Genomic DNA, 72,089 nt, shown 5'->3' with positions numbered 1-72,089 from the left:
TCTCCAATGCCAGCGTACCTCTATGTGCTCTTTGCAATCCTTTTGACAGGGTAGATATCAAGGCTGCTGCTTGATGCCAGCAGTTTCCCTTTCCCCTCTTAAATGACCATATTTACTTCCATTCTGGCCTGCAGGAGTGAGGGGGTGCCTTAAGCCTTATGTGATGTGGCACCTCAATCACATTCAAATTTCAAAGCATAAATCTAAAACACACATATAACCCACAGTCTATAGAGCATGGTGGAGAATCAGTGGTCTACTATCATATGTTGCTGTATTAAAGGTAAAGGGACCCCTGACCATTTGGTCCAGTCGTAACCGACTCTGGGGTTGCAGCGCTCATCTCGCGTTATTGGCCGAGGGAGCCGGCGTACAGCTTCCAGGTCATGTGGCCAGCATGACAAAGCCGCTTCTGGCGAACCAGAGCAGCACACGGAAATGCTGTTTACCTTCCTGCTGGAGCGGTCCCTATTTATCTACTTGCACTTTGACGTGCTTTCGAATTGCTAGGTTGGCAGGAGCTGGGACTGAGCAACGGGAGCTCACTCCATCGCAGGGATTCGAACCGCCAACCTTCTGATCGGCAAGCCCTAGGCTCTGTGGTTTAACCCACAGCACCACCTGCGTCCCCTACAGTGCCACCCGCATAAGTAAGACAGTTACTACATTGTTAAAAATAGATTTCAATGTTGACATTTATCACAAACAGTTACTAGTTAATAGGGACCACCCCTAATAAATGGAGACAGTTGGAGCTCATGGGTTAGCACCCCTTAAACCCTGACCAATGGTCAGGCTGGGAGTTTGAGTCTGACAACATCTGGAGGACGACTGGTTCTCCTTCCCTTGATGCACCAGGGCCAAGCCAAGTCACTTATATCCTTCCAGCCAAGTTGGTCTCTATAATAGTGCTGTGGAAGTTGGAACAAGCAATGCAATTTGAACACTTGCAGTATGAGGGAGACTAGGGAATCAGACACTAGCTAGGCTGCGGACATGACTGACAGAAAGGACGGTAAAGCTGTCAAGAATAAAAGAGCAAGTGTGCAATGATGAGGGGTTTGAAAGGAAGATAAAGGGAGTTGGATTTAATGTTTTAAAATTGATAGTAAAATGAGTAGGTGTCAGGAACAGAGAGAGAAAAACAGTGCTGAATGAAGAAAAGGAGAGACAGGTCAGGACTGATGAGATGCCTTTGTAAAATCTTGTTAAGGTTATGTGATATGAATGATGTACAGGAAGGAAGGAAGGTGCCTTGAGCAAAGCCAATTGCTCATCTAGGAAGAAAGAAGAAAAAGAAATAAATGTCTGCAATAGAGTAGGGAGCATTCATTCCAGAGCACGGTCAAGGGAAATCAGACTAACAGCACAATTCTAGCCTTGTCTACTCAGAAGTGAGTCCTATTCAATTCAGTGGGGCTTACTCCTAAGTGGGGTTTGGATTGCACACAAATGCCTTCCATCTGTTATTCATTCTCCCCAGCTCCCCCCCCCAATCCTCTTCACTGGCCCCTCCTAATTTTATTATTATTTTCTTATAATAGTTGCTTGCTAATAATATAACATGTAACATTATGTCTTTATACAGGGTGAGTCTTTTAAAAGAGGCCCTGTGGAACACGTGTACCTTTGTATCCACAGGGCCTCTTTTAAAGGACTCACCCTGTACTTCTCTACTTGGCTACTAGCATAGCTGTCAAGTTCTCCCCCTTTTTAAGGGAAATTCCCTTATGCTAAATAGGCTTCCTCACGAGAAAAGGGAAAAATTGACAGCTATGGTTACTAGTCTTATTAACCCATTAGAAGAATCAAGAGTCAAAAGTGTCTCATTCAAAAAAATCTGATTTGCATTTTGCAGGGTGCAACTGAACAAAACATTTCTATAGGCAAAGCTGATCAAAGCTATCAGAGGCCAGGGAAGGACCAGGAAGCAGCCATAGCTCAGTGGCAGGACACAGAATTTGCATGCACAAAGTCTTAGATTAAATTCCCAGCATCTCTAGGTAGGACTGAGAGCATTCCCTATCTGAAACCCTGGAGATTCACTGCCAATCAACACAGAAGGACCAATCCGGCATGTGACAACTTTCCTTTTCTTTTTTTACCTTCATGACAACTTTCAATGTTTCATATGGCAGCAGGTTACTGATGAGATCCAGCTGTAGGATCACTTCCCATCATGACTGAGAATTTTAGGATGACCTTTATTACACATTGACAGAGGTACAAGAATCAGGAAGTTGAAGGAGCACCAAGACTCAGTGCTCCTTCAACTTCTTCAGGAGATGTTTGTGGGCTGCCTCAGGCACAAACAACTCTTTAGGGTGGAGTTGATTGTGTTGTGAACTGGTGCAAAGCCAATGTAGCAGCACAGAGTTAACGAGTTACATTTGGTTTGCTACACTTTCTAAACAAATGAGAATTTACTCTGTCAGAGATTTATCAGGGTGAAAGATATCCTACGGAATGCACATTGGCCTTCAGACATTACGTTTTTCTTGATTGATGTTAATACATCTTATAAAGTGATGAATGAAATTTGATCCCAGTCTAGAAGGTTGCTTTTGTTTAGTAGAGGATTTGTTTGTTATCCTCCTTTATTGGAAGCTGATATGGCTTTCAAAGCTCCCATGCTGATAAACAAAGATGTGGAACAATTCATAGAAGGGATTTCTGATTTTAATTGGACTGATACCAATGGGCGTGGGGAGGAATAATACCTCCAGACTCGAGCATAACTGTTTATTTACACAGACATCAACCACAGACAAACTCACCTCACCTTATCAGATCCCTGTGCCATGACTCAGACACCTACAAATAGTGGTGAGGCAAGAACTCAGGCTGCCGTAATAAGACAGGGCCCTGTTTCGGAGACTCAGCAAGTATTATAGTCACACATCCGAAAGAGGGCCCTGTCTTATTATGGCGGCCTGAGTTCTTGCCTTACCACTATTTGTATGTGACCTTCAGTCAAGAAATCCAACTTCTTTACTTATTCATAATGACTCAAACACCAGCAAAAGAATCCTGGGACCTTCAGAATGCAGGACATGCTCTCTTGTACTGCCTGTCATCAAGACAGCCCCTTTGTCAGAGATTTCTACAGGATAAGGCAGTCTCCCATGGAACTCCGATGCCATCATTCACATTTCAAAGGTTTCCTTGCTCATACCCTCAGATGTCCATGACTTCTTACCAGAAACTTCCTTGACTCTGGGAGTCACACCATCTCAACACACCTCCCACTAGAAACGCTGAAAGCCTCCAAAGAATGCACTCCAGAATGTGTCCCCTTTAATTGAGAATAGAAGCAAGACAAGTGCTAGGGTTCACCCAGCCTTGCAGGACCTTTTCAACCCTTTAGATCAGTGCTGGAGCAATACTTCAGGTTCCTGGCACCCTGACCAAAACCCTGACAGTTAATCTGGTCATGAGCTCCAACAGTGTTCCCACTGTGGCCTTCCTGTGCATGTTTCCCCTCTACTGCATGTCTGTCTGCTGAGCCTCAGTTTAGACTATGCTATCCAGCCTTCTCCTTCTACGCCTGGACAGTAGCTGCTCTGCAGGGGCAGAGTGTCCCATTTTGCTACCTCAGGTGAAATGGGAAGGTGCCAATCCACCCCCTGCTGAAGCCTCCTTACTTGGGTCACACAACAGAGCCCATGAAGCAGTGAGAAAGATGGCAGGTTCCAGCAAGATGTCACCAGAAGCCACTGCTGCCACTTCTCTGCCGTGAAGGGGTTAAGATCATAAAGTGGAGCTGTCCTGCTGGGCTTAGTCAGGTCCCAACCCCTCACCTTGGGAGGAAGGGTTACAAAACTCTTTTCTTCTTTTTCATTCCACCATGTGAAGTCTACCAGTAAAGAGGTATAAACTGGATGCTCCAGGCTTAGACCACATGGCTTTAGCAAGCCATCTTTGTGTTTCTATAAAAATAATTTAGAAACATTTACCATTTTAGGAACCTAAGTTATGTTGCTTGTTTTTTTCTTGCTGCTCTATGGAAAAGCACATGAACATGACGTTTCAATAGTTTTTAAGTAAACCATTTTTAACTTAGCAAATGTGTGGTCTTTTTCTATTCTAGGGGAAAAGGGTAACTTTGGAAGCAATTTAGGAGGGGATATTTTAAAGGTATAACCACCTATATTTCCACACTTTGCTGCATTTTTTATGATTTTAAATCTCTGCTGGGGCTCTCTCACCAAAGAGTACTTGTCCCAAACCTAGATCTAAGCATGCAGGGAATTATCCTTTAATTTTAACATAAAGTATTTCCCATTTTAACCAAAAATACAAAAACCAGCAAACAGGACACCCTAGGGAACAGAATCAGAATACTTTCTTTAACTCCTATTTCCATACAGTACTATAAATCTCCCAGGTAATATGTCAGGAGTGTGTGCAGGAGCAAGGCCCTGTGGCCAGTAGGGCTTCACAGGACTGGGGCTTTCCTAAGTTTGTTCTGAAGAGGCAAGGCGCGGCAGCACAGGTGAGGCCAATTGGCAACTCACAGCACCTGGTGGCAAGAGCTGGGAAGGGATATAGGGTCAGCATTTCCCTTTGGCTCTTTGCCATAGCAACACGCTTCCTGCCTTGCTGTGTTTGGCTTCTTGACTCCTTGCTCCCTGATCCTCGGACACTTGGATTCCGGACTCCTGGCTTCTGGACTCCCGTTCCTGCTCCCACCCCGCCGTCTTGCTCCCAGTCCTGACATCCTCAGCCAGGACTTTGACTGCCCATAAACTGGACCGTGACATAATACTTTATTGCTGTGAGACCAGCTTCCATTTTTAAAAAATGCAGTTGGTGTCAGATGAGCTGCAAATTTATCATTTCTAGAGTAGACTGGTGGCACAATCATTTCAAACTTTTGGGAATAATATTGCAAAGATAGAAAGCAATCTATAGGTTGCCCATGGGCCTAGCAATTTTTTGGGTTGGTCATGTATCAGCTTTAGTCCTAAAAAAATAAAAAAGTTGAGCTGATTCTCAGTAATAGAATTAAAGCAAGAATTCTCTCTGGAAGACCCTAAAAAGTGGCATCTGTCAAGGACTAGTAGGTCTGTAGCAGACAAATAGCACCAATGGCCAACTATTCATTAACTCAATCCTCTTCAAAACAAACGAAACAAAATGAACAAATCACAAATAGTGGTTGGGAAACTCTGATTTCTCTCTTACTTGAATTCAATTTCAGTTTATCCATCCTATCACTGACACTGTGCCACAGAGACTAGCCATTCGTGGATCAGGTCTAAGTGCCTTCCTTCCATCATCTCCTATATTGCCCCCTATCTCCCACTGTAAAACCTGAAATGGCTTACGGCAGCAACATGGGGCCTGCTTCACTCCAGATGTTGCTTGACCACAACTCCCAATGTGCTTGACTACTGGCTAGTCTGGCTGGAGCTGATGGGAGTTGAAGTCCAGCAACGTCTGGATGGCCACTAGTTCCCCACTCCTTCTTTGAGGATGGGAGGAAAGGTGCATGAAGCTATTGCTAGACAATAGCAAACAGCTCCTGGTGTCTCAGGAAGGAAGAGAAAGGGGAAGCTCTCGAGGGGCCTTAGTACTAGAAGTGGCTGTGCAATGGGACTTTTCTTCAAGTCATGGGAGGATTATAGTGCCATCATCTTGCTTCTTATGTTTTGGATTCTACAAAGATTTATGCAAACTGATGTTACTGTGCTTTTGTAACAGTTTTCAAGCCAGGTCACTTTGACCAGTAATACAGCTCTTAAAAGTGAATAGCTAAACCTACTGCAAATTACCCCCATTGTCTGTAATCTTGGCATGAATATAATGAGCTAACTTGAAATCCCTCTGTGATTTACAATTGCAGTGGTGTCATGGAAGTTGCCATGGTCAACTCTTATGTACTGGAGAAGTGTTTCAGTTTTCAAGACTTCCTGTCAAAAACATTTTGCTGGTCATAAACAGAGGGTCAAACTATATGCGACATCAAAGGCAGCCCCTGTATTCAAATACAGGTGAAACTCGAAAAATTAGAATATCGTCGAAAAGTTCATTTATTTCAGTAATGCAACTTAAAAGGTGAAACCAATATATGAGATAGACGCATGACATGCAAAGCGAGATATGTCAAGCCTTTATTTGTTGTAATTGTGATGATCGTGGTGTACAAAGCCTTGTTGGGTGAAAATTGTTCTCCCCTTTGTCACGTTAGAGCAAGGAATCAGTACATATTTAGACATGAAATTTAGCATAAAAGGCCACATCTTTCAACTGTTGTTTATATTACTCAGAACTTTGCAAAAATGCACTGCAAGGCTTGTGATGGAAAATATTCTCCAACAATTGAGATATCAATCAATCATATCATACAAATCCAATGTTACAATCAATGTCATTTTAAACAGGAATATTTACCTCAGATCACTTCAGCAATTTTCCCTTTTTGCTTCAGAAATCAATGCAGTTGTAGTAAAGAATGGCAGCTGTAGTAGATGCAACCTTCCCAAAGGCAATTGTATATCTTGCATCTAGACCAGTCTTGTATACATGAGCTGGTTCATTTTCATTAAAGTTTATTACAGTTGTGACATCATCAAACTGGACTGACCGGTTGGGTCCTCCTGTTTTCCCATAATGTGATGTCATCAGTCCACATGGGTATGCCAAGCCTGTACCTAATGGGACCTGATGTACTGTTTCTGTAGAAAGGACAGAGTTGGGTTTGATGTGCCAATGCAGGCTCATAACAGCTTCAAGCCACAGTTCTGGGTCTCAGCTCTGCCTGGTATCGTGTGCCTTCAAACTATCACTGGGACCTATGACTCTGAAGGAACATTCACAGCACTTATTCCAAATAGAGTCCACTAGAACAATTCATTATTTTGAATGTCCAAACCCTATGGTTACGTGGGAAAGCCACTGGGAAGTTTTTGAGAGTGTGAGACAAGGTAAAACTTCTTTTGGGTCCCATATAGTTTGTATCCTTTATATGTCTTCTGGTAGGATTAACTATTAAGCCACAAGAATCCCCATAAAGGGCTCAGCATACCATTTAGTGTTTGCTTCCCAGCTTGTGCCAGCCTGGGGTGGAAGTGGCTCATTAAGGATTCTTTAGAGATTTACATTAGGATAAATTAGGAGGCAGGACATTATCCTCTGCAAAGTGCAATTTTTTTATTCAAATAATTCTATTAGTATAATTATCTTTTTTAAAGAAATTAAATGTACATTATTGCATTTGATGTGCCACAAATCTTTAAAAAGCAAAATTTCACTTCTAAGGCTATGCTGCTCTCAAGTAATTAGCCATATTGCACCCTACAAACCAAAATTAAACGCATAAATTAAATCAGCAGGGGGGATAATAATATTAGAATGGGGGGCACAGACTGTGTGTAGTTTGTTGCTTCCAAAGCTCTAATTAAAGATGACTCTGATGGGAACAGGTCAGCTTGTGGGTTAACACATTCTTACTTTCTTTTAGGAATGTCTTGACTTTTCATTTTATAGATGATTTGGCAGAATAGTGAGCATATTTCATCACTAAATGTATACTAAAACGAAAAACCCACACCATATGCTGTTCATTTAAATCTCTTAAATTTGTGTCCTGAGCATAAATGTGAACTTTGTCTAATCAAGACCTCTATATCATCACTTAAATCTCCAGCATCTTTGTATGAACCTCTTAAGAGGGCTCCTTTTCCTTTCAATCAATTTATATATAGACAGGAATTCAGAGGAATTCTGCCAAGTTTAGCAACACTGTTATTTATTTCCATCGTACCAGGATCTTATACATATATTCTCTCTTTTTATTATTTTTGATTAAAATAAATGCATTTTCCACCTACCTCTAACATGCATGGCCTTCTAAAAGCAGCTAAGGCATACATCTTTCTTTTCTCATTAGAGCTTGATCACACCAAAAGTTTTTACACGTCCAGTATTTGGATGTGTTGTTCACAAAACAAGATTTTGCCAAAAAAATAGCAAATATGTTTTCCCCCCCTATTACCTACTTATTTTACCACATAGTGCCATTTTGTTTTAGGCCATAATCACAAGTAACTAAAGTGCTAAATTTATATATAAGTAAATATCTGTAAGAGCTTAGAGTGGGAATAAAACCTTTTGCATGCTGGAATATTTTACACCAAAGCAGAGAGGAATTTCCAGGGCCAACTAAAAGGCATTAAAAAAAGAAAGAAAGAAAGATTACAGGAAAACATCAATCCTCTGAGGGGAAAAATATATGCTAAACTGTATATGTTTGGTTCATGAGAATTAAGTTTTACATACTCCTGTACGGTAGAGTCACTCAAGAGTAGATTCCAAATTACGTCTCATCTTAGACATAATAGTATATTTTTAGTAGTAAGCCTCATTCCATGCTCAATAAGCACAGAATGCCTTTGCCTGGTGACACTGAGGCCCATAGACTGTAGCAAAATGCTAGGCTAGGTTTTGCCCAGTATCCATGAGTTTATTGGGAAAAAGCTGTCCCATTAGCCCTTGCAAAGGGGAGGAGAAAGCCTATGTAAGGCTGCTTCCTGGAGCTCAGGGCCATTTTGCCTTGAGAGCTTCCCACCCACTGATTCTCAGGCTAGAGCAATTTGGGGTCAGGGTTGACAGGGCCAGAAATGTTTTTTTCCTCTCTCAACCTGACTGGCACTGGGGTGGGGGTGGGGTTTGCCTTTCCCTCAACCAAATTATGGCCTTCCTTTGTTAGGTGGAAGGATTTTTTGTTGTTGTTGAGGGCAGAAATGGCATTGGGCAGGATCAACATATTTTGAAGAGGGCTGAGGGAAAGATTGACCATGGCACCCACCAAACCAGGGTTGGAATCTGAACCCTCATCACCCAGTGAGAACCTGCTTGCTTGGCTTGCACCATAACAAGGTTCACTGGCTGACTCCCATGGAATGGGTTTAGGGCAGTCCAAACCCAGAAGACCCATTCCATCAATGTGGTGTTTGTGGAATAATGAATTGATTCTGCCCCCCTAAGCCATGCCAACCCTTACCTGCTGCTGTCAAAGAAGATTTGGCCTGATTTTATCTCATCACCATTGAACAGTCTTGTTATTTTCCTACTCTCATAGCTGACTTAATGCTCCTTATTGCAACTTCTTGCAAAGAAGACTAGAACAATAGCCACATAGGCTTCCCTGCACAGCAGTTTCTTTATCTGACATCTCTTAATTTGAATGGGTGTTAATGGCTATGGATCTTCTGTTAGGCTCTCCCTAAATTTAAAGGATATTTATCAAAAGTCCCATCTGTGACATTTCTAGTCTCTGATGATCCAAATCTTAGCATCTTTCTTCAAGGGTGCTCTGATAGTATTTCTTAGATTCTCTACAAACTGATCCCCTTAAGTTATCTAGCTGGCTGGTATCCAATCTTGACACATCTCAAAGCTTGGACCGAGAGTCCTTCTGGCACAGGAGTCTGTTTTTCTTCCTGAAATTGTTCCCTTTCATTGTGTTTCCTAGCAATCAAGGCTAGCCTTCTTATAGATCTAATTTCATCTTATTCAGTTGCTCAAGCTGTGCTTGGTTTTGCTAAGAACAAAAGAGAAGACAAAACCTACCCTATTCCTAGAATTAAAATAAATTCAAGAATACACAAAGCAATTGAATCTGATTTCAGTTGCAGTGCCTCTGCATTTCATTAGATGATGAAGAAGTAGCATTCAAGTAATGCATCTATCCAGTCATAAATACATGCAGAAGGTCCCAGGTTCAATCCCAGGCATCAGAAATACTCACCTGAAATCATAGATAGCACTGTCAATCAGGATTGACAATACTGTACTAGATGAACAAATGGTCTGAGTCAGTATAAGGCAGTTTTCTACATTCCTATTTTCAAGCATTGGAACCAAAGGAAGAATCATAAGCACTGGATATACACCAAGGATGAAAAGTTGTTATGGGCTAATCTGAAAACTGGCTCGGGATTATCATTTTAAAGATATTCAGCATTGTTAGATGAAGTCGTCTTCCAGCTCCAGAGTGTGCCATAAACCTTTTCCCCTCCATTTGCTACTGTGTTTAAAACTCAAGTGTAGTTAAACATTCTTTGAAGTCTGCCGCAAACTGCCATCTCCCTGATGATCTCTGTGGGGTGCACTGAAAGATGGATATTTAATGGGTGAAATAAGTAGTTATAGCTGGGTAATACAACAAACTGACTTCGGTCTTTGGAGAAAGTGTGGTCTGCAATCATGAGCTGTATGCTTCTTCTCAATAGATTAACTAAGGGAAATTGAACATGCAACATGCCATTAAGGCTTTCTCTGTGCTGCTGCCCCTAAAAGCTCATAACTAATCTAGGGACACAGGGGAGAGTGTGAATAGGTGTGTGTGTGTGTGAGAGAGAGAACAAGCATGAACAATACATATGCAGAATCATGTTCAACTCAATCAGATTGCTTACCTGAGACTGTAAATTATTTCTGGAGTACCCAGGCTACTCCGTCTGAAGGTGCCAATTGCCTGCGACTAAAGCTATGCTTAAAATTCTACAAGGCAGGCTTAGGCAGTATGTGGACCGAGAACTCCCAGAAGTGCAAGCTGGATTTCGAAGGGGCAGAGGAACCAGAGAACAAATAGCAAACATGCGCTGGATTATGGAGAAAGCTAGAGAGTTCCAGAAAAACGTCTACTTCTGCTTCATTGACTATGCAAAAGCCTTTGACTGTGTCGACCACAGCAAACTATGGCAAGTTCTTAAAGAAATGGGAGTGCCTGATCACCTCATCTGTCTCCTGAGAAATCTCTATGTGGGACAAGAAGCTACAGTTAGAACTGGATATGGAACAACTGAGTGGTTCAAAATTGGGAAAGGAGTACGACAAGGTTGTATATTGTCTCCCTGCTTATTTAACTTATATGCAGAATTCATCATGCGAAAGGCTGGACTAGATGAATCCCAAGCCGGAATTAAGATTGCCGGAAGAAATATCAACAACCTCAGATATGCAGATGACACAACCTTGATGGCAGAAAGCGAGGAGGAATTAAAGAACCTTTTAATGAGGGTGAAAGAGGAGAGCACAAATTATGGTCTGAAGCTCAACATCAAAAAAACCAAGATCATGGCCACTGGTCCCATCACCTCCTGGCAAATAGAAGGGGAAGAAATGGAGGCAGTGAGAGATTTTACCTTCTTGGGCTCCTTGATCACTGCAGATGGTGACAGCAGTCACGAAATTAAAAGACGCCTGCTTCTTGGGAGAAAAGCAATGACAAACCTAGACAGCATCTTAAAAGGCAGAGACATCACCTTGCCGACAAAGGTCTGAATAGTTAAAGCTATGGTTTTCCCAGTAGTGATGTATGGAAGTGAGAGCTGGACCATAAAGAAGGCTGATCGCCGAAGAATTGATGCTTTTGAATTATGGTGCTGGAGGAGACTCTTGAGAGTCCCATGGACTGCAAGAAGATCAAACCTATCCATTCTTAAGGAAATCAGCCCTGAGTGCTCCCTGGAAGGACAGATCGTGAAGCTGAGGCTCCAATACTTTGGCCACCTCATGAGAAGAGAAGAATCCTTGGAAAAGTCCCTGATGTTGGGAAAGATTGAGGGCACTAGGAGAAGGGGACGTCAAAGGACAAGATGGTTGGACAGTGTTCTCGAAGCTACAAACATGAGTTTGACCAAACTGCGGGAGGCAGTGGAAGACAGGAGTGCCTGGCGTGCTATGGTCCATGGGGTCACGAAGAGTCGGACACGACTAAACGACTAAACAACAACAACAAAGCTATGCTGAGGAAGCCGCTGTAGGGGAGGAATTCAAATGTGCACTGGGACTATGCATTAGTATTAGATTTATTTATAGGCAGGATGGTACAGAAGAAACCGTCTTCAAAGTGTGCTCGCAGATGCTGTAGCTACTGGGTGATATCCAATGGGTGTAAGACCCATTGAAATCAATGGTCTCATTGATAGGTGGCCAGTCAAAATTGACCCGCAGAGGCAGGCGGATGAGTCTGCTTTGCCAGGATATTCCCCAGAAGGAATGTGCTAGCAAAGCAGCATCCAGCAGGATTATACTCTCCACTCATCAACTGGCGAGCAGGGAGTTAAATCCTGCTCTCTGCAGGGGCCTGCTTTGCGAGCACATTCCCTGCAGAGAAGTCAGTGAGACAAGACCATTTCCCAGTTTCAAATAATTACTTTACTTTTGACTCTGAATCACTTTTATGAATTTCCCTTAACGCAAGCTTTTTAGTTCAGCTCAGTAACAAAATTACAGCTTCAAATAACATAATTCTACACAATTACTTCAGAACCCATTTAATTGCATTGATAATACCCAACCTAATCATGGGGAATATGATGTGGTCTCCTGGTGCCAATATTCTGTTGAAAATGGTTGGGTGCAGGCAGTTTCCTAAGGATCACTCCCCTCTATGGAATGCATAGGGTTCGTTCACCCATTTTGTGGCAAAGTCAAAAGATAAAACAGCTACTTTGATCCAGAAAGCAAGTAGTCCCTGCTAAACAACAAACCACAGTTATATTGTTCTATATTTTCTTATAGTCAAGTTTATAGAGCCACACCGTAAGTTCTCCGGGCAGCTCACAAAACAAATGGAATAATTAAAATACATTATCAAAAAAATAAGAGCTATGCAAACTAAAAGCACAATTAAAACCCTTTAAAAAACAACAACAACAACAACAACAACAACAACAACAACAACTAAGTGGAGCAGACCACAAAGTATTTAAAAGGCCTGGGTTAACCCTCCCCCCCCAAAAAAAAGGCACCCCCAAAAATCACACCAGGCAAACTTACTATATCTGGCCACAAAACTCACCAGGTGACCTTGCGCCAGTCACTGCTTCTCAGCCTAACCTACCTCACAGGGTTGTTGTGGGGAGTACCATGTATGCCACCTTGAACTCCTGGGCAGAGTGGGATGTAAATAAATAAATGGATGCAGAATGCAACAGCATTTGGAAAGCTAGTGGTTAGCCATTCCTGCTATAAAGCCTTGGTTATGTCCAGTGGTTCTGTTCGTCAAAGAGGGATAGAATCCGCTACACATACACCTACCTTACCGAACACCAGTTTCTTTAAATCTGAAGTTATGTGGAATGAACAGATATCGCTGCTGGCCATTAATCTGAAAAAGGCATTTCATCACAAACCAACACACTCCACAACCTAGCAAACTAGCAAACAGTCAAAAGTTAATTGGCTATTTATTTATTTTACATGAAATATGGCCAAAGGAAGCTGGTAGAATAGGCTGAGGACTGAGACGGAATTATATGTTTCCTTTAAGTAATATTAAGGTCTAAGGCTTCTTCTTCTTTGGCGATCACTCGTAGCCAAGTAAGATTGTCTTCCATAAACACGATTTTAACAATGGGTCTGTAAGTGACTGTGGAGGCCAATTCTGGATCCACCCATCCTTCCACAGTGGGGACATTGGTTTCCAGGCAGGAGCTGATAACGATGTGGATTTGCCAAGCGTGCCTTCCTCTTAGCACGTTTCTCTCTTGCGTCCTGAGATCGAGTTTCTTCAAAGCCCATGACACCTTTGGTAAAGGCTGTTCTCCAACTGGAGCGCTCGCAGGCCAGTGTTTCCCAGTTGTCAGTGTTTATACCACATTTTTTAAGATTTGCCTTGAGACAGTCTTTAAACCTCTTTTGTTGACCACCAGCATTACGCTTTCCATTTTTAAGTTCGGAATAGAGTTAGCATTTAAATTATTCCCCTCTGTCTGCACTGAGCTGTCTGATTTAGGATTGGTCCTATATAACTTGCCCACTATATTTATCTTGATTTCTTTCCCTGAACCACCCTTTCAAAATGTCAAAATATATGTAAGGAACTGTAACTCATGTCATTTGACAGCTAACACACCACAGTCTGCTTGATTTTCTTATTGTTTGTTTGACAGGGCAGCACCAAGAAAGAAAGACATAATTTTGATCCACTTTATCCATGCTCTTGATAATAAACTTGCCGCTTTTTTCAGGAAGCCAGGAAACGCTTCAATCCCAGGCCCCTTCCAACCAATATCTGTTCACCTCCCCACCCCCTGGGTGTGGTTTTACTTCATACACAGCATCCTTCATCAACCTGGTTTCCCCAGTATGTTTTCAACTGCAACCGTGTATACAAATAGTTGAGCTGTACACTCGTGTGATTTCTTCACATGTAACATTCAGCTAGTGTCCACACTACTTGGGCTGTGCAATCAACAAATGGAGTCTTTCACAGAAGCCCTTGTACATGCTCAGTATACCTGTGTTCAGCGTAATGTGTGAACAAGCCTGGCGTGAAATGGGAAGTAGCATGTGGAATAATTGCAGCTTTGTTAGATTTTAAACAGAAAAGCAGCCAAGCAAAGAGTCTTTTGTTCTTAACTTGGGCACCATAATCAGCTCTGGCAGCCAATAGGCACAGCTATATCTCCCCAACCAAGCACACAGTGATGGAAATCAGAGAGTTTGAATCGGTAATAAGAGGTATGGAGACAGTTTAGCAGATTAGCAACGTTCCTTACTATTCAGGGTGCTTAAGAATCATGTTTCTAATGTCTTGGAGGCATGATTTATATAGAATCCTGGAGTTCGGAAAGTTGGTATTTGGGAAGGTTTCTTTCTTCTTCTTCTTAAGTAAGACTTCTCCATGCGCCAAATCCAAGTGAGGCCATCCAAACTAATGGAGTATTCTGTACTTCTACAAGTCAGAGCATTATGACCTCATTTCAGTGAAAGGTAATTGCCTGGATGACAAGTTCTCTATTCATACAATCCCCCACTGTAAGTCACAGTTTTCAACTACTCCTTCTATTCTACCTCTTGCTTACTTTTGTGTTCCAATGCAAAAATAAATTCTCTAACCTGCCATAAGATGTTAAACGTTTAGAGACTCTGACCCAATATCAAATTGCTTTCCAGGAGATGAAAGCTATGAATGTATAAGGTATGATGGTATGATTTTTTTTTCATTCACAAAGGTATACCTGTCCAATTAAGTACTTATACCAACTTAATCGCTGTGCCCTGACAGCCTGCAACATGTCGTGAAACCCCATAGACATTATGCATTCACAGTAGAAACATTTTTTGAGAAACTCTTTGCTTAAGGATTTGCTAAAATAACCATCATAGAAACAGCTGTGTCAATGCATTCCACATTTATTCACATTTACATAATTTACTCTGAACAGCTTGAGCTTTCTTAGAATCTACAGATTTGGCGCACTTTTGACATGGAAAGTAAAGAGTTCAGTGGTTTTCAAAGTTAAATGCAAGCTTAAGTTCTTCAGCCAACTAGGATAAATTGTCTGGGACCATGAAAGCTGTAGGGGTGGTAAATACAAAACAGCCACTTTGCCTGCTAAATCCTCCTAATTGCAGTTGCAGGTACATGCCAGCATGTCAGTGCAAGTAGATAAATAGGTACCGCTGTGGCGGGAAGGTAAATGGCGTTTCCGTGCGCTCTGGTTTCTGTCATGGTGTTCCATTGCGCCAGAAGTGGTTTGGTCATGCTGGCCACATGACCCAGAAAGCTGTCTGTGGACAAACACCAGCTCAGTTGGCCTGAAAGTGAAATGAATGTCGCAATCCCATAGTCTCTGTTGACTTGACTTAACCATCCAGGTGTTTTTTTTACCTTACATTGTACTGATCGTGTGAACAAATTTCGTCATGCAAAAGTACAGTTTTGCTTGTCATTATGGATGGCTAGAAACCATGAGCACCATCGCCACTCCAGAAATAATGTTACTATTGATTGCTCCTTCCTACTCTGTGGATCCTCTAGTTCTACTTGTGCTTTGAGCAAATGGCATGGTGCAAGTTTCATAGGACAGATTCCGTTCATGATTTACTTGGGGGGAAAGCAGTGGAACAGAGACAAATTCTTTCGTTTTCAAATATGGATCTACCCTAAGGATGGACAAATGGCGGGTGTGTTTACTTGCAGTTTCTACACACACACACCCCATCTTAAGTTCAGTTGAAGGCCTGCCCATATCAGTTTCACAATTTTTAAAAGTCTGCATTAAAAATTGTATGGACTTTCAGTTCATTTCTCCTAAAATGCACATTTCTGTATGTTACTTTTCCCTAATTTTGCATTTTTATCAGCACTTTACCCAAAAATATTTTTGGTACACATTTTTTGGGAGAACTGCATCACAAAATTCAGAGAAGTGCAAATTTCAAAGGATAGCTGTGTTTCAGTTCACGTATTGGTTCAAGAAATGTGAATGAGGCAGATTCACATGAAATGGGAATCCAACACATTTCTCTCTCATCCTTAGACAACTCTCATGAGATCTCCATCATGTTGTGTCATGGAGCCAAAAGATCAAAGATGTACCTGGTAGGATTGTTGTGGGGATGGGGTGATACATATTTTCAGATCATTATAGCTGCAGGAATGGCATCACTGCTGCTTAATCCTGTGCCATGTTGCCCCAGGTTTTTAGAAGCTAAGCATATTTCCGTGTGTAACATGCCCCCATGTATAAGAAGACCCCTATTTTGGGGGGCCTCAACAAAAAATGGGGGGGTGCCCAAAGTTGTTGAGCTTTTTTGAGGGGTAGAGCTTTTGAGGGTATTGCCGCAAATCGCTCTACAGCCTGCCTGCCACTACAAATCGCACGCTTCAATGTGGCCACCAATCATATGCACACTCACCACCAAAAGACTACCTGCCCACTCAACGCAACTACAGCCAATTGCATGCATGCCTCGCAGCTGCCATAAATCAACGTTCAATTGCCCCAGCCCCAGCCAATTGTCATTAGGCCTTGCCACAGCAACCAATCACACACCCAATCACTGCTGCCAATCTCCTGCTAGCTGGTGCCATGAATCGCCTATCTTCCCTCTGTTTTCCGTGTATAAGATGACCTGCAATTTTTGACTATTATTTCTAAGGGGAAAATATCATCTTATACATGGGAAAATACGGTACTTCACGACCCCTCTTCCTGCTTCTGGATACAAAGGAAATGTTGAAAAAACAATGTAATAATTTTTAAGTTCACACTCTCACCCTTTGAGGCCCTCCAGTGTCTCTGGCCTGAATTAATTTGCTTGCATAACACTGACTAATAACAGTTTACAAAATCTATTGAGAGAGAATTGCAGAGCTGCACCCATACATTACATTGCCCTCCCAGTTTTTCTCCCCCATAGAAATAAGATTGCACCTGGTTCGCATCAGTGAATTTAAACTGAGCTTATGTGTACCAATTAGTGCAGTACAAATTAAGAATTTGTGAAGTGGTAATCACCTCTGCAAATTTGAAGCATAGTTTTCCCATTCACAAACATATAATGAAATATGTATGTCTTTTCCTGGTGGTGTTGGTGATAGGGGGGAATCAGCTTATGTGAACACGTATTCAAATAAAAAAGAAATCCTTCCAGTAGCGCCTTAGAGACCAACTAAGTTTGTCACTGGTATGAGCTTTCGTGTGCATGCATACTTCTTCAGATCAAGTAGTTATGCCTGTGTACGTCATACAGCTCCCTCTTCCTCCTCGCCTCTTGAAATCACAGCACCTATGCCTGCTGCCATCTAACACTTTTTTTTTACTGCCAAAGAGAACGTAACCATTGATCTGACACTACCAGTGGGCTGCAAGCACAAGTGATTTTCAAGCAATCATACGTAATTATAGAATGAAGCAAAGAGCCTTATAATGTGGGAAGATATTTTCAGAGGAGGGCAGTCATTATTCTCACCCCAACATACAAGTCACAGTGTTTACACACTCAGGCATTTTCTATTTCCTGAAACGTATCACATTTTAGACCATATTAGAGCACAATAGCAACTGAATGTGTAGGTAAACATTGCTTTCAAAACAAAAACAAAAAAATCAGAGTTGCATGCAGAGTAGACCCAGGGAATCATTGGGCTCTAGGTTAGCCATGACCCTCTTTGAGAGATATTCGACTCATTTGCCTGGCCTTGGACACCAGAATGCCAGAGAACATTTGGTTATCAATCACATCCTATTAACTCCTCAAATTAATTGGACAATGATGCTACCCACCAAGAGCTATCTTTGACTTCCCCACTGCAGGAGGCTGGATTTGATGATCCTCTGGTTCCCTTCCAACTGTACCATTCTATGATTCTAAGTACATAGCAAAGGAACCTAATATGTTAGAACATACAAAGCGTTCACACTTCATACATTTCTGTTGGGCTGTTTCATATCTTTTATATATCTTTTTTCTTTTTCAAAAAATATTTTTATTGAAGAAATGATTTTTTTAAACAATACAAATTACCAATAACATAGGCAATTACAATTCCCCCCTTTTCCCCCTCCCATCCCTCCCTCTTCCCCCCTATAAGGACTTCCCTTGGCTCCCCTCTCTGATTTATTTGTACATATTGTTTTCTGCATGTTATAAAATTGTACATATCATTGCCTTATCTATCATCTGTTCTACTAATAAATTGTGGATGTTTATTCAAAACCTGCCAAGGAGTCCAAATCCCTTTGTTGTCTTTTAAAATAGTTTGTAAAAAGTTCCCATTCTTCTTTGAAGTCACGGTTGTCCTTCTCATGTAATTTGTATGTCAACTTTGCCAACTCCACATAACTCATCAATTTTTCTTGCCATTGTTCTTTCGTTGGGATTTCCACATTCTTCCATCTTTGTGCTAACAAGACTCTTGCCGCTGTTGTAGCATACATAAATAAGTTCTTTGTTTTCCTTGGTAGGTCTTGTCCTAGAATCCCTAACAAAAATGCTTCTGTTTTTTTTTTTTACAAATGTCATTTTGAACATCTTTTTCAATTCATAATATATCATCTCCCCCTTTTTTGTTTACTTCTCTACATTCCCACCACATATGATATAAAGTACCTTCTTTTTCTTTGCATTTACAACATATGTTTGAGCCGGTTTTGAACATTTTTGCCATTTTTACTGTTGTAATATACCATCTGTACATCATTTTCATGTATTTTTCCTTCAAAAGAGAACAATATGTAAATTTCAAATCTACCTTCCACAATTTTTCCCAAAACTCAAACTGTATGTTATGTCCTATATCTTGCGCCCATTTAATCATAACCGATTTGACCTCCTCGTCTTTTGTTTGCCATTCTAGCTGAATGTTGTATGCAAGATGCTGTGAAAATTTATTGGCAAATTCAGCCCTTTAAAATATACATATATATCACACGTGAATATAGTCTCTTCCTACAGAAGGCTATATGCTTTCTTCAGTAGTTTCACGTCTTCTTCTATCACCTCCTTTTGGAATCTAGAAATTGTATAACTAAACCCTTTTTTTATCCTCCTTAAACATCTCATTTAATCATCTGTAATGCAACCAACTCTAAAACTTATCTTTTATTTCTTCATAGTCTTTTAATTTCCATTTTCCTTCTTGGTCTTTCAGTAAATCTCAATACAGTATGTAGGCCACTTTCCCTTTTTGCCAAGCAGTTTGAATAACGAAGCTTCTGTTGGTGATAGCCACCAGGGTGATTTTTGTTCTGATAAATCCTTGTATCTTTCCCACACTCACATTAATGATTTCCTAATTATATGATTATAGAATCCTTTCCCATTTCCCCTACCATACGTATGCATGCCATCAATATCTATTATCATGTCCTTCCAAATCTAATGCTTCTTCCTTTTCCAGTTTTTTCCAGTCCCTGATCCAAACTAAACATGCAGCCTCGTAATATAATTTAAGGTCTGGGAGGGCGAAGCCTCCTCTTTCTTTTGTATCTGTAAGTATCTTATGTTTAATCCTTGGCCTTTTGCACACCCCCACCCCAACGACAAATTTAGAAATATCCTTTTGCCATCTTTATATATCTTGAGGTATATTCACTTTCTTCATATCTCGCTGTCAGGATCAACACAGGATTTCATTATAAGCAGCTGCTCAGCAGGTTCAGGCAAGTTAGCAATGTTCTTATTGGGGAGGCAGTGGGAGGAAGGGCTCAGAACCCTCTGATAACTCACTCATGCATTTTTTCCCCCTCAGCACCGGAAGGTTAACACTTCTTTCTCTTAACGGCTCATCAACATAAAGCCACTATCTTCCTGTTAAGTTTTTGCCCCATCCCCCATCCCCCCCAAAATAATGGTTTTGGTCATGTATATACATCCCATGTTTCTTATTTTACATGCATTTTAATGTCTGTGTGTGTGTGTGTGAGAGAGAGAGAGAGAGAGAGAGATTCATTTAAAAATGGCTATAGGATCGAACTAATACAGAACAATTACCAGTCTCTGCAGCCACAACAGGCACTGTAAATCTCCATTGGTATGATCACCCCAAGAGGCACACTCCATTTTCTCTCAAGACAGACAGAAGTTAACAACATCCTCAAACTGAGCCTTCAATAGGAGCTGTAGCTCTGTCTCAGTATCTAGCTGCACTTGCAATGGGATAGAATCAAAGAATTTTAGAGTTGGAAGGGACTCAAGGGTTATCTTGTCCAACCCCCTGCAATGCAAGAATCTCAGCTAAAGCATCCATGACAGAGCCAGTGTCGTGTAGTGGTTAAGAGCGATAGACTCGTAATCTGGTGGACCGGGTTTGTGTCCCTGCTCCTCCACATGCAGCTGGTGGGTGACCTTGGCCTAGTCACACTTCTCTGAAGTCTCTCAGCCTCACTCACCTCACAGAGGGTTTGTTGTGGGGGAGGAAGGGAAAGGAGATTGTTAGCCGCTTTGAGACTCCTTAGGGTAGTGATAAAGCGGGATATCAAATCCAAACTCCTCCTTCTAATCCTCCTCCTCCTCCTCCTCCTCCTCCTCCTCCTCCTCCTCCTCCTCCTCCTCCTCCTCCTCCTCTTATGGCCATCCAACCTTAAAAACCTCCAGGGAAGGAGAGTCCACCACCTGCTGAGGGAGACTGTTCCACTGTAAAAACAGCTCTTACTGTCAGAAAGTTTTTCCAAAATTTTAGTTGGAATTTCCTTTCTTGTCACTTGAAGCCATTGGTTTGAGTCCTAACCTCCAGAGCAGGAGAAAAACATGTTCCCTCTTACATGTGACAGCCATCCCTGGCTATCATATCTCTTTTCAGTCTCCTCTTTTCCAGGCTGAACATACTCAGCTCCTTCAAGCACTCTTCGTAAGGCTTAGTTTCCAGACCCTTGATCATTCTGGTTGCCCTCCTCTGCACACATTCCAGCTTCTCAACATCCTTCTTATATTAAGGGGCTCAGCCTGCTTTAGGGAAGTTTTTAATGTTTGATGTATTTATCGTGTTTTTAACATTCTATTGGGAGCCGCCCAGAGTGGCTGGGGAAACTCAGCTAGATGGGTGGGGTATAAATAATTTGTTGTTGTTGTTGTTGTTGTTGTTGTTGTTGTTAGTCAATATTGATGGAACAGGAGAAGCTGTGGTTCCCCTGTGGCTTCTGAACTGGAGGCCTCAGACAGAGGCAAATGACACAATGGGCTGCTCTTGTGCAAATGCGTCTGGCCGAGCTGGCTCTGATGAAGGGGAGTCTGACCCCAAGGCTATGTCAAATAATGATAGATTGATAAGCTAAGGATGTATACACTTGACCCCGGATAAGATCCAAGTCACTAACTGGGACACTGTTTCTAGCTGTTTCTGTAAGATCAAAGTGGTCCCATTCCTGATTACTTTTGGCAGGTAGAAAACATTCGTTTTCTGCCTGGCTTGTAATAATTTTTAATTTGATTGAGGGTGTTGACTTTGCTCTTCTTGACTTCTAATGCTTTGATTGAATTCTGCTACTGTTAAATTGATTTTTGCCTTTTCTGCTTTGTAAATCACATTGGGGACCCTTAATAGGGCCAAAAGTCAGCATAAAGATGTTTTTTTAAAAAAAATAAATGAATTCATATATATATATATGATCCTTGTAAATGCTACTGGTGTGCCTGAAGCAATAAAATACTTCTAAAGAACACAAGCAAGTAATAGTTATGAGATGCTATATACAGATCACAGACAATATTTTCCAGTTAGAGAGAGAGGTGTGATCATTCACCTTTCATTAATGCTGTCCAGTGAAATCATTTCTTCTCGTGACTGCAGCTTCAGTAGCATATTTTTCGCAAGTTGGTTGTTCCTCTGTTGTCCTCAGATAGTCACAGGGATGATCCTAGCCAAACAGGGTCGTAAATTAACTGATGACATAGTGTGGCATGGCCAATTAGATCTGGCTAACTGATTATGTCACAGAGAAAATGTGAAGTACCAAATAAATCAAGAAAAAAGACATGATTTTCAGTAATGGCAAAAACACATTTATGCACACATACGTGTGTGTGTGTGTGTGTGTGTGTGTGTGTGCGTGTGCATGTGTGCATGTGTAAAACCTACAAGTACTTTCGGCTCGGTCTTGCCAAGTCCTAGTTTAATAAAACATGTAAATCCCTTGGATATCACTGCATTGACCATCTAATCTTGGTTAAAGTCTGTTTCTCCATGAGACTACGAAGGAGTAGCCCCAGAATTAGCAGCAAGCAAGAGGTCATCAGGATTTGCGCTTAGGATAAACTCACAGGAAGAGGTCATCAAGATTTGTGCTTAGGAAAAACTCACAGGAAACATTCTGAGAACTGCAATGATGGGAATATGACTCATTAAACGCAGATCTCTAGGCAATGAACATTATCTGTTTGTTCTCCATTTTCATTTCTGTCTCATAGCTTTGAGTAAATAAATTGTGTTTCTGCCTAATGCATGACTCACTGAATTTTATAAATTAAAGCTAAGTGACTACAATCTCCTTAGATAGGCAACATCAGAAATCGCTTTTCAGCTTATTTTGAACTTGCAGCTATTTGGTGTGGAAATCATAAAAGGGGAGCCAGCCAATAGTTCAAATGTTCCCAGCAAAATTAGTGCAAATGACAGAGCTACATTGAAGAAGAAGAAATCAATCAGTGAAATGCCACCAACTGAAGACAGGGACAAAGGAAGAGATGCACAGCCTGGGAGTCATTTTGGACTCACATCTGTCCATGGAGGCACAGGTCAATTCTGCGTCCAGGGCAGCTGTTTATCAGCTCCATCTGGTATGCAGACTGAGACCCTACCTGCCCGTGGACTGTCTCTCCAGAGTGGTGCATGCTCTAGTTCAGTGTTTCCCAACCTTGTGCCTCCAGATGTTTTGGGACTACAACTCCCATCATCCCTAGCTAGCAAGACCAGTGGTCAGGAATGATAGGAATTGTAGTCCGCAAACAGCTGGAGGCACAAGGTTGGGAAACACTGCTCTAGTTATCTCTTGCTTGGATTACTGCAATGTGCTCTACGTGGAGCTACCTTTGAAGGTGACCCGGAAACTACAACTAACCCAGAATGCGGCAGCTAGACTGGTGACTGGGAGCGGCCGCCAAGACCACATAACACCAGTCCTGAAAGACCTACATTGGCTCCCAGTATGTTTCCGAGCACAATTCAAAGTGTTGGTGTTGACCTTTAAAGCCCTAAATGGCCACGGTCCAGTATACCTGAAGGAGCATCTCCACCCCCATCGTTCTGCCCGGACACTGAGACCCAGTGCCGAGGGCCTTCTGGCGGTTCCCTCGCTACAAGAAGCCAAGTTACAGGGAACCAGGCAGAGGGCCTTCTTGGTAGTGGCACCCACCCTGTGGAATGCCCTCCCACCAGAGGTCAAAGAGAACAACAATTACCAGACCTTTAGAAGGCATCTCAAGGCAGCCCTGTTTAGGGAAGCTTTTAATGTTTGATGGATTTCTGTATTTTAATGTTATGTTGGAAGCCGCCCAGAGTGGCTGGGGGGAACCCGGCCAGATGGGCGGGGTATAAATAATAAATTATTATTATTATTATTATTATTATTATTATTATTATTATTATTTGTAAAAAATTCTCAGCACCCTCCCACCCTTACAGTGCAGGCTACCTTGGGGTCAACGAGAAATTGTTGGCCTATCAATGCATCAGCCTGGTGGACGGGCAGGTTTTTTGCTCACTCTCTACTGTAGTTCTTATCGTTTGATGGCAGCTGCTGTTAGTTAAGTGGATTGTTCACATTGAGTAGGAAGGTGTATGAAGGTTAACAGCTATGAGATGAGTTAAGGTGAGATGCTTGTCACTCAGGGCTGTGTGACCATGGATCAGATATAGAGAATTTCTGAAGCTAGCCTGAGTTATCCCATGAGAGTTGCTGGGGTCCAAAAATGGGGGACTTGGAGCCCAACAGTGGGAGTCTTGGGAAGGATTCCCTACGTACCTGAATGGGTGTGCCTTGTTGTTGTTTAGTCATTTAGTCGTGTCCGACTCTTCATGACCCCATGGACCATAGCATGCCAGGCACTCCTTTCTTCCACTGCCTCCCGCAGTTTGGTCAAACTCATGTTCGTAGCTTCGAGAAAACTGTCCAACCATCTCGTCCTCTGTCGTCCCCTTCTCCTAGTGCCCTCAATCTTTCCCAACATCAGGGTCTTTTCCAGGGAGTCTTCTCTTCTCATGTGGTGGCCAAAGTATTGGAGCCTCAGCTTCACGATCTGTCGTTTCAGTGAGCACTCAGGGCTGATTTCCTTCAGAATGGATAGGTTTGATCTTCTCGCAGTCCATGGGACTCTCAAGAGTCTCCTCCAGCACCATAATTCAAAAGCATCAATTCATCAGCGATCAGCCTTCTTTATGGTCCAGCTCTCACTTCCATACATCACTACTGGGAAAACCATAGCTTTAACTATACGTACCTTTGTCGGGAAGGTGATGTCTCTGCTTTTTAAGATGCTGTCTAGGTTTGTCATTGTTTTTCTCCCAAGAAGCAGGCGTCTTTTAATTTCGTGACTGCTGTCACCATCTGCACTGATCAAGGAGCCCAAGAAAGTAAAGTCTCTCACTGCCTCCATTTCTTCCCCTTCTATTTGCCAGGAGGTGATGGGACCAGTGGCCATGATCTTGGTTTTTTTGATGTTGAGCTTCAGACCATATTTTGCGCTCTCCTCTTTCACCCTCATTAAAAGGTTCTTTAATTCCTCCTCACTTTCTGCCATGAAGGTTGTGTCATCTGCATACCTGAGGTTGTTGATATTTCTTCCGGCAATCTCAATTCCGGCTTGGGATTCATCTAGTCCAGCCTTTCGCATGATTAAGGGTGTGCCTTAAGGACTCTCATTAATCAGAGAGTTTGCTTGTGCAATATAGATAAGACAGCATAGATCAGTTAATTCCTGCAATGTCACCATCCACTGCAAAAACTTAATTGTAAGCGAATAAAATGTGGCCCTAATTCTAGTACAGCTCTTTGTATCTTCCCTTTCTTCCCACCTCTGGCCACAGAAGATATTAAAAATAAAATTATCAAGTTTTGTTTCGGCTTCCTGAGAACTGTTTTTTTCTTTTTCTGTCATCAGAAAAACCATAGCAAGCTCCACCTAGCAGACTGGTTAAGAAGATTCTGAAGCACACTTTTGAGGGTTGATCATGGAATAAGGCAGCAGGTTGGGGTCCCAAAGGAAACATAATGAGAGAAATTATCTTGATATGAACATAGCTAGTTAAAATTCTGCTCCTTTGAAAAAGCCTACCCTTTTTGGATTATAAACACGGAGGGTGGTAGGCTTTGAACTGTTTGAAAACACTTTTATGTGCTGTTGGGATCTTTTCTGATTACCATTTCTATGTGATACAAAACATTTTTTAAAAAAAAAATATGATATGCGGCTTTTCTGTGGCTTCTCCATGAAATATATTTTCAGGTGTGATACCCAGAAGAGGTATCCTTACAGTATGAACTACAGGATCATCCCAACTGTTCCATACAGTCCATCTGGCCTTATTTACTCAGGACAGGTTCCTGTTTTCTGGTATCTGTACTGGCAAATCATTGTTCAAATATGGTTGCTATTTGAGCCTTTCTGCAATGCCTTGTTGAATATTTTAAATGTGAGTTGCAGTAATTACCATTCAGTGTTCAGCTTTCTCCCAAGAACCCCTAGAAATTAGAATCTCTGGAAACCTAAAGTGTGTGGGGGGAGTACAAAAAGGTGTTTGAACCACTCTGCCCATTGCCCACAAACATGGTGGAAATAAGGGTGGAGCAACACTCTTGCACTCCTCTGTCCTTTTCTGGGTTTAAAAATGTACAGTGGTACCTCGGTTTATGAACACAATTGGTTCCGGAAGTCTGTTCATAAACTGAAGCGTTCATAAACTGAAGCGAACTTTCCCATTGAAAGTAATGGAAAGTGGATTAATCCATTCCAGACGGTCCGCGGAGTAACCGTTCATAAACTGAAGCGAACTTTCCCATTGAAAGTAATGGAAAGTGGATTAATCTGTTCCAGACGGGTCCGCGGAGTACTTAAACTGAAGCGTTCATAAACTGAAACATGGGTGTAATTGGTTCCGGAAGTCTGTTCATAAACTGAAGCGTTCATAAACTGAAGCGAACTTTCCCATTAAAAGTAATGGAAAGTGAATTAATCCGTTCCAGATGGGTCCGCGGTGTTCATAAACCGAAAATTCATAAACCGAGGTGTTCATAAACCGAGGTTCCACTGTATTTACTGAGTTCCATGCCATTGGGAAAACTGCACCAGCTCTAGGCTGTCATGGGCACATGTTGGGGGACTAGGAAGTCTATGCATCCATAACTTTTTATTGATCCCCATACACACTGCAGGACCAAAGGATTGCAGGACCCAGGACTTCGGGCATCATCTGAGGGTACATGATGATGCAGTCACTGCCCTGAAACTAAGCTGATCTGTGTGTCTAGTCACTGCTTTGATGGGAGACCACATGGTGCTGTTCATAAACCCATTGTTAAGGAACTACTGATATTCTTGTATGTATGGGGAGGTAAGAACACAACAGCTCAGAAAACAAAAGGGTTCTCATATGCACATAGCTTACATGCATACAGCAGAGATACCGTGACTAGGAAAACTTGCTCCGACTGCTAGATGGCTGGTTTTGGAGTTCAGAGTCATGAGGAGAGTGAAGTGTTGCATCAGACTTCTCTTGCTCCTTCCAGAGACTGTTTCGTCTTGCTCCAAAAGGTGCTGATTTCTACCCAGGCTCTTAAAATCTTTTCCCCAGCTCTCAGGAGACCATTTGCTCAAGTCTTCCTCTTTCATATGCCCAATTATTTTGACCCCAGGTTGTCCACACATAATCAGAAAGATGTTAGTCCTGATAATGTACGTGCTGATCCTTGAGTGTTATAGACTGAGATCACACTCACAGGGACCTGACAAGGTGCTGCTCCTTGTAGTTCCACAAAGATCGGGTGCATCTTCAACTAGCTTTTTTTTTCTTCCAACACTGAAATTGTGATGAACTAACAGTCTGTTGCTTCTTTCATGTTCATTTCTAAGTTAAACATTTATCCTCACTCTCCCCATTCACAGCCAATTCATATTAGACTAAGGGCATTAATGTTCAGTATCCATTTGAAGATAATATTGTGGGAATGTAAAGACAAATCATGGAGAGGAAAAACGGAGAGTTTATCCTTTATAGGTCAGAGCAATTCATGAAAAACAGCAGAATGAATAATCAAACATTAACGTTAAAAGCTTGTTGAAATAGAAACTGTTTCAAGAGCATTCCACTCCTTACCCTGGAGGGGTTTAAGTCTTTATGAGCAATCAGAGGGTTCAGGAGGAGAATTTGTAGAGGATGGAGCTCTGATCTTCAGGATCCAGGCACTGCTCTCACAACTACATTTTGAATAATTTGTCATTTTTGAACTATTTGTTAAAGGAAACCTGGCATCAACAGTATTGCAGTAGCCCGTCTGGAAGTAACTAGGGCATGTATCATTGATGTCAGGTTCATTGTTTCTAGGAAAGGCTGCAACCTGTGGACTTCTTAAAGCTGGTGAAAGGCAGGAAGTAAGAGAAAGTTTGTAGGCAACACAAAGTCCATAGGATGCACCCACAGTCTGGCAAGTCTATTCATAGAGAAGAGTCCCTCTGTGAAACAGTTAATCTTCAAGTCACTTTTGACCCAACAGCAGCCAAGAGTCATGCAGGCCAGAGGAAAAACATGAGATAGCCAGATATCACCATTGAGCCTTGAAGTGATGTAAAATGTTGCTACTAGCTTACACGAGCCATATTTTACCTTCTGTAGCCCATTCTGCATGGTGCTAGATAAAAGCTGGTTTAAGCCAGCAGACCTCCAAGAGAAATCCTTAGCAAGTTCTGCTCAGCCATATTCCCAACCTGTGAAGCGGCAAATCAAACAAGGGTTTCATGGACTCCAAAGAAGAGGCTGCATAGAAGCCATGAGACCAGGTTGGCTCAGAGAAGTGTGGAAGCCAATAATGTTTTGCAACCTTTTGTTAATAAATACATATAAGGGAATTTTCAAAGGGAATTGCATTCTTTTGCTTTCTTGGATTTGTCATTCATTATCATTTGCAACTTTTTTTCTATCAAGGCAGCTTTCCATTTGTATACATCTCTCTCTCTCTCTCTCTCTCTCTCTCTCTCACACACACACACACACACACACACACACAATTATGGGATGGGAAGTTAAGCACTCAAAGTAACAACTGAGCATCTCCTTTCAATATTCTAAATTCCTTTAGATTAATTCAAACTTTGGGGTGGGGGTGGGTGGGGAGAATATCTACAGCAATTTCTGTTGTATATTAAATACAATGCTACTTAATAAGATGTATTTGCCCCAAAGACCACAAATAAATAACTAATCAAAAGCCACTGTTCAAGTAAAACATCTTGAGATCAAAATAACTTTTGCCTACAAGGGAGGGCTTTAAAGTTCATATCCGGTCACATCCAACATGAAGAATAAGAGCCGATGGATGTCAGCACCAGCAACTGCATCAATATTTTGGGATTAACCTGACTTCTCTGCAGCTATCCTAGCACCAGGGATTATCAGCTTTCAAGATTGCTTTAAATGTCACACAAGTTCATAGTTGCTGAATATGACAGATGAAGCTTCTATCCTTTTGATTTCACACTGGAAAGTTACTGCAAAATTCAAGAGAATGATGAAAATGCCATAAACTCTCAGCTTCGTAGTTATTATCAGCTGAGAACATTGGAGAAAAGGTAGAGGAGAGTGGGAATTTTACTCTCAGGGGTTTGAGAGCTTGAACCAGAAGCTTAAAGCCTTTGGCTAAGACCCAGTTTAGTGAACTACTGTGAGCTGTGTGTGCATAAAGAAGTTTATCCAGATACAGAAAGGAACAAGATATGCAACATCAGCCCATGATATTGAGGTAGACACTGTGTCCTCCTTTACAGAGGACAGCCCCCTCTTTGAAGGTGTCCTCTGTTTGAAAGGCTTTCTGGGCCAAGTCCCCACTTGAAGGGCAGTCCAAACCAATTCTATGATTAAAAACAATGTAAGAAGAGAGAATAAGAACCTTAAGTTGACCATCAATGGACACACAGGTCATTTACACAGTTCCCTTCAATATAAAGATTATTTTTAAAATTTCCATCTAGGCATATAAATTAACATATGGGCATTTAATACAGATCTCTGTCCTTTTTTGTTCTCTCTCTCTTTCTCTCTCTCGTGTTTATATTGTGTGTGTGTTTTTTGTGGGGGTGGGTGGGTTTGTATGTGTGTAGGGGGTGTATATGGCTACCCTATCTGCAAAATGCAAGCAGTATGAAGCTCTGGATTGGCTAGAGCCCTCTTCAGATAGCAACACTTGAAGTTCTTGGCTGGACAGCAAGAGTGTGAGGGTTCAAAGGAAGGCAAGTTGGTGTTTTGTTGCTGCTGTCTAAATCAAGAGTGGAGAGCCTTAGTTCCATATCACTCCCCACCCCCATTCCTGAAACAGAGGTCTAGTTGCATATCACTCTTTCCCTCACTCTGAAACAGCACACTAGATAACAATAAGGAGATTCCTTTCTATTGTTTGTTATCATCATCATCATTCAGCCTTCACCGGCAGGTCACAACAATTTAAAATTCAGGATTACAAATATTTTAAACAGATTACAGTCACAGGAAAAGAGTGTGACCAGAAAACACACATCTCTGGTTCACATACACAAACCCAAACTTCTAATGGAGACAGTACTACCAAGAGGGGCCTCTCTGCTGATCCTGGAAGTCAGTTGGGAAAGAGGCAGTTTCTGAGATATTTGAGGTCTTCATCACACACAGGTCACTAGGGTACCAGGGTGATCTATAGTGATGGTGGGGGCACTCAGGAGTGATCATGTCAATACGCATGTTTTTGCATCTTATCATTCAACCGTGGGATCTGGCCTCAACAGGAGTGTCTGAAATGTCTGCCAGTTCCCTCCATCGCAATAAACTTCAACTCTCCCCCCCCCCGTCAGTGTCTCTCCTTTCTCTCTCCCATGCCATGGCCACTGGTGTTGCACAACCTGCCTTATTTTTTGCTCCCTTGCCCCACCCTGACTTCATGCAAATCCAGGATTATGATGCAGCACTAAAAATCATCCAATGGGGGCTGCATGATGACAGCCTTACATGTTTATGTATATAGGAAGAAAAGCTGTTTTCATTAATTGATGGTGAATTGATTCACATATTGAGAAAGGATCAAAATAAATCAAAAGCATGTTGAACAGGGAACAATTATAGCAACCTGTCATTTGCTCCTCCACATATAGGTGTGTTGTACATTTGCCACTTAGGCAGTAGGAAGAATTTTATCATGCCATCCTTTGTTATCATGATGTTACAAGTGGGTGGCACAGTGTCTCTACCATTTCTCCTTGAAGTGCATAAAAGGTGTCTGTCACTGCACTCTACTTTTAAGTGTTGCTTCTGATAATTCTGCTGCTTGGGATTTCATTTGTATTTCAATTATAGGCAGAGGTTTGCTGTGCTTTTCTAATACTTTATCCTTTTCTGAATTCTTGAATAAACAAAGAATGGTTCAGAACAAGTTTGCCTAACTGAGTATGTAATGTCTGACCCTGATGCTTTAGAGAAAGTGCAAAACAGCACAGGACATAAACAGAAGCACTCCAGACTTCATGGATAACTTAACAATGAGCTATAACAGGACAAGATAATGTAAAGCCTGTCTTGAGACACTAAAGCCCAGCTTTGTATACTATCTTTGGTAGACAGCATGAACTTTTGTTCACCTTCTTCTAACGAAGAGAATAGGCAGAATGGTTTTGACCACTTGCTACTGGTAAAGAAGGATGAGTGGGGTGAATATTAAGGAGTACCATGCAGACAGATCTCTAGGTCCCTAACTAGCTATAATTAATCACACCTCTGGCCTAGGGATGGGAACCTGTGGTCCTCCAGACATAATTGGTTTACAGCTTCAAGCATACTTTGTTAGTAGACCTTGCAGCTTGGGTGAATAAGACTGAAATAAATTTCTGGAATTCAAAGACTTCATTCATCCATGAACTATTTACAGGATGACTGAAGATGAGAGTGAGAAAATAGAAGCATGGTGTGAGATAGAAACACAGGCAATAAATATTCCAGGAAACAGACGGGTGCTTTGGAAGGACATAATGAACTAATAAAGTGTAGAACCAGTTTGTTGTAGTGGTTAGAGTGCTGGACTAAGACCTAGGAGACCATGATTCAAATATCCATACAACCAGGAAACTCACGGAATGACCTTGGGCTGGTCACTCACTCTCAGCCTCACACGGTTTTTATGAGGATAAATTGGGGAGAACTACCGCTATATATGCCACTTCAAGCTACTTGGGAGAAAGGTAATGTATAAATGCAATAAATAATAATAGTGTAAATGATTAGGCTTAGAGTTGTACCATTTGTGTTTTGTCTGTCATTATTTATGAAATTGTTATGGGAAATAACTAAATAAAATAAACATCAAGCCTGGATAAGAGTTCTGGAGAACTCAGAAGGTTGCCTACTGCCTTGTGACATTTTAGTTGGTCCTCCTAAATATATTACCCCAACTAATAGAATTATTATTAATATTATTAGCTTTTATCTGAACTTTCGCCTTCCTATGCAAGGTGGGTTTACATTCTTTTATATGATTTATTTTTATAGGATTTCTTTCAAGGGACATTCCATCATATAAGCTTGCACCGAAGTCTCAACGGTACACTCAACACACAGTTTTGCCACCTCTTCTGCTGTTTGCAGAAACTAGACCACAGTCAATGGCATTTCACTTTGTTTTGCAACATATGACCAAATTCATATGCTTGATTCAAGTAGGCATGCAAAACCTTTGCTTGCCCCTTAGAAGCTGTGCCTTTTCATCCTTCCCATTTTCCACGCTGCAGTTGCATTTGCTGATCAGTTGCTTTTGGCTGTTTATAAGGACTAAGCTGCAAGGGAAGGTTAGTGCGTGTTGCAACTTGCCTCCTCAGAGTACAGTGTATGAAGTTGCTCTGGGGAGCCTTTAAAGTCCTACAGTTCTGGCGTGGTGGAGGGGAACTGACAGACAATGGTGGTCCTGCCCCATCACATTAACTTTGGCAGCAGAGATGAAAATAATGCAGGTGAAGTCGCAGCAACTCCAGCACCCCATGATCCCTCCCAATAAGGCTGATCCTCCAGGGACAGTTTAAATTGAGCAGTAAGCAGCTTTGTGCCATCAGAGTGGCACACAGTTGTGCTAACTACACCAACACAGTGCGGAGATCTGCCCCTGAGGGAAATTAAGAGAGCCCTTACGAGTGAGTTAACATGCAGCGACAAGAAATATCTCAAGGCAATAGTTTGTTTTCTGAGGGGGGATTACAAACTGTCTGAAAATTGGGCATATAACAAGAAATTATCTTCCAGCTTTATCTACCATGACAATTGCAATAAGCCTGGGAAATGAATACCTCTCTATATTTCATTCCCCTTTGGATCACTAACGTATATGATGAGCCGATCCCTGAAGGAGCATATTTATGTGAGATGATTCAGAACGTTCACCATCTTCCCCGCACAATGTTTCCTTTCTGTCACCAGGGATGCACTTGGATAGAGAATGTAATTTGTGACCTGAGATATCAGCAGCTTCCACGATGATTTCCCAGACTTTTCTAAGTACCTTTATCAGTTGTTGCAATCAAAGAAATTGCTTATAGCTTGACATACATGGAAGTCTGCCACACACATTACATTCTCCATATAAACGTGTGCCCCTCATATGAAGAGGTCTTCGAATGTCACACCCACTCACCCTCTGTGAGACTGCATGCATCCGTCTAAAGTTATATCCCTCCCTTCCCTTTTCCTTGGAAGATCACTGGCAGGCAGCTCATAAAGACTGGTTTCTGCAAATACTAGTGCAAGTTGGTCAGCATCCTATCCCACACAGCTGAAATCAGAAGCTAACATCACTGGACACCTGCCAAGGCACTCACCCCTGAAAAAAGGCCAACTATCAACATCAGGAGCCTCTTGGCCCTGCTCCTCCTTGCTATTACTGCCTTTCTACCTGCTTTCACTGAGTCTGAATGAGCAGTGAGCGAAGAGAATAAGAAGCAGTCTTCACATACCTTGGCCTCCCTCCTGACTTTCGTTTCTCCCTCCTGGTGGCTGTGCAGATTGGACCCAAAGAAAGAAGGCAAATGAATGGGCAGCAGCCCTGACAACAGTAGGAAAGAGAAGTGGGCCCACTCAGGAAAAGGGCTCACTGAGAGCATCCTGCCAAAGCCCACTCACACCCTGTGGGGGAAAAAGGAGCTTGGAATCAGCGCTGCTATCCCTCGCTGAATCAGGAGTATGTGTGATGGCCTCACATTTGTTACCATTTTGGACCACTTGTGCAATGCACAGTTGCACCATCCTGATTTGACACAATATTGGGCCATTATCAGAATGCAACTTGGCCCTTGGCCCCAATCCCTAATGCACATTGGTTGTGCATAATGGAACATGGAACATGAAGCTATCTGTGTTTCCTGAAAGGAAAAGAACCTAGGAACAGTCAGAAGAAACCGTTGATTCTATTTTTCCCCTTTAGAAGAATTTGTTGTTTTTGTTGTTATGCTTTCTGTAACAATTGCTTCTACTGCTCTGCCTAGAAGGGAGTTTTCTTATTTTTGAAAAATCAGATGGTTGTCATACGGCTGCAAATTCCATGTGCCTTGTTAGGAAGCTTTTTGAGGCCACCTGCACTGCCACAGGGCAACATTGTAGCAGAAATTTCAAACCTTCCTATCCCTTCAGGCAACTCAACAAGAGACTCAATAAGCAAAGAAATGAATATGAGTCAGCACACTGGTAGTTCTACATAAATATGGAACAGCAGTAATAGCAATAGGATCAGTAACATAAATGCCATCATTTATTAACCTCCAGATTTTGTGCGGCACTTAGAACACGAGTCTTATAAAACCAAATTATCTGCTGGAAACCTGAGCTTTGTTTTATATAGCATGCTTAAGAGTGGGGTGTTTAGAGTCCATTCGTGTTTAATTAGAGAAGTGATTCCTTCCAGTTCAATGACAAATTTGGGGCATACATTTGGCACTTAAGGAAGCAATGAATCATTCAATTTGCTTATGTTGTGTTGTGTTTATGAGGTTGACTCTTGTGGTGCTACTTGGCTGAGCCAGTGCTAAGCTAGAATAAGCATGTTCAACAGGCAGATGGCGAAGGCCTGTGCCGATGGAGTGATGCTGGCATCACTTTGCAGCCAACAAGATGGCAGTGAAAGCTATCAAGCCAGGCAGAGGGATACGTCCACTCAATCCACATATGCACACACCCCAGTCCAATACAAAAGGGCTTTGAATTGTTCTGTCCAACTTGAAATTGGCCTCAGGGGCCATTCACTGTCCATCACCCTTAAAGGTCCAGCAGGTACCGGTAGTTACATGAGATAGAGCAACATTGTGGAATACACTCGTTCCCCAGTGAGTTAAGAGTGGAGAAAGATATTCACTTTGGATCAATTTAATGCAAATCCTATCTGATTTGTGCTTTCTGGGGAAATAGGAACATGCAAACTGAAACACAGCTGCCCAAAATCCATACTTCCCTGAAATCTGTGATGTAATTCAACAACAATAACAGCCACAACGAAATGCATACAAAAATGTATATATTAAGAGAAATGTGCACTACTTTGATGACGTTTTCATCTCAAACTGGTGTGGAAATGTGGTGAACTGAATTTAAGATTGGAAAAATTAGAATTGAAAGGAAACAATGTAGTTCATCTCTACAATGAGATCAAGCAAGCTGTATCTCTCTCATTTTAGCATGTTTTTAAAAGCCTGATTGTTTGCAGGATATTTTTTTCTTGCAATGCTATGCCATTTAAGTTAAACCCATCTGGTGCTGTTGTCTGATTCTGGGTTTTGAAACAGGGTCCCCCCCCCCTTATGGTTTTCACTTTGTTTTCTCCTTTTGTAAGCTCCTTTAGGTAAAATATTTAGTGGGAAAGCAGGATAAAAACTGAGTGGCTGAATGAATGAATGAATGAATGAATGAATATAAAAGGTGTCCGAGAAAATGCAATATGTTTTATAGGGGGGGAAGGAAAGTGTTGAGATTAAAATATCAACACAGGCCTTGTGGGCAGGAGTAGCTTTATGGGGCAGACTGGGAACTAGAAAGAGGAAAAAGCAAGGAGTCAATGGATAAGGGGGTTGAAGGAAAGGTGAAGAAGAAGTAGTGCAGTGAGAAATATAAACTTGAGAGAAGGGTTGGTGAAGGAGAAAGAAGGCTGAGGAAAAGGTCAGAGGAGACAGGAAGATGGGTACAATGAGAGGGAGGTCTTTAAAGACATTTCACAGCATTTAGGGTCAGAAAGGGGTAGCCAACATGATGCCCTCTAGATATCATTGAGTTACAACTCCCATCAGCCCCATCTGTCATGTTCAGTAATCAGGGATGATGGGAGATGGAGTGCAACTGTATTTTGAGGGCACCACATTGGCTACCCCGATGTATGTGTTGGGGCTGTGCAAAATGGGATGTGCCACAAATGCCAGCCAAGACAAAAGTGGAGAGAACAGCGGAGACCTGAGAGCGGGATGTGGGGAGGGAGAAACAATGAAGGAGAAAGCAGGGTTGGGCAAAACCTCTTAGGATTAGTGATATGAAGAACTATGCATTATTGGCAGGAAGAAAACGTACCGTTTAAGGGAGGTTTGGAGTACTAAATAGAATGGACAGTGAAGCACCTTGTCAGAGCAACTGTACCTTTCAGAAGCAAATCACCCAGAATCCTAAGAGAAGGATGTATGTATAATAGAAAGCTGCTCACACTGTATCTCCCATTGTGGAGAATGTTCTTTATTAAAAGTTACTCTGACTTTATTCATTGCTTCCATCAGTCTATTGAGACTCTTCTATTCCATCAGAATCTGGCAAGAAGAAGAAACCTTGCAAAAGGCAGTATATACTTCCCATTATGGGACTTTGAGATTGTATGTTGTTATCAGTAAAATAATGCTGCTGCTTAAGTGCTGAAAAAAATGAAATTTCCCCGCAACAGATGTTGTAGCTAGAGAAAAGATGCTCAGATTCCCACCAGCTACCAATGGTGCATGTACTGAACATTTGGTCTCAGCCCAGTGCTAGACCTCACTGTACAGGCCTTCTGAATCTGTACAGTGCTTTTACGCCTCTCAGCCTCTATCAACTGCTTCCATTCCCTTAGGGTCTGCAGTGCTCGTTCTTCCCTCAACTCCTTCTCTTTGCCTTTTGTGGTAAATCAGTTGCTGCAGCTGTCTCTTGGTTGGTTTGAAGAGAAAGAGAAGAGTGCCTTTTGCTCCAAACTCAAGGCCTTCCTGTGAATCCATAGGAAAGGGATTGAAAATAAAACTGCCACTCTCACAAGGCCTTTCTACATATCTATGGTGCAATCACACTTCGGGCACTATGTACAACTCTGATTGCCACACATTAAAAAGAGCTAGAATACCTTTCCCACTCTTATGTGGGGGTGAATTTGCTACACTCAGGTCAACCCAGGGGAAGACTCAAATGATTTGTCCCTGGGGTGGAGTGTTGGGTGGTATGAATGGACAACTGGCCAATACAGACAGGGAGAGAGCAGAGATATATTATATCCATCAAGCTTTGAGAGGTGAAAAAGACAGGACCACATTTTGCTATCACAAGTGGTTGTGAAGTCCATCAATGTGGACAACTTAAAAATGGCTTTGCACAAAGTCATAGAGGATAAGGCTGCCAGTGGCTACTAGCCAGTCTGAAAGGTAATATGCCTCTGCATATCAGATGCTAGAGATCATAAGCAAGAGAGTGTTATTGCCTTCCTCTCCTGGTAGTGGGCTTCGACAGGCATCTGATTGGCCACTGTGAGAACAGAATACTGGACTGCATAGGCTTTTGGTCTGATCCAGCAGGGCTTTAAAGTTATTATGAGCCACCAGTAGAGAATATGTTTGCAGAAAATGGAGAATAAGAACAGCAAAGCTCATGGATCATGTTTTATGTTTCCAGTAACCATAGAGCAGTTTGCCAAGGCTACTGGTGTCTTGCAAAATGAGGATCTAGCCCAAGTTTAGTATTACAGTAAAATAAAAAGGTAGGAGACTAACCTGTTTCAATATCACATTTACTGCCTTTTATTTCAGGCTTGACCTTCTATGGCTATGTTATCAACTCTCATTAACCAAAGTTAATAATGGAAGCCCTGACACTTTGGGTAATGGCATAATTACAGTTAGGAATAAATGGGGCATATTCAATACAAGCAAAACCTTGCAGTGCTTAAGCACTTTTAACAATAACTGTTGGCCATCCATTCATTAAGACTATTAAAGTATCTGAATCAGAAGAATTCTTGAAAAAAAAAGTGTTCTGCACATAAAACATGGAATAAAATAAGGTGGATCTTGAGTTGTAGTTGAAGCTCTACCACTCTCCAGATACAAAAAATGATAAAGATCAGGATTATTTTTTCATCTAATAATTTCAGAATGATAACATTTGCTTATGTATAGATCGACCTGAGGTTAGAAAAATCACAGAATCTCCCTGAGGCACAGAGTTTATTCAGATGGGATATTTTTATGTAACTTAGAGTACAGGAAAATATTTATTCTTCACCTGCTAAATTTAATAGGATCCCCACCATCTTAGAATGCAGTAGCAAACTAAGATGCTTTTGTAACTTTTGCTTGCTTTGGGATGTCTTTATGTTTTCTTGCAGCGTTAATGAAGCAACCAGAGTATTCAGGGAGGAGGGGTAAAAAAGACAGGACCACATTTTTTAAAGAAGTCTAACAATATCCGGTGTAATCAGAAACAGTGAATCATAGAATCATAGAATCATAGAATCATAGAGTTGGAAGAGACCACAAGGGCCATCCAGTCCAACCCCCTGCCAAGCAGGAAACACCATCAAAGCATTCCTGACAGATGGCTGTCAAGCCTCTGCTTAAAGACCTCCAAAGAAGGAGACTCCACCACACTCTTTGGCAGCAAATTCCACTGCCGAACAGCTCTTACTGTCATGAAGTTCTTCCTAATGTTTAGGTGGAATTTTCTTTCTTGTAGTTTGAATCCGTTGCTCCGTGTCCGCTTCTCTGGAGCAGCAGAAAACAACCTTTCTCCCTCCTCTATATGACATCCTTTTATATATTTGAACATGGTTATCATATCACCCCTTAACCTTCTCTTCTCCAGGCTAAACATACCCAGCTCCCTAAGCCGTTCCTCATAAGGCATCGTTTCCAGGCCTTTGACCATTTTGGTTGCCCTCTTCTGGACACGTTCCAGCTTATCAGTATCCTTCTTGAACTGTGGTGCCCAGAACTGGACACAGTACTCCAGGTGAGGTCTGACCAGAGCAGAATACAGTGGTACTATTACTTCCCTTGATCTAGATGCTATACTCCTATTGATGCAGCCCAGAATTGCATTGGCTTTTTTAGCTGCTGCATCACACTGCTGACTCATGTCAAGTTTGTGGTCTACCAAGACTCCTAGATCCTTTTCACATGTACTGCTCTCAAGCCAGGTGTCTCCCATCCTGTATTTGTGCCTTTCATTTTTTTTGCCCAAGTGTAGTACTTTACATTTCTCCTTGTTAAAATTCATCTTGTTTGCTTTGGCCCAGTTGTCTAATCTGTTAAGGTCATTCTGAAGTGTGATCCTGTCCTCTGGGGTGTTAGCCACCCCTCCCAATTTGGTGTCATCTGCAAACTTGCTCAGGATGCCCTCAAGCCCATCATCCAAGTCATTGATAAAGATGTTGAACAAGACTGGGCCCAAGACAGAACCCTGTGGCACCCCACTAGTCACTACTCTCCAGGATGAGGAGGAGCCATTGATGAGCACCCTTTGGGTTCGGTCAGTAAGCCAGTTACAAATCCACTGAATGGTAGCATTGTCTAGCCCACATTTTACCAGCTTCTTTACAAGAATATCATGGGGCACCTTGTCAAAGGCCTTGCTGAAATCAAGATAGGCTACATCCACAGCGTTCCCTTCATCTACCAGGCTTGTAATTTTGTCAAAAAATGAGATCAGATTAGTCTGACAAGATCAGATTAGTCTGACAAGATCAGATTAGTCTGACAAGATCAGATTAGTCTGACAAGATGTCAGTGTCTTAAGTTATAGGGAAAAACATGCTTCCTCTGCAACTTGCTACAGGCTTCAACAAGCCTGTGCCTTCAAAAAAGTACATGGTTTTGTTTTGTTTTTTGGTTGTTGTTGTTTTGCCATCCCATTTTTCTACAGCCTAATACACGTAAGAATGCTTTTCCAGGCCTTCATCCCCATGTGCTTCTAGAATCTGGGATGTGTTTTTATGGGGAATTCTCTCTAAATGACATGAAACCTTTGTACCTTAAAGGTCGTTCCTTCCCAGTACTGCAGTTGGTGAGTTTGTTTGGAAACATTCCACAAAAAATCAGCTGAAGTCATATTGATTCAAATTGGTGCCTTCATCCAAACATTGATGAAGACTGCCACCCTCACTCCAGGAAGCCTTGCACCAAGTTTGGCAATGATACCTTTAGAGGAGGCCAAACCTATGTCAAAAAATTGGTTAAGTCACACCAAAGTGATGTTTCAGTCAGACAACTTCATTCAAAATGGTGCTTGACTTCCCAGTGGTGACAAAGTCCACTGTCATACCTCAGGAATCCTCATGCTGAGTTTGGTGACTATATCTCAAGAGGCATCCAAATGGGCAAGCAGACAAACCACTTGCCAAAACATATAGTAGACAATTGTCCTCCTGTCCTGGTTTTAGCAGATGAATCTTTGGTGGTGTCCAGAACACTGTCTACTGAGTTGTAAGGCTCAGGGATGTGGACAAGGTGCTTGGTTTGGTCCAGATGACCACCTATGCTCTTGACCCTTGACCCTCATGGCTGATAAAAACTAGAGTCAGGGACCTATTGCAAGAGGGATAGTTCCTGCCTGCTTAAAGGAGGTCGTGATAAGACCATTCCTTAAGAAATCCTCCCTGGATTCAGAACATCTACTGTAAGTAATTATTAACAGGTCATCCTCTTCTTAGGCAAGGTAAGATGGCATGGTTGTGGGCCAAATTCAGACTCTCTTGAATGAATGATTTTCTATATCCATTTCAATCAGGGTTTAGGCCTGGTTTGGGCACAGAAACTGCCTTGCTCACCCTATTAGGAGAGAGACAGCGGGAATGTGTCCTGGTTAATTCTCATTGATCTCTAAGTGATTTTTAATACCATCAGCCATGGTACTTTTCCAGAACAGCTGTCCAAATCTGCAGTGGTTCTAGCCCTACTTGGATGGTCATTTCAGAGGGTGATGCTTGGGAAATATTGTTTGGTCCCATAGAACCTTCAGTGTGGAGTTCTGCAGGGTTTAATTTTATCCCCATGGCTGTTCAGCATCTGCATGAAACCACTGAGTGGGGTCATCTGGAGCTTTGGAGTATATGGTCAGCAACCTGCTGATGATGCAGCTCTAAGGAACCCAGGTGGCACTGTGGTCTTAAGCACTGAGCCTCTTGGGCTTGTTAATTGGAAGGTTGGCAGTTCAAATCTGCGTGATGGAGTGAACTCCCATTGCTCTATCCCAGCTTCTGCCAACCTAGTAGTTCGAAAGCAAACCAGTGCAAGTAGATAAATAGGTACCACTGTGGCATTAAGGGAAACAGTGTTTCCATGCGCTCTGGTTTCCGTTAAGGTGTTCTGTTGCACCAGAAGCAGTTTAGTCATGCTGGTCACATGACCCAGAAAGCTGTCTGTGGACAAATGCCAGCTCCCTTGGCCTAAAGCAAGATGAGCACCGCACCCCATAGTCACCTTTGGCTGGACTTAACTGTCTAGGAGTCATTTACCTTTTTTACCTTACCTTTATGATGACACAGCTCTCCACTTCTTTACATCTGCAGGTGTGGCTGTGGATGTGCTAGACTAATATCTTACCTCAGCAATGGACTGGATGAAAGTCAATAAAATGGAGTTTAATTCAGGCAATAATGGATTAAATATGACCTGCAAGACCATCTATTCCCTAGAATTTATGGATGGGATATGGCCTGTTCTAGACAGGGTTTCACTCTCTCTGAAGGAGCAGGTATGTAGCTTCAGGATACTCCTGGATCCATTATTGTTGCTTGAGGCTAAAGTGACTTCAGTGAAGCGGAATGCCAGCCATCAGTTTTGGCTGGTGGCCCAGCTATGCCCCTATCTGGAGCTTTACCAGCCTAACATTTGTTGTCTATGCTCTGGTAATCTCTAGTTTGGATTACTGCAATATATTATATGTGGGGCTGCTTTTATTCAGAAACTACAGGTGGCATTGATGGGAGCAGGAGTCCAATGACAATTGGGTATCACTTGGTTAGAGAAGTTTCACCGATCATTCTAATCTACAGCTTCCTGTTCCTGCAATAATAATAATAATAATAATAATAATAATAATAATAATAATAATACTTTTACCAGTCCCAATTTATTGTCTCAGAATAAAACAATAAGCCTTAGTGCATTGGTGTGGTATATGAGGGAATGACTCTTCGTATATAATTGAAAACTTTTCTGTTGCAAACAATTAGAATTACCCCCCCCCCCGCCAACACACACACACACACACACACACACACACCTGACTCTCAACTATTACATTCTGATGGATAGATGTCTCTAAGAGCACAATGTTGCTAGGCAACACTACAAAGAAGCAGCACCACACCATGAAGTCACCCACTCAGCAAAAAAGAAAAAGATAAAAAGGAGCATTGCAAATGTTTCCAAAGTGAAAATTGGCACTATCTGGTTCTATATTTGTTTTAAATCAATCGAAACTCACTGTTAAGGTATAACAGTAGGCTCCTCGAAAGAACTGGACATTTTCCTATTCACTAACTTGGAATTTTTCTTTTCTCACACACACTTCATATTTAAACGAATTTCACTGATGATTCCATGCCAGCCCCTGAATAAATTCATTTAAGTAGAAATAGATTATATATATATAACGTAGAACATTTCATATTTGCTGTTCAACATGGATAGAGAGAGATACACACAACAAACAAGCACAGACATGCTTTTTCATACATTTGTGCCAAGATGATGGGTTGTATTCAACTAGTTTTTTCTCAGAGCAGACCCACTGAAATTAATGGATCTAAATTAGTTATGGCCACTAATTTCAACCAGTTTACTCTGAGTAAAAGTTAATTGAATACAATCAAGTATTGTTAGGAGTTTTGCTGTCTTCATTAGCATGAATGGGTCTATCGCTATGATTTCACCTTGCAGACTAACTCAGGTGTGGGTATCTTTTTATAGGCCAAAGTCCAATTTCCAGAAATCACATGCCAGTAGCGGACATGACCAGAGGCCAAGGTGGACATGGAAAGGCAAAAGTGGGCAGAGTAATGGCTATGGCTCTTCCCTTCGTTCAGTAAGCTACATTCCATCTATGCAAAGGTCAAAGGTTTCTACAAAAGCACACACAATTTCCCAACCAGGAAAGCAAGAGGTATTATCCTAGTTCAAGGACACATTGCTTCTAGGCAAACACACTCAAGGGAGATGCAGAGTAGAGTCAGTGGAAGGTGTGCCCTGGGGCTTGGATGTGGCTCAGGGAAAGTCCCATGGGTCAAAAGGGTTGGCAAAGAGGGCTCCAACTGGCCCCTGGGCTTGAGGTTCTCCACCCCTCAACTAATTGGTAATAGAGGATTTGTCAAAAGGGAATTTGAATATGTCTTAGTGACTAGGGGTGTTTTCCTAAATGACCACTCAGAACTAGAGAGATCTGGATTTGAAATAATAATAATAAATTTTATTTATACCCCGCCCTCCCCAGTCAAAACCAGGCTCAGGGCGGCTAACACCAATAATATTACAATAAGACATAAAAGAAAAGAAAAGAATTAATTAAAATACAGATTAAAATACAATATTAACATTTAAAATTTAAAATGCAGCCTCATTTTAAGTAGTCCATAAATCCAAACCATGAGGGAGGAAAGCACAGGGGTCAGACTGATTCCAACCCAAAGGCCAGGCGGAACAGCTCTGTCTTGCAGGCCCTGCGGAAAGATGACAAATCCCGCAGGGCCCTGGTCTCCTGTGAGAGAGTGTTCCACCAAGTCGGGGCCAGTACTGAAAAGGCCCTGGCCCTAGTTGAGGCCAATCTAGCCACCTTATGGCTCGGGATCTCCAGAATATTGTGGTTTGTGGACCTTAAGGTCCTCCGCAGGGCATACCAGGAGAGGTGGTCCCGTAGGTATGAGGGTCCCAAGCCGCATAGGGCTTTAAAGGTCAAAACCAGCACCTTAAACCTGATCCTGTACTCCACCGGGAGCCAGTGCAGCTGGTAAAGCACTGTATGAATGTGATCCCACAGGTGGGACCCCGTAAGGAGCCTCACTGCAGCATTCTGCACCTGCTAGAGTTTCTGGGTCAGCTTCAAGGGCAGCCCCGCATAGAGCGTTGCATGGATCACTGTGGCCAGATCAGGGCAATAGAGGCAAAGAGGCAAAGGCCCAAGGCCAAACTGCTTGATATTAAGTGTGTGTGTGTGTGTGTGTGTGTGTGTGTGTGTGTGTGCTTTAAAATACAAATGCATTATCCTACATTCCTCAGATGAAAATAGGGACATTTCTCACTTCCTGCGACTGACCTTCAGCCCCCCCCCTCATTTTTTGTCAACCCCCCCCCCCCAAGCAGAGCAATTCCTATCAAAAGACAGACAAGTGGCACCATCACTAACAGGACACTCCCTCCACTGTCCTGAGAAAATCCTTTAATCCTTATTTTATTTTATTTAAAAAAGAAACACACACACCAATAAATAATTTTTAGAAAGGGGCAAGATGAGATGCAGATCCTCCCCAAGCTCAGCAATAACAGCACTGATGGGGGCAATAGGGACATCCCAGGATCAAATCAGAAGCCGGGATGTCTTTTGTAATTCCAAGAACGTCCCTGAAAAATTGGGACACTTGCTCTAAAATCTTTCTCCATCTTTGGGACCAGGAGACCCATCAGAATTTGCGGGTGGGACAAAGAAATAGCAATAAAGGTGCCTGTTTGAATTTAGAGACAGAAGGAGAAACAGCTGAGAGCTTTTAGCTGGCATTAATGAGACTAGAACCAGTCTTGGCAGCTATGGGTATTCATACTTTTGTTCTCTGGGAAACAAAAGTAGGGTTGGAGGCTTTTATGTCATATTGCTTGCCAGGAAAGTGTCTGAACTTGCCTTGTCAACAGGACAAAAGAGGCCTCCACTTGCACACTGCAACCACAAAACAGGAAGCTTGACTCAAAAATACAACGGCTAAAGCCTTGTCATGCCACAAGGCAATAAACGCCAGTGCACTCAACTGCAAGTACAGTCGCAGACATTTGCAGGCACCCTCAGAATCAGCCTGCCAGAAATGCTAATATTAGAGAACATTTTAAACCCAGTTGTTTAATACTAGAGTGACCTGGAAAAAGCAAAGAAGGGAAAGGATGACACTAAAAGGCTGAACACACTTTTAACGTTGTGCATTTTGCTGTCTTGAATATTCTGTTGAGTTCTCCTTGAGTATTTTATCAACATTATTCAGACACTCAATGTACAAAAACAAAAACACATCATGGTCCCATCATGGCTAATATACGATTTCAAATGTGCCATGCTTTTCTGAAGAATATATTGACTATTTATAATCTCTATGATAGGGTGGGGTGGGGGAAATCAAGCACACACTTTGAAAACTTTGGTGAACAAGATTGCACGAATCTAGCAGTTTTCACCCTCTTTCTACTTGCTATCCTTTCTTCTCCCTGTAATATCATTAGCAGAAGACTCAAAGAGTTTCAGTTGGTAGCAGGTACGTAACAACAAAGAAGAAGAAGAAGAAGAAGAAGAAGAAGAAGAAGAAGAAGAAGAAGAAGAAGAAGAAGAAGAAGAAGAAGTGAACCAGGTTTCTGATCCATAAAGGGGACAGCACACCCTGAATACTTTCCAACTTAACCCATGTGCAAATGTTCTATGAACTAATTCATTTACAGATCTGTGAACTTCAAAGGCCAATTGTGGTCACCCATCTAATTCAGTCTTCCCCTACTTGGTGCATTCCAGATGTTTTGGAATGCAATTCCCATCAGCCCCAGCCACCATGGCCAATGGACAAGGGTGATGGGAGTTGTTGCCCAAAACATCTGGAGGGCACCAGGTTGGGAAAGGCTGATCTACATACCTTATATCTTCATCATTTCTGTAGGCTGACCCCCAATATTTGAAAAAGCCATGAGACATCCATTTATGAGCTATTGGTGGCAGTAGAACCATATTCCAACCCCTGTTCTTTTTTTCAGCCAAATTAGCTCTTAAAGAGCTTTGCCAAAGTGAGCCCCAAACATCTTGCTTTCTGGGATGGAACAGCACTTGGCACCACCACTTCTAAGTTCACAGTGGCCAAAGCCATTTAGCTAATTCAGCATCTGAAACTATCATCATCATCATCCTCAATACCCTTTTCTACTCCCTGCACATGTATTGCAAAACAGCACCACCAACAACAAATTCAGCGAGCAATTTATTTCATGGCTATTTAATGATCCCAGCAATCTTAAAGGGGTGTGCACCAGGGGTGTCAAAATCCTGAGCATCAGAGGGGTACCTCGGAAGGATTTTGGACTTTCATGGGCAAAGCAGGATCCGTGTATGGCAGCATGGGTCAAAGTGGCAGCACCTGAAGTGCTTTGTGGTGCCTCTGCAACCCAGTATAAAATGATAAAACCCTGCAGAGAAAAGCACCTGCTAATAGTGAAAGTAATGTTACTAAGCTTATTATACAGTATTGGAAATAGCACTGGGATGGAGTGGTGGGGGAACACTGGAAGCTGCCTGATACTGAGTCAAGACCATGGATCCATCTAGCTCAATATTATCAACATTGCCTGCAATGGCTCTCCAGAGTTTCATACAAAGGGCATTCACAGCCCTACCTGCAGATGCTAAGGATTGAACCTGTGACCTTCTACATGCATTGCAGATGTGCTATGACCAAACTGCAGTGAGAGCAAAGAGCAGAGGGTGGAGAGAAAGCTCTATTGTGATTGATAGGTCAAGCCTGTAATCTGAGGGAATGATTTAAGGTTCAAAATCCTATAAACACTTACCTGAGGGCAAGTTCCCCTGAAAGGCTTACTCCTGAATAAACATGCACAATACACATGAACTGATTTTTATTTATTTATTGAATAATAAGAACTATATGTCATGGGGGGGGCATCAGGATTTTAAAGATGCTTAGGTGGGGAATGGAAAAAAAAGGTTGGGATAAACTGAGTTAGACGTCCCTTTTCCCTACCACTGTAAAATATTTCTTTATCCTTGTTGTTTATAACAACATCTTGAGAGACCAATATTGAAGCCCATTTCTTTAAAGATGGACTTTCACTCAGGGGAAAACTTGAAGAAACAGAGTTTGTACATCATGCAAAAAAAAAAAAGCAATTTACTTTGCAAGCAATTTTCTGTGTTTTCCTTGCTATTACTGCAGTGGCAGTATTTGGGGATAAGCGCTCTCTGCTGTAACATCTGCTTTAGATGATTCTCAACGAGAAGTTATGCTGCTTTGCATGTCCTTATCATTGGCAGTAAAGAAAACTGATAACACAAATTCAGTACTGTTGGTCAAACACTCTACTTCTCCTGCAGAGAACTAATGGCAAATGTTGAAGAAAAGTATTTGGGAAATCAGATGATGCCCAAATGCCTTGGCCTTAGCAGAATTTCAGAGGAAGGGGTTCAAATCTCTTGTAGAGCAGTCTTAACCTGGTGCCCTCCAGATGTTTTAGACAGCAACCCCATCATCTGTTGCCATGCCGGGCAGGAGCTGTAGCCCAGCAACATTTCAAGGGCAGAAGGAAGAGATTTTCCTTCCATTCACCTGTGTGTGGAATTAGGTATAAGGATCTGGATTCGGGAGCATTGGGGTGGGGAGAGAATTACCTTCACACCTCAGAACATGCTGACATAAAAATGTTAGATGGGAATTCCCACTGAAGAAGACATTTCCAGATTTGCCTGGGCTCCTTGGAATTCTGCCACCTCAGGGACCTTTCTGCAGAAACATTTGTGTTGAGACAGCCTTCCACACCTTTCATGTTCATGGTTGAACAAATACAGTTTTCTGGCTACCCCATCTATTTTGACAGAAAATCCCACAAATGCTTCCTTAGGAAGTTAAAAAAAAAATACAATACAATAAATTAAAGAACTAACAACTTGCTGCCCTTTCATAACACTTCAGACCTTAGGCAGCCGCATCACTCTCCCTAATAGTATGGTTCATTTCTTCACTCTTTGAGAGCATGGCCAGTTGGAAGGACAATGTGGGAAGTGTTTCCCCTCACTCAATTCCCACCAAACACTATTCATCATACTCAACAAGAAAAGAGTGTCAGTTTTAAGCATAATGGATTTAATCCAGGTTCTCTTGCAGTCAATGACAAAACCGTGCATTGATTCCCTCAGTCACAGGTAGTCTGGCCTCAAGGCCACAAAGTCTGACAGACGCAAATTGACAGGCTACATCTCATTCACCTCAAAGGAAATGGGGGGGGGGAGAAATAACTAGAAAGGGACTTTGGAGTGGGGGTGGGGGTGGAAGAACAGCTGCATTTTTTTTCCTAAGGAGGATTTTATTTATTTATTTTTTAAAAATGAGGTCCTCTGTTTCTAGCTGAAGTGTTTATTCTGAAGTTTTAAAAAAGAATTATCCGGGGGGGGGGGTGGCTGGAAAGCAGCATAAAAATAATATTTAATCTAATTTATTTAACCTAACTATTCCTTCCTTCCTCTTCCTCTTCTGTTTAGATTCACATTGCTGTTTTTGTTCTTTGTGACTGCTGTGGTTCCCTTCACATCATGCCTTTATTTTATAGAAATAATGCTTCTGTGCTCTGTCTGTTCATGATAACTGCCCTCCATGCAAGATCATCACACACAAACACAAAAAGTCTGCTTCACATTTTGGAATCCTAGCTCAAATCCAAATAGAAAGCAACAGGTTCTTCAAGCAGTTGCATTCCACACTCAGAGGGTTCCTTCCATGGGGTTCCATTTACATGTTACAGCAATGGCATAGGAAGTGCTTCATCACTGTGCTGTGGTAAGTAATTTTAAAGGTCCTCATGTAGGCATGATAACACAGGTCTTTGCCACATCTGTGCTCCCTACACTCTCCCCAACTCTGTTCCAAAGGGTCGAGGGAACCCCCAGAACTCGTTTAGAGGGTGCATGGCAGGGGGAGGGAGGAAGTTCCATTGCACAAGCAGAAATATTTGCACTGATGGAAAATTCACGTTGCACTCCTTAAACGTTGCCAAACATGGGGTGCCCTTCCCAAATAATGAGGGAGACATTATGACTTTCTAATGCAAAAGAGGATTAGTCATTTTCAAGAGCGGGAGGCAAAAGCCAACCTCTCACATTCCACAATGCAGGTGTTTGAATGATTTCAAAGATGATTGTGCATTTGAGACAGAGAACAAGCAGGTTTCTTACTCCATTGCCACATATAAAGATGCTGTTTTGAACAACAACCAGGAAGGTCACTGAGACTTGCCTGACGGCCATATGTTAAGTGGGGGCAAACCATTTAAATGCATTATCTACCTAGTCCTCTGAAGAGAAAATGCTTTGTGGATTTTGAACTCTAAGAGGAATATTCCCTTTCAACATTTTAAAATAATGAATCTTCATTGTTTTCCTTAATATTTAAACACTATGAATAATTGAAGGGAATATTTCTCTGATTTAGTTTTATTGAGGGTTACATACAGTCAAAGCCTGCAGAGTTTGGGAAGTGTAACAGGAAAAACAAGGCCCAGCAGTGAAATATTCAAGGATATGTGAGGAAGTTATGCTGTAGCTAAAGCAAATGTTTTGATACGGTTGACTCAGTGGAAGGCAGCCTAAGATTGATAGGGCGGTGCCTCCCTTTTTGATCTAATGACATACCCTGCAAGTGTCCCAGAAAAACACTTCCCGTGAGAGAACAGTGGTACCTCCCAGTCAGCAATATGACCCACCTGCCAGGAACCTAGCATAGTGGCTCCATGCAGTGAGCTGCTTATTCATTTTTCCCTGACTGCAGTCATCTACACTGGTCTATGGCCATCCATGGATGACCTAAGCTAGAAAAGTTGTCTCCCCCCGCCTTTGGGAGAGCCAGTGTGGTGTAATGGTTAAGGGTGGTGAACTTGTAATCTGGTGAACCGGGTTCGCTTCCCCGCTCCTCCACATGCAGCTGCTGGGTGACCTTGGGCTAGTCACACTTCTCTGAAGTCTCTCAGCCTCACTCACCTCACAGAGTGTTTGTTGTGGGGGAGGAAGGGAAAGGAGACTGTTAGCCGCTTTGAGACTCCTTCGGGTAGTGATAAGCGGGGTATCAAATCCAAACTGTTCTCTTCTTCTAATTTTGTCTCCACCGACATTAAGGAGATGGGGGTGCCTTGACAGCTTATTAGGCTACATGAGGAAGTAAAGAGAGCCAGTGTGGTGTAGTGGTTAAGGATGGTGGACTCATAATCTGGTGAACCAGGTTCATGTCCCCGTTCCTCCACATGAAGCTGCTGGGTGACTTTGGGCTAGTCACACTTCTCTGAAGTCTCTCAGCCTCACTCACGTCACAGAGTGTTTGTTGTGGGGGAGGAAGGGAAAGGAGATTGTTAGCCGCTTTGAGACTCCTTCGGGTAGTGATAAAGTGGGATATCAAATCCAAACTCTTCTTCTTCTTCTAAAAAAAAGAGTTCCCTTTTTTAAAAAAGTACAATCAATGAGCTTAATTCTAACTTTAGCTAGCTTGTGGAACAGCCTGAGAAATCAAGTACAACAGCAGGCATTCCAACATAGTTCTACAAATCTATTATGTAAATCTCTCTGCCTTAGAACATCGCCTTTGGTTATAGCAGTGCTGAAACAATGTTCTCGTACTTTCCCTTCAGAGACCCACCTTGGCTTGTAAAAATAAATAGTTCTTCATTTTTTCATTTTTTTCTGGAATGACTTTGTTGTGTGGTATGCTTTTCAATAACAAACCAAATAGGCAGCTTGTGTTTTGTGCTCTTTACATTTCAAGCACAATTTTAGTGTTTTTCTTCTTGAATGAAAACGTGTTCAGCTTTGTTATCACTCAGGGATGTAATTGCTCACATGTAAACCTATATGCATCTTCTTCATAATTGTACACATCTCTGTTACATTTTATTTACTGGGTTATATAATGTCAGAATTTTATCTAAAGTTTTGTTCTTCTTTTTCTCTTCAGCTATACTAGAAGCCATTTTCTCCTTAGCAGAAATTAGATTCCTTCTGGGAAAAAAATATATCTTTCACATCTTTGGAATGAACATGTTTTTGAGAATTGGTACCCTGCAGGTAAGATTTAATTCACCCCTCCCTAACTTTTAATCTACTATGCACTAAAGTCACAGAATGAAAATCATCTCTTCAGATTTAGCTAAGCACATTCCCACATGGAAAACTATAATAGAAAAATATTCTTTATATTTCCATGTGTGATGAATACAAATCAAACTTTCCAGAACTGAAGTGTGTGTTCTTTAAATACATGGGGTACTCACACTTTATTGTATACCGCTTAATTGTATTCTTTTGACCCCGGCACCATAAATACGCTCTATATTTCTGTGAGTGTGAACCGAGAATATTTACAATACAATGGGAAATCATTACAGTCTGAAGGACATAATTAGGTATGACATAGATAATCATGATTAATTATGTTTCTGGATAGTCATCAGCCTCTGATAAATTATTGTTGTTTGTGATAATACTAAGGAAAAGAAAGCAGGATGACTTTTAAAATGCCATGAGGAATGGACAGAACAACCCTATGCTCAAATTGAACCCGGGGAGACAGAGAGCTGCTGCTGCTATGATGGTGGAACAGCATCCTTATTTGTGACTTTCAGGTTCCTCTTGAAGACATTCTTATGCATACAGGCCTATGCAGTTGCTTAAAATTTTCTTAAGCAGCCAGTCATTTTAATTATCCTCTTGTGTGCTTTTGAATGTGTTTTATGCTGCTGTACACCACCCTGGTGTTTTGCGAGAAGGTGGTCTATAAATACTTATATAAATAAATAAAACAAACAAATTATGCCCCCTGCATGGAGGCAACCAATGAATTCATTACAATAGGCACATAATCCTAAAGCACACACACACACACACACACACACACTGACATCAGACAAACACAAAACACATAGGAAACATACAAGATGGTTCATCAACCCCAGCAACATAGTCAGCAATGACTCCAGTACTGCTCATCCCAAGGTATCCCAAGATTTGAATCATCATATGTTCCACTCAAGCACTGCTTTAGAGCACAAAGTAAATGGGAGGACCAGAAGCCTACTGAAAGCATACAAAGTCCTTCCTAGGACAGAGATTCAAGACTCTCTCCTCAAGGGAAATATCCTCTTTTCCAAACAGTGAAAGAGGTTAGAATAGACAATAGGGTTGCCATTTTTCAAAATGTAAAAACCAGGACATCACAAAAGTTGCTGAGGTTTTTTTAAGAAGACCCCAAAAATGTTGAGTGCTTCCCCCCCCGCAAAACGCCAAAAAAATGTGATTTTTCGATTGACTTGCCTAAGATCCAGGACAGAGCACCGCCTTTCGGAAATCCCCACCCCACCCTGGACGTCAATCCCACCTTTGAAATCTCAGTACTGTCTGGGAAACTTTGGACGTATGGCAGCCCTATAGACAAGAAAGGCAGCCACTGACATGAGCGCTATAAAAGCAGCTAAGCACATGTGCTCTCAAGCATTGCACATTAGTGGAACCAAACTCAAATCTGAAACATGCATTTATTTAAAGAGCACTCTCAGAGTGGGTTACAGAATTCCGTAGTAGACTGATAGACATGGCACACAAAGGGAAAAATGAGGAGGGAAGAGGAAACAGCAAGATCAAGCCCGTGTTCTTAAAATAACCCATTGGAATGGAAACAGTTCAGGAAACCTGCTGGAATGGCTGCTGCTAGATGACCTCTCAACTCTCAAAACGAATGGCAGCTGGTCCCTCAATAATGACAATTTATATCTGATATAAATTAAATAAATTAGAGAAACATCAATATGCAGTAGGAGACAGTCATGGAAATCTACCCATAACAAGTTCAGATGAAAACTGCAGACTGTTCCAAGAATGGACATATATAATTTCTTTATCACAAGAATTTTCATGGGAAGTTTTTTCATACAATTAGTATTAGTTCACAACAGAAGAATAGTCCCAACAGCATTGATTGTAATTCCTATTCTTTCCTCTCACTTCCACATTTCAGAAACTAAGGAAAAAATAACTGAGGAGCAAAGTCAGAGCTGGAGCATTACCGGATGGTTGCCAAAGCTTTGGGTATAGTTAATTTAGCATCCATATTTGTTATTGACATATAAATACTGTTTCTGTACACATTCAATATATGTAGTCCAATCTTCAAATCCCATAAGCTAGGCAGCAGCTGAACCATATCCGTGCACTCTCTGCCTGACAGAGAACGCTCCATTTTTAATAGGACTTCAAAAATTGAAATGACAGATGTGAATGAGCCATATTAAATTACCTGGCAAATGCAGCTACACCCATAAAAACATGGTGATCCAGGTGCTTCACTATTAACATCTTTCCAAACACTTCGGCTTTGATCCAGAAATATGAGCACTTGTGTATTTTTCTTTTTAATGGAGAGCCTCTAGGTCCTTTTAACCCTCTCGTTGCTGTTCTCCAGGTGGAATGCACCTTTGGAAATCCTTTTTGTAACATTCTGCTCGATCCTACACATGATTATTTAGAGAAACAGACCCATGTGTGCCTAGTTCTAGAAATACCCTCAAGTAATTCCCCCCTTTTTTGCTTTATCCAATGTATAATTTTAGTAAAGATTGTTGAGTAATATACGTGTGGGCAGGGCTTTTTTTCAGCACCTCTCAGGTAGGCGCCATTGCCATTCTAAGAGGACGAGGGAAGGGGTTCATGCTGAGTTCATGCTGAGTTCTAGAAAAATAGCACTGCCTGTGGGCTAGCAGGTCTTTCTGTCTCACTAAGTGGATTTTTGTACCTTTAAAAATGGCTTCAGTCATGTCCATCCCATTTTCCTAAACTTCCTCTTTGTGTCCGATTACAAGAGGCTTTTAAAACCCGCACAAATTCAAACAACTCTTCTCTACAACCTTCAAAAATGAAAAGGTTTTGAGAATTGCTAAGCAAAACATCAAAGCAGTAGGAAACCTTTTGTGCATCAGCTATACTCAATCACAATAACAGACAACAGAGGTGCAAGATAAAATAAATACAATATTACAGCTACTAAATAATTGAAATACATCTGGCATATTAGATACACAACAGCAATGTCTGAATGGAATGATTAATAAGAGTTAAGCCGGAGAGAGAGAGAGAGAGAGAGAGAGAGAGAGAGAGAGAGAGAGAGAGAAGTGATTTCTTACATTTTCTGAAAGCATTTTCCTATGAGAATTGCAATTTTTATTACTTTCTGAACTGAGAGGATTGTGGGTGTTTTTAGTTCTGATTTTCTTAAGTTTTAAGATTCATCCAGAATGAGCATAGTCTCAGGTCTGAGCTACTTTAGCTGTAACACATAAAGCAGGAGAAATAATAGGTGTTAGTGGGTTGTTGTTGTTTTCAAAGTTGAAGGAGGAATCAGTGTTCCTCATGTGTATTATCATCCAACATTTGTCTTTGATAAAGGGGAAAAATCTATTTGACTCGAGGTAACAGTGGAACAAAAGTAATGTGTCTACATCATGGGGCTAATGACTTCCTGATAGTTCTCTTAAAATTAATACATTTCCCCACTCTTAATTTTGTGCTGCAGGCCTCAATTGAAAATAGTCCTTTAGAATGCGCAGACATCTCACAATAACTTCAATTTTATATCTTACTCCTAAACCAGGAACTCAAAGGGGGTTGCAGCATTGACAGGGAATCCAAACTACAGGAAACCAGCATAATTTACAGCAAGGTAAAGTATGTCAGGGCAACTTGCCCACTCCAAACTCCATTCAGGAGCAAGCTGAGCTGGCCCAAGCCCTGCAGAGGAAAGACAAGCTTTCATTTTAACGCAGTGCAACAGAACTTACACCGGCCCTTTGGGGGGGTTTCATTGCTGTTGCGTTGCTAGGTCACATGACTGAACTGAACAGAGTTTGGAATAAGGAAAAATCTTCCCCATGCTTTGTCCCCACCCTGTCATGCCCCCAGAAAGATCCTTTTTAAGGATTTATTCTGGCCTTATCTGAGCCCAGCTGAGCTGTGATTGGAGATTTACCTCAGTGTATCTCCAGCTGAGCCAGGATCTGAGACTTCAGCTGGCGTACCCCTGGTCCAGCACACGCTCAATCAGAGATCTGCCTGCTCCAAACTCCACTTATCCCAGCTTGGATGTGAAGTGCTTCCTAAATTCCTTTCGCTATTTAGAAAGATTTATAGACTGCGCCTTTTTAAAAAAAGGGGGGGCAGTTCACAAAACAGAATTAAAAAACAGCAACAAATAAAAACAACAGATAATGGAGCAATCCTTAACAGCAGAATCAAACATTACCCAGCAATAAAACAGCATCAGCAATTTAAAATGCCCGGGAAAGCAAAAATATCTTAACCTGGTGCCTAAAAGTTAATGGCATAGGGGTCAGAGGAGTCTTTCTGAGGGGAGAATTCTACATGTGGGATGTGCTGCATTGTGGGTTTCTTAATAGTAATCATTCAGTGACAACATCTTCATGATAACAGCTCTTTATTTAAGGCAACAAGACAAGACTGAGGGACTGGAGCAGGGACGCTATATTTATAGAACAAGGGTTGGGTGAGGAAAGATACATTTAAGCAGGGACCAATAGTTTTCTAACTTTCTGGCGGGACCCAATCAGACTGTGGATTGTACTTGTACCCCTTAAACTGACAAATGAACATTACTTCCTCTAGGCTAACAGACTATTTGAATTAATACACAACAGGAAGCCTCAACTAAAAAGTCATTACCTGCCTCACTTGTCAGGGGTATCAGGGATTGTGGATGCTGGTCTTAATACTCAAGCAGATTCATGCAGTAGAAGAGGGCTTCCCGAGAACCTGAATCCTTGTGGAAGGTCTGTAGCTCAGCAGTAGAAATCATGCTTTGTGGATCCAAGATCTCAGGTTCAAACCCTGCATATCAAGGCTGGAAAGACTCTCATCTAGAAACCTGTCAGTCAGCATAGACAATATTGAGTTAGTTGGATCAATTGTCTTACTTGGTATAGGGCATTCCTGTATCCCAAGCTGTGTGAGACTTTTGAATTGTTCATGGAAATGGGCCAGAATTCAATGGAGCTTTTTTTCATCCCATGCATGGAATTCATTAAATGTAACTATGTTGGCTACGTGACTGATTTTAAGCAGCTTTGAGTGCTGTTTTGTTTTTGTTTTTACAATCAAGCGGTGTATAAATTTTAGGAAATAACTATAACCTTTAATGATTTCTTCAGACGTACATTTTTAATTGATTTTATCCATAGAAACAACAAAGAACATAATTTAATACATAAATAAAATTCTGGAAATAACTTAATGCATAAATAAAATGTAGTTTCTGAGACGAACAAGTACAGCAAAAATCACATGGGAATTAATCTCTACAAATTACAGTATAAAGATAACAAGCATTGCTGCTATTCTTACTGATACTTACAGCATAACTAAACAATGGCAAGTTCTACAAGGTAGTGCCTTTTTGTCCTAGAATTCATAAATAAACCATCCAGAATACATCTGATATGGTAGTTAACAAATTGGCCAGAAAGAAAACCAAACATATGCTTCCCTATGTAGATAATTTGTTACTTATTCATATATTCAGTCAGTATTTAATTGCAGCAGTACATTTTGGCTTGTAAGTCTTGAAAGTCTTGTGCCTGTTCTATGCAAATGCAATAAAAGATTTAATTAAACTTTCCTAGCAGTTAGATGTCCATGTGAAGAAAAAGTTTCTTCTCCCACACATTGTTTTAATTCAGCTTTATACAAGCTAAGCCTTTTCAGCTCCCCCAAATACTTTCTTTTAATATAGTCTATGCAGAATCCAGTGTAGTTTATTTTAAATGTCACCCTGTTTTGATTCCCGAAGCATTTTTCTTGGGTTGAAACAATACTGAACATGACAATGGCAGGCTTCTTCCTCAAGAATACCAGTACTCTTCTTTTCATCCAGTACAAACCTTAGAAATGCTTGTGGTTGACTAAGAATCCTTGCTTTTAGTGCTTCTTATTTTGTTTGTTTTTTAAGTGCTTTCTTTTTGTACATTAGTGCTTTCTCCTCCTCATGTCTTACATTTGTGACCACTACTTGACTTCTTCCCACATCCCCTGCTTTTGTTGAATTTCCAGTTATTTATAACATTTCTACAAAGACCATCTTAGAGGAACCTTAAACATTCATTTTCAGTGTATGCAGTTCCTGCATTCATTTCTTTGTTGTCTAAGGCTGAGGCCACAATCTCTTTTAATGGATCTGAGATGAAAAAGTAAAGAATACGTTTTTTTAAAGAATTCTGTTTTTTTAAAATAATAATAATAATAAAGCATAATATTTCATTTGTGAAAAAATAGGCTCAACAGTGCAATCCTAAGCATATTTATGGAACCTTGGGTCATATTACCAATTAAGTGTCCTCTTTAGGCATCCACTGTAGAACATACAATGTGGCCTGCAGGAATGCATATGGCTAACACCCAAGGTAACATGCTCCTGAGCTGGTATGTGATCTGCTGAGTCTAAAAGAACCTAGTTCATTGCACAAAGGGTTTCCAAATCCAGATCTCAACCCTTGTGTTTGGAACCCTTTTCAGGATGAGCTGCCTACCTTGAGATCCTGCAAGCTGTATGTTGGCTTGTATATTAAGATTGTGGTTGCAGCTTCTATGTTGTTGTTTAGTCGTTTAGTCGTGTCCGACTCTTCGTGACCCCATGGACCATAGCACGCCAGGCACTCCTGTCTTGCACTGCCTCCCGCAGTTTGGTCAAATTCATGTTCGTAGCTTCGAGAACACTGTCCAACCATCTTGTCCTCTGACGTCCCCTTCTCCTAGTGCCCTCAATCTTTCCCAACATCAGGGTCTTTTCCAAGGATTCTTCTCTTCTCATGAGGTGGCCAAAGTATTGGAGCCTCAGCTTCACGATCTGTCCTTCCAGGGAGCACTCAGGGCTGATTTCCTTAAGAATGGATAGGTTTGATCTTCTTGCAGTCCATGGGACTCTCAAGAGTCTCCTCCAGCACCATAATTCAAAAGCATCAATTCTTCGGCGATCAGCCTTCTTTATGGTCCAGCTCTCACTTCCATACATCACTACTGGGAAAACCATAGCTTTAACTATACGGACCTTTGTCGGCAAGGTGATGTCTCTGCTTTTTAAGATGCTGTCTAGGTTTGTCATTGCTTTTCTCCCAAGAAGCAGGCGTCTTTTAATTTCGTGACTGCTGTCACCATCTGCAGTGATCAAGGAGCCGAAGAAGGTAAAATCTCTTACTGCCTCCATTTCTTCCCCTTCTATTTGCCAGGAGGTGATGGGACCAGTGGCCATGATCTTGGTTTTTTTGATGTTGAGCTTCAGACCATATTTTGCGCTCTCCTCTTTCACCCTCATTAAAAGGTTCTTTAATTCCTCCTCGCTTTCTGCCATCAAGGTTGTGTCATCTGCATATCTGAGGTTGTTGATATTTCTTCCGGCAATCTTAATTCCGGCTTGGAATTCATCTAGTCCAGCCTTTCGCATGATGAATTCTGCATATAAGTTAAATAAGCAGGGAGACAATATACAACCTTGTCGTACTCCTTTCCCAATTTTGAACCACTCAGTTGTTCCATATCCAGTTCTAACTGTAGCTTCTTGTCCCACATAGAGATTTCTCAGGAGACAGATGAGGTGATCAGGCACTCCCATTTCTTTAAGAACTTGCCATAGTTTGCTGTGGTCGACACAGTCAAAGGCTTTTGCATAGTCAATGAAGCAGAAGTAGACGTTTTTCTGGAACTCTCTAGCTTTCTCCATAATCCAGCGCATGTTTGCTATTTGGTCTCTGGTTCCTCTGCCCTTTCGAAATCCAGCTTGCACTTCTGGGAGTTCTCGGTCCACATACTGCCTAAGCCTGCCTTGTAGAATTTTAAGCATAACCTTGCTAGCGTGTGAAATGAGCGCAATTGTGCGGTAGTTGGAGCATTCTTTGGCACTGCCCTTCTTTGGAATTGGGATGTAGACTGATCTTCTCCAATCCTCTGGCCATTGCTGAGTTTTCCAAACTTGCTGGCATATTGGGTGTAGCACCTTAACAGCATCATCTTTTAAAATTTTAAATAGTTCAGCTGGAATATCATCACTTCCACTGGCCTTGTTATTAGCAGTGCTTTCTAAGGCCCATTTGACTTCACTCTCCAAGATGTCTGGCTCAAGGTCAGCAACCACACTACCTGGGGTGTACGAAACCTCCATGTCTTTCTGGTATAATTCCTCTGGTATAATTCCTCTGCAGCTTCTATAAAACAATGCAATGGTCTTAGCTAGTAAATAGACAAACAAGGGCACGGAACTAATGCACTGTACAGAACACCCAATCTAGTTATGATGAGGAATGAAACAAGAGCCACAAACTGCAAAGGAAATAAAAATTGCTGGCTGACTCGCCTTGCGTGGTGATGAAAGGTTATAGCAAGCGTTAAAGCATTCAACAATGAAGCTCAAGGTGTGCAAACTTAGACACGACAACAGCAGGAATATCTAAACAAGCACCTTTCTTCTCAATTGGAACAAACTTCTATAGCAACAAGAGATGAAAGAAAGTGAGAGAAATGCACACAAATGTTCTTAGTGATCTACACAAATGTTGTTTGATTTACTTAGCATGTTATTTTTTTTTTCTAGGAATGGTTAAGAAGCAGACTTTATGTCCTGAATCAAGAAAAAAGAACAGGTTTTTAAAAATGTCCCAGAAAGTTAACACTTCATGGAGCCATTAAAGTTCCATTGTAAAACCTTGAGAAGTAATTTCAAAATGGCTGCTTGAAATATTCCAACTGTCCTAATTTATAAGTGTAGTGTCTGTCTTCTGGTACTTATGCCTGATAAAATGGATTTTAGTCCATGATAACTTAGTAAATGTGTTCATTTTTAAGGCACACCAAAATTCTTTGTTGTTTTTTGTGGAAGCAAACTAAAATGGCTACCTCTTCTGAAAGTTGTATCCCTGATAAATCAACTTTAATTGTCTTTTTACTTTTCAGAGAGAGTTTGGGGTGCTTTAGAAAAGAAGAGAAAAGAAAACCAAGTGTGAACATATGCACCAGCTTTCATTTCCTTACACTAAGAATGGCAGACAAATTCCACTTTGTTTGCATTTTAATTAGAACCTATCTAATGCATACTTCTCAAACCAATACATGACTAAACACAGCTGTCCTCCATAATCCACACTTCTCTGAATTGTGGTAATGCACCACAAATACACCAAACAATGTATAGAAAAATGCATTATTTTAGGGGAAAGTGTTTTAAAATGCATATATTAGTGAACATAGAAAAATGCATTATATGCATATAAAAAGCATATATGCAAATACATATATATTAGAAATTTGCACAAAATGCTGCTGAATTTTCATAGTGATATTTGGGGGGGATGCAAATTATTGCAGAAGTCAAAGAAAGTCCAGCAGAAATGAGTTGTTGGAATCCAGTTGTCAGCTGGGTTTCTCTCTCTCCCTGTGTCTACATGGATCTAAAGTAGGGATAGGGAAGAAATTGGTTTTGGTTCACTTTTTAATGCAAACCTACCTAATTCACAGGGACGTGGGTGGTGCTGTGGGTTAAACCACAGAGCCTAGGGCTTGCCGATCAGAAGGTCAGCAGTTCGAATCCCCCCGATGGGGTGAGCTCCTGCTGCTCAGTCCCAGCTCCTGCCAACCTAGCAGTTTGAAAGCATGTCAAAGTGCAAGTAGATAAATAGGTAAATGATGTTTCTGTGCGCTGCTCTGGTTCACCAGAAGCGGCTTAGTCATGCTGGCCAAATGACCTGGAAGCTGTATGCCAGCTCCCTTGGCCAACAACACGAGATGAGCGCCGCAACCCCAGAGTCATCCGTGACTGGACCTAATGGTCAGGGGTCCCTTTACCTTTAGCTTTAGCTTTACCTAATTCACACTTCTTGAAACAGTGTGATAGGGAATCTGTGGTCCTCCAAATGTTGGAATCCAACCCCCATCGGGTTGTGTGAGGCATTGCCAAGGGCCAGGAAAGATGAGAGTTCTGCGCCAGCAACATCTGGATGCCACCGGTTCCTCATCCCTCTTCCTTTGAGTTGACCTTCTCTGGAAATTGTTCGCTTTCACTTCAGCAACCACCCTTCTTTTGAAAACTGTCCTGAATGATGTGTCCAACCACATCACAACTTATTTGTATTTTCTTCTGGAAATGAAATTTCCTTAAAGCCCAATTTCCAAGTAGCAGGGGAAACACTGCTCACATGTACCTCTTGACCACAACCAAATTCAAACATGTTTCTATTGTCAAAGAGGCAGAAACAAATTGCTGCAAATTATATCTATTCAGCCTACATTGTGACCCATCAGAGCTGAACAAGAGATATTTGTTGTGTCCTTGCTTTTTACTGGATTTTGTAAGTCACAAATGGGGGAAAATTTCTCCCCAGAATTCAGCTACATAGTTTTTCCAACAAAAGTTCAAATTTCATTAATGTAACATAACTTCCTGCTGTTGAAACAGCATCTCCTGCATATATTTCTTTATTGTTCCTTTATCAGAATAATGATGTGGGGGTGGGGCGGGATGCAAAGTGGAATTATTGTATCAAAGATGCAAATTCTACCCAGAAATGAAAAAGGAGGCATCCATTTCAGAGCTTGCCAGTAGGCATGTTTCAATATCAAATACACTGCATGAGGCCAAGTACTTTCAACATTTATTCAGTATATTATACTTTCTCATTGTATAAAAAAACAGAGCCATAATATACTTACAAACATCTTGTTTTCATGAAAGACATCAGTCAAAATGTTACATTAACATTCAGTTTGGCTTTGATTGCCAAAATGAATTTATTAATTCTTGAACCTTGAGGTCAAGAGAACTCCAAGAAAATACTCAAAGGCACTCTTTGCATGTAGTGAGAGTATCCAAAATACATGCAGAAAGTACATACTTTAAAATAGATAAATTGCAAAATAAATGCTCTCGGATGATCCGCCAACCTCTGCTGATTGGGGCAATTACCCTTTGCACAGGCAATTAAAATAATTTGCAACAAGGGGAAAAGAATATCATATCCATCTCCACTACGTGGTCAGGGCTTGTTAAGTATAAGCAGACATTAGGAGGATATTTTGAATAGAGGAGGAAATGCTATAAAGGATGGATTCTCTGCATCAGTTTACCCTTTACTCTGCGTAAAGTTGCACTTTGCCCTTATTCAGGGAATTCGTTGAGGATCGGACACACTAATGACATTCTGGCATTATTTGCTTTCCTGTCATCCTCCTCTTAAAAGAAAGTATTACATTATTTATTTTTTTATAAAGAAAAGAAAATTGCATTGTTTCAGGTTAAAGTCAAATGATATTATTGATTTTCTTCTTCATTTTTAGTGCAGAAATGATGAATGTTTATCTCATAAGTTATTTATATTATATATTCTGAGTCCAATGACAATCGGGTGCCTTTTCCATAAGAAACCAAAAAGATTCCAGAAATTCAATCCTATAGTTGAGATAGCCTGGCTGGAAAGGCTTTAAAATCTGGCAAAGGTCTTACTTACACTATTATTATTATTATTATATTTGTACTCCACCATTCTCCCTGACAGGACTCAGGAGGCTTATAGATAAAAATAAGGACCATTTAAAACACAGGACGAACAATTATAAAAATTAAACATTTATAGAATTAAAGCTATATACATATATAAAAACTGTGATGACAGATATGCTGGTAGAACCGCATATTTCCCAGCAGAATACTATACCAGCAGAGCTATTCCATCAGTGAAGATATGTCAGCAGGGTGAGGAGCGCACTAATGTCATATCCTCATAATCAATGACAAAGTTTTCTCCAGCCTTAAACATGTCATGGCCCTGCGCTCTCAAATTCACAGTCCCTAAGCATCAGTAGCTCTGAAGAGGAAACAGACTCACTCCCTGCCCTGTCCAAAGTAAACCCGCTAGCATCACCTAGCTCCACAAACTATGAGGATGTACCTTTACATATGACTCTGAGGAATAGACTACTGACTCACCTGTGGATAAAAAAAGTTCCACATAACACATGAAAACCTAGTTTCCACAGCCCCAAACCTGCTAATAATAATAATAATAATAATAATAATAATAATTTATTTATTTATACCCCGCCTCTGGGCGGCTCCCAATTGAATATTAAAACAATACAGCATATTAAAACAATACATCTAGAAGGAGTTGACAGCTGCACTAAAGGATAGTGTCCCCTTCTCCAAAAGAACACAGCACCCATTCTAGATCCTCCAGGCCAGGCTGGGGTTTGCAACAAGCCAGTACAGTACTGAAGTGACTTGTTCCTTCCTGATCACAGCTAGAAGATTGTTGCCCATGGTCCTGAAATGCTTGCAACTGAGCTCTAAATCTGCCCCCTTTTTCTTGTCCAGGGTCCTGACCTCTCTCCAGCACAAAGTCAGCTTAGGAAATCCTGTGCATGTTTCCATAATTTCATTTGGGCTGCCACCTGACTTCTATTGGAGGATTTTGTTTTGGGGTTGTTTTGGGGTTGTTTATATATATATATATATATATATATATATATATATATATATATATATATAAAAGCTTCCCCTGTGTTAAATTCCACCCTGTACATCAGCACTATTGGGCATAGGATATGGTACAACTCAGCATACAATCACAGCATACTAGCACCAATATATAAATCACACACAAGGAATCCATAACTCTGATGAAGAGGCATGGGTCACTGGGGCTCTGGCTCCATGTTGCATGCACACACGTGTGTGCGCTCACACACACATGCCTTTAGTGGTGGGAACTAAGAGGGGAAAGCACTTTGCACCAACAGCCTAGCCTCCTAACATAGATAACCTTTCTCAGAGCTACAGACACAAAACCTCCATTACCAAACTCCACCCACTCCACTTCTATATCAGGGGCTGCCAAGACATAGCACAGGTAAGTAAGGTTGGGAAAACCCATGTTGTATTGTGCAGCTACCATGGCCGTTCCCTATATCTCAGTCTCCTCCACACATTCTTTGTTCTGTGTCAATACTGTGTCTTGTGTGAGATGTGTTTCATTCTTCCCGTCAACAGTGAAGTATATCCCACTCTCAGGAGAGGCACTTATCCCAGTTGCAGAAAAGCTCTCTGTTGGCAAAGGTCAGCAGCACGAGCCATTGCCACTGCTGATTAATAATAATAATAATAATAGTAATAATAATAATATTTTATTTGTATCCTGCCCTCCCCTGCCGAGGCTGGGCTCAGAGCAGCTAACATCATGAGCACCTTCAACTGCGTGAGGTAAAGCCCAGGTATTTTGAGGAAAACAAACAGCTACTCCACACAGTGCTCCACAGGAATCCCCCAAGTAAGAAGGGGGCAAGTGCTCTGCGACATAAGACTTGAACACTGGTAACACGAAACACTCCCTCTTCCCTCTCCCTTCCTCACAAACATGCAGCTTCGGGAATTATGCACTCCAGCTGCTGACAATTGTTTGTTACTCTGTGTGCTGCCTTACTTTCCACAGGTCACTCCACCACAGATATAGGTCTTAGAATTTTGAAGTGTCAGGCATAGCTCTAGTGGCTTTAGCCCAAACGTAGCAGAGTTTTCCTGCACAACGCAGAAGCTAGTTGAGGTGGAAATGACTAGTCGGCTAGACACAGAATAACTATTTACAGGATTTATTAAAAGAAAATAAAACCAGCAGAGTTTCTGCATACAAAGCAAAGCAAAATAAATCCTTACTCTTTCTCTCTCTCTCCAACCATACGAAGCACTCCTACTCCTAATACCCACAAGAAACAACTGTGCTAGCATTCCTAGATAACAGAGTTCAGTGCTGGTCATTAAGCAATGAGAGAGTTGTTGCCAGGCCAGGCAGACCTTGGCTTTCTGCCAAGAGTAAATTGACGCTGCCTTCAGTTAATTGTGTGAAGCAAGAATCTGTAAGTTTCCCATGAGAACCAATTATCAGAAACCGAACAATAGAAGCCGTCATTGTAGTTCACAACATATGGAGGGGTCCATTTTTAAGGTATCAGGTGGGTGCCCACTCATTAAACCAACCCATTATGCATTGCTTCAAATGCATCTGAATGTCATTAGTAAAGATGCTTGTGGGTGCTGACGGGAAATGTATAGATTCCTGTCTGGTAAGGTTTCATATGTGAGACAGAGCTTGCTACCTCAGAGTGCACATTTCCCCTTCTTTATTTACTGCTCCTCTGTCAGGGGTGCCACTGCTGAGCAAATGTTCCATGGTTATTTACAGACCTTTCCCACCCCTCCTTATGCTGAACAGGACCTGCCTTGTGCCACCACTTGCCTTTCCCCCTGCTGAGTTCATTCACCCTTCCCAAGACTTATGCTTATGAAGAGGGTTAAGCTTATTTTGCCTTTGGATCACGAGGATTTGTCAAGGAAGAGATTCCCTGTGTGGCTCCTCGGTTGTAATTATTCAGCGCGGAGAAAAGCTGTAAGAGTGCATTTCTCCATGAGATAAAGCTATTTTAAAGGATTAGATCTGAGTGTTAAAGGCAAGCACATAATTGATTGGAAGGCTGGTTAAAACTTTACTGACAATATTTTTTACTTTTTATCATGGAATAATCCATTACCGCATAGATACCTGGTTGGTTCAGGGTCATACAGAGACGTTTTTCTGCCTAAGATGCCCAACTCCACCTCCTGTCAAGGTGCAAATAATCCAAGGTCAGACAAGTTATTCTAGCATCTGAGATGCCTCCTTAGTAATAAAAATACAGCAATAATAAATTAAACAACTAACCATTCACCATCTTTTCATAACACCTAGGAGCCGCTGCCTGAGGTGGCTGCCTCACTGTGCCTAATAATAGGACCGCCCGCAGAGTAGTTTATAACATGCCCACAGATGAAAGGCTTGATTGTGAAATAAAAAGGTTGATACAGCTAAACTGCAGTGGTAGAGAAGCCTTGTGCATTTTTCGGGACCAAAACTGAGACCAAAGTGATTTCACCCAAATTTAGGGGATTATAACTCAGAGATTTCTGACTATTAGTGTCAGGCTTAGTTAAATAAACCTCATTGCCTCCTAAGAGCTGCCAACTTTCCCAAGTGTTAACAGCAGTCCCATGGAAATGAATACTTTTCTATATATAGTTTTTAACTCCATCAACTCATGATCCAAATACTTGAACATTTCTCAGGCTGAAAGAGAGTCATGGCAGGTGAAAAGTAAAGTCAAAAGGGATTTAATAATCTTCTTGTTTACAGTAGTAACATACTCATCCAAAATTCCTTTTATGTATCTTTGAGGAAGTATTTTACTTTCTCTATTTTCAGATTAGCTATAGAATGCCAGAAAAACTTGTTCTCAAAGAACAGGTATTGCACTGATAACAGCAGTAATCCACGGTGATTTACCAGACATTTTAGGTTATGAGAAATGGGCTGCCAATAAGAGGTTTGAAAGAAGTTTATGGTTTTCTTTCTTCTCTAATGCAATAGGCTAAGTCAGTGTTTCTCAACCAGTGTGCCTCCAGATGTTTTGGGACTACAACTCCCATCATTCCTGACCACTGGTCTTGCTAGCTAGGGATGATGGGAGTTGTAGTCCCAAAACATCTGGAAGCACACTGGTTGAGAAACACTGGGCTAAGTCAACAATGTGCTGGTTTTTAAAGAATAGTTAGGAGCAGGTTGAATAGGTCATGAAGTCCTTTCTTTATGCAAAGGGCTCTCTCCCTTGATTAAGCCTGGCATATAATGATGGGCAATGATGCTCTTTTGATTTAATGGTGCTTGATGCCTGGTGGATTCACATTTTAAGTTGCTTTGTAGAATATTGTTATACCTGGGAGATGTTTATTTGGGACCAATAAAGCCTGCATATTTGGTCATGTTCCATCTCCTCTAGCTGTACACTTGTGAATAAACAGCTGAGATTAAAAATGTACTGTAAGAATGTTTCTACATTAGCAATCACATCATTGGATTTTAGAAATAAAATTCCATGTTCAGCCGGACACTGAGATCCAGCGCCGAGGGCCTTCTGGCGGTTCCCACACTGCGAGAAGCAAGGCTACAGGGAACCAGGCAGAGGGCCTTCTCGGTAGTGGCCCCCGCCCTGTGGAATGCCCTCCCATTGGAGGTAAAGGAGATAAACAACTACCTGACATTTAGAAAACACCTAAAGGCAGCCCTGTTTAGGGAAGTTTTTAATCTGTGATATTTTAATGTATTTTGGTATTTGTTGGAAGCCGCCCAGAGTGGCGGGGGAAACCCAGCCAGATGGGCGGGGTATAAATAAATAAATAAATAAATAATGTGCAGTGTGTGTATGTATGTATTGGAAAGGGTAAGCCAAGATTAATTCCCCCTGGTATGGCAATTAGCTTGGGGTGGGGTTGTCCCTGATGCTAAACGCCACACAGAGGATGGCTTTTACTATGATTTCGGCTGGAGGTGGAGAGGAGGTTTAGCTTTAAGACTTACTGTAATTTAGTATTTAGCCCTAGCCTTCAAAGTTATATGGCTACTCCCACCACTGCCATTGCCCATGCTGTGTGGGACATAATTTATGAAGATAGCTCTGTACATGGAGTCTCCGTGTACAATATAGAAACTTGGGTGAATACAGTTCTCAAACAACATTCAGTGAACCTCCCTATGTACAACATTCTCCCTGTTTCAGAAGTTATGCCCAATACAGTGGCAACAAGGGTGTGTGGAGCCATGCAGTTTAGGGCTGAAGTTAACTGCATGGTCTCACAACCTTATTCATTATGCTTGATCTCATTACACAAGTAATGCTTGAAGAGTGCCATCACTTTAACCAAAACTTGTCAAGAGGCACAAATTGCTGACATTTTAGGTTTTGGTTCATGAGTGGCCTTGGATCAGCCCTGATAATCCTATTAGGGGTTGTTGTTTTTGCAGAGCCGAACCTTTATTAAGTTACCGTAGCACCTGAGAGGCTGGCACATATTTCAACTCAGCTCAGCAGTGTAAACATTAAGCTCTATTACAAAAAAAGTAAATTTATAATTTTGACAGTATATTTTACATTACTGTGCTTATCGAAATATTTTTTGCTATTCTCTAATGTCTAGACGGCATCTTGGCAGAGAGACAGGTCACAAAAAGTCAACAATTTACACTCCATCCTGCTCTCTCTCTCTCTTTATATATATATATATATATATATATATATATATATATATATATATATATATATATATTCTGAGCTGCTTCATTTTTCCCTTCTTCACATGTCTAATGAATTTCTGTGTTTCTATAAATGTGAAACTAATATATACATTATGACACTTCTGGAGTAAACTACAAGTACAAATTCATTACCCAAGGCTCTTTTTAAAAAACAAACAAATGCATTGTAGAAATATTATCTTTATGTGCTAGGCTGTCTTGAATAGTTCTATGCCCATGTAAAGAGCATTTAAACACTTCAATGCCTCTTAATAAGTGAGGTCAATCAAGGATTTCAATGCAACAATGAATTTACAGCTCCACGTCAAGAACTCACCAAATACTAGAATCCAAGGCCACCCTATGTTGCTGAATGTTGAAAGATTCAGAGATGGACAAAAGCAAGTGTTTCATATTGAATTTGCTTCCACGATACATACCGGTAATAATGACTAAGCCTGTGCATAGACACCACCACCACCACCCTCAATTTGATTCTGCTGTGTTTGATGTTCTCAAGGCTATGCCAAGAATAAAGCAATTCAGTGAAACTCTCATTGATTGATGGAACAAACTAAACTGTTCCATCTATGTGATTTCGAGGCAAAGAGAATAGAGAACATCCATGATTCTGCTGTGGATGCATGCTTCTAAACGCTTAATAAAAATACAGGTCAAAGCAAGGAGGGCACTAATCACATAGATTATCACAATTGCTTTAATCAGGAGGCTGGCTGTGCATGCATTTCCTTTATTTCTCGACAGCGAGGGAGTGGGTTTTAAGTTCAGTGAAAGAAACTGAGCATCCATTTAGATTGGACCAAATCACTGATATGCACTTTGCAGAACAGAACACAATTCTTTTTTCCAGTAGCCCGCAAGTTTTGAGCAAAACCAGATTTAGAGTGTGAACTTCAAAAAGAATTTCCTGGAATGCTCGCTAATATGATTGCTTGCTAGTACATGAGAGAAACAGACAACTGCTGTGTTAAAACTGAACACAGCACAGCACATAAATGTATACCAATGCACTTATCTGGATGACCTGAGCAGCATAAAAAATAATGAATGGGAAATAATATGTGAGTTGCAGCAGGGTGTTGCAGGCTGCACAGACTGGCCTCACTCACACTGCCAGATGTATGAAGGAGTCCTCTGTATGTACTGATTGGGCCAGGTTACCCCCTCAGATAGACAAACTCTTTGCAAGTATACCAATGTGTGTGGGTGTCACCTGATCTTCATCTTATACCTTTCACTTATATCACTGGCAATCCCATCATGGACCTGACACTTCTTGTCATAACAGCTGAAAACTGGGGACAAGTTTAAAAGTATGATTCTGACCTCTCCCCATGCGTTCACCCTATGTACCGTGTCATCAGTACAAGTGGTTACTGTTACACAAATAGGTTGACCAACCTATTAATATATTCTCTTCCTACAATCTCGTGGAATAGTCACCTCAAGGAGCGCCTCTTTCCATATAAACCTACCCGGATCCGGAGATCATCTTCTGAGGCCCTCCTTTGAGTGCCTCCTCCACAAAAGATCTGGAGGGTGGCAACACGAGAACAGGCCTTTTCTGCAGCGGCTCCCCATCTGGGGAATGCTCTTCCCAGGGAGGTTTGCCTGGTGCCTTCACTATGCACCTTTAGGCGTCAGGCAAAAGCATTCCTCTTTAACCAGGCTTTTAGTTGATTTGATTAACATCCTATCCACTTTTAAAATGTGGAGGGGAGGGGGTTATTGGGTTGTTGTTTTATTTTGATTAGGTACTATGGAAGAAGAAGAAGAAGAAGAAGAAGAAGAAGAAGAAGAAGAAGAAGAAGAAGAAGAAGAAGAAGAAGAAGAAGAAGAAGAAGATTATAGAAAGATCTGAGGAAAATCTAACAACTGCTTTGTGGATAGCAAAGCTCAACCAGAAGATACCAGGCCAACTTCAAAACTGAGACTGCTTCGAAACATCCTTCTCTGTCACTTGATTGGTACGAGTTTTCCCCTAATTTACAGAGAACTTGAAGCTGGAAAGGGCAGAGTAGATTACTAGAGTATAGCCGGTGTTCAATTGATCAAAACTGACCAACTGAAGCAAAGAACCTTTCAATCAAGCTACCTGTACGTCAGGGTAGCAATGGAGGAAACCTTCTCTGCTGCAGCTCCATTCCCTGCACAGTGCCAGTGATAGGTTGTTCCAGTTGGTAAATCAGGATGCAACATTTTACCACCATATATAAAAGATAGAACAGCAATGCAACTTTTCTATACATAGCAGGTGGGCAGGTGGGGACGTCTCTGCCCCACTTCCCCTTAAACACTGTAGCTATATCACAGTGCTCTGTGCCTGCTAAGAGTGTCCATAGGATTGGATGGTGCCGGTTATATAGCAGACCTTCCCTCCCAAATGCAATTCAATTTGAGAAGAGTGGGTTGCGCTTCTTCACCCCACCTCCTCTGACTCTCCCCTGCCACTGACCAGGTCAAGATCAGCCACATGTTAGGAGGGTAACACCTGCAAGTGAGAATCCTTCTTTACTCATCACACAGTTTGGAACCCTAAATCACACAGGGAAATTACATGAGCGCAACAGGTCCTGGCTGCAGACCGTTGTTCTCCAACTGGGGGAGGGCAGCAGAGAAAGTGACGGTAATGCAACAGAAGGAGCTTTCGCCACTCTCTCCATCATCATAGGAGGGGTGTAATATCTGAAGAAGACACGTGCCTTCCTCAGTTCTGATTGAAAACCCAAGAGAGCATCCACAAATACTTGATTTAAGAAAAACTTCTGACTCTTAGGAAGCCGACCTGGAGGTTTGACAACAAGACTCTGGTAGTGTCTTCGTGGGCATGCTGAAAGGCTGCTGCAACTAGGGCAAGATTATGGCAGCACAGATTTTGCCTGAACACACAAGAGGCACAAGCTGGTTTTGAATAGTGGGTAATCATATTATTTTCAAGTGGAATGATCCCAATTCAGCTTTGAAGTATCCCTGCGTACAAGAGCTGGAGAAACATGGGAACGAAACACTGTTGGTTAATTAAATCCAATGCTGCCAGTATTTATTTGGGCGATTTCCCCTGTCTTGTAATTTATGAATGGGTAGCTTATAAACCACTTTCCAGAGTCATACATTTCTTGAATGGCTCCCTATTTATTGCAAATTGGTTGTGCCTGTACAGCTGTGGGTAAGCAATGAAGCACATGCTTAAGCAATAACAGAGCTGAAAAACCAACTCAAGTACGAGTGGTATAGCTTGTTTATGTGTATGTGAAAATATCCATTCTTTCTAAATTCTTACATTTCATTATGCTGTGTTGGGAATCATGGTGCAGATAAGAGCTAATTACATTTTATATTTCTTTTTTCAAGTGCACCAAATATTCACGTGAATGGTGTGTCAATTATTTATCTGCACAAGGCAGAGTGAGAGTGTTTTTCAATGCTACCGAAATCTTTCAATGTTATTGAGATCACTGGAAGCAATATATTCTGTCTGCCACAATCAGTGGAACGAGTTAGCAGAACATGCAGGTTTGGGGCTAGATGTTCAGCGCTCCATTTTTGCTCAAAGGCATAAGCAGTTTAATAACTTAATTTTTGTTCATTTTTTTTCTGTTTATCATGGGGGGTGGGAACATGCTGAGCTTTGTCATTGCTAGGTATTGTCAAAGCCAGAAAAGAAGGGTCCAATATTAGGTAGCTTCTTAGTCTAATTTTCATCAGAACTGTGCATTACATTTTCTGGCCTCTCCTTTGATATAGGAGAGATCTCATAATTTAATCTCTGTTTTTCAGATAACCAGTAAAGCATGCAGGTATTATGTGTTAGGAGAAGCTGACATCTAGCCTATGAGTGGGCAGACCAATCAATTTCTAGTCTTTGTTAATTCGTAAATCTTTTCCATCCCATTGTTGCATTAATTTGTGTGTGTTCATATTTAAATAAATGCTTTATCTCAAAGTACAGATGTCCCAAAATACATATTTTGTAGTTTGTTTTGAGCCAAGAAGTGTGTTGTGAAATTTGGAGAAGTGTAAAAACTAAAAACTTATATTCCCATCAGCCCCAGCCACCAAAAAACATTAGGCAGGGATGATGAGAGTTGCAGCCAGAAACATCTGGAGGGCACCAGGCTGGGGAAGTTGATCTATGTTGTTAAATCCGTCACTATGGGAAGCTAAATTACTCTCTCAGTAAAGGACATTTCCTGCCTATCTGCCCACATCCAAATATTCAT

This window comes from Zootoca vivipara, chromosome 4, assembly GCF_965207765.1.
Source record: "Zootoca vivipara chromosome 4, rZooViv2.hap1.1, whole genome shotgun sequence".
NCBI lineage: Eukaryota > Metazoa > Chordata > Lepidosauria > Squamata > Lacertidae > Zootoca > Zootoca vivipara.
This window is presented reverse-complemented; position numbering follows the sequence as displayed.